Below are 72,089 nucleotides of genomic sequence, written 5' to 3'. Positions count from 1 at the left end.
CCTCTCCTCCTCTCTGCTACAGTCTGCTCCCCAGCCTTCCTCCTCTCTGACACAGTCTGCTCCCCAAGCCTAGCCAAAGTAGCTGTTCATCCCTACAGACCTGAGGGAATACTTTCACTATCAGAGATTCTCCCAGAACAGCAAAGGACAAACAGTCAGGGATTGAATGGGTCCAAGATTCCCTTCTAACTAAGCCCTTCCTTAATAATACTGTAGTTCTCTGTGTGTGTTCATTATGTAACAATGCAGCTGCGGAGCCACTAACCGCAACACATCTATTTTCATTCTAGATAGTCATTCCTCCAACAAACACCTTGTGTATCCACAAAACATATATCTCTCTACTCAAGTGCATTCAATCTAGCCAAGGCCTAGTCGTGCTTAGAGATAAACGCTCACAGCTTATATATCAAATGGTAGACCTATAGGCTACCTGGCTCTCTCCTCTGGCAACAGCCTGATTCCTACTGGCACATGGTAGACCTATAGGCTACCTGGCCCTCTCCTCTGGCAACAGCCTGATTCCTACTGGCACATGGTAGACCTATAGGCTACCTGGCTCTCTCCTCTGGCAACAGTCTGATTCCTACTGGCACATGGTAGACCTATAGGCTACCTGGCCCTCTCCTCTGGCAACAGCCTCATTCCTACTGGCACATGGTAGACCTATAGGCTACCTGGCTCTCTCCTCTGGCAACAGCCTGATTCCTACTGGCACATGGTAGACCTATAGGCTACCTGGCCCTCTCCTCTGGCAACAGCCTGATTCCTACTGGCACATGGTAGATCTATAGGCTACCTGGCTCTCTCCTCTGGCAACAGCCTGATTCCTACTGGCACATGGTAGACCTATAGGCTACCTGGCTCTCTCCTCTGGCAACAGCCTGATTCGTACTGGCACATGGTAGACCTATAGGCTACCTGGCCCTCTCCTCTGGCAACAGCCTGATTCGTACTGGCACATGGTAGACCTATAGGCTACCTGGCCCTCTCCTCTGGCAACAGCCTGATTCCTACTGGCACATGGTAGACCTCTAGGCTACCTGGCCCTCTCCTCTGGCAACAGCCTGATTCATACTGGCACATGGTAGGCCTATAGGCTACCTGGCCCTCTCCTCTGGCAACAGCCTGATTCATACTGGCACATGACGTGTACACAGAGGCCCATGTGGGTCGCTCTCCAGGCGTACGACCAGACATGACGTGTACACAGAGGCCCATGTGGGTCGCTCTCCAGGCGTACGACCAGACGTGTACACAGAGGCCCATGTGGGTCGCTCTCCAGGCGTACGACCAGACGTGTACACAGAGGCCCATGTGGGTCGCTCTCCAGGCGTACGACCAGACGTGTACACAGAGGCCCATGTGGGTCGCTCTCCAGGCGTACGACCAGACGTGTACACAGAGGCCCATGTGGGTCGCTCTCCAGGCGTACGACCAGACGTGTACACAGAGGCCCATGTGGGTCGCTCTCCAGGCGTACGACCAGACGTGTACACAGGGGCCCATGTGGGTCGCTCTCCAGGCGTACGACCAGACGTGTACACAGAGGCCCATGTGGGTCGCTCTCCAGGCGTACGACCAGACGTGTACACAGGGGCCCATGTGGGTCGCTCTCCAGGCATACGACCAGGTCGCTCTACAACATCATATGCGGCTTGAGTATTTTTTTTTGCGTTTAATCATTTATTTATTTTTTTTCCTCACGTAGCATCAATTAAGCATCGGCACAATATAACAGAACCACGGTAGTCACTCCGTCACTATTAAGACCCGAGAAAACTGAATTTAAGACATTTTGAGACTAAGGACCCATAACGGACACCCTGAGAACCATGAGAGAGTCTCATCTTTCCATAGAGTTTGTAGACCAAAACAATTGGGACGCTACAATTGTTTTCATAAGAAAAATCTAATTTTCTGGATGTCTTGTGTCAGACAAACACCGCTGTAGCTCGGACGCCTCCCACCGCAGAGGCGGAGGGCCGTCATTGGTGGATGCTGTGGATTGAGACACAGCCCATACAACAACAAAAAAACACTTAACACACAGACAGATTTTTGTATTATGCTAATTAGATTTCCCCAGGGGCGTAGACATCGACTATCGATAACATCGATAACATATAGGATTAAAAAATAACAGTTTGGCGCAGGTACAGCCGACTAGCGCTAGCTAACAACACAAAATGGATACACGGGAGTCAAAATATCGATATAATATCTTACTAAATAATATTGTGATATCTAACTATTAGATCCCCCCCCTTCATCACTTTGTAACTTGGCCAGTTAGTGACAACCAGGGTGAACTACTGCAGCGTGGCCAGTTAGTGACAACCAGGGTCAACTCCTGCAGCTTGGCCAGTTAGTGACAACCAGGGTCAACTCCTGCAGCGTGGCCAGTTAGTGACAACCAGGGTGAACTACTGCAGCTTGGCCAGTTAGTGACAACCAGGGTGAACTACTGCAGCATGGCCAGTTAGTGACAACCAGGGTGAACTACTGCAGCGTGGCCAGTTAGTGACAACCAGGGTGAACTACTGCAGCGTGGCCAGTTAGTGACAACCAGGGTGAACTACTGCAGCGTGGCCAGTTAGTGACAACCAGGGTCAACTACTGCAGCGTGGCCAGTTAGTGACAACCAGGGTCAACTACTGCAGCGTGGCCAGTTAGTGACAACCAGGGTGAACTACTGCAACTTGTTCAGGAACAAGAGTGTTCCATTCATTTTCACCTGATCTTGTGTCTGTAACATCCATTCACAAACAGGAAGACTTTATGTACAGTAAACACTAACTTAGATCCTATAATAGCCACTCACTCACCTGCACAAGCATTAAGGAACAGCCAGTCAGTTTTCCTCATCCTGTTTTTAATCTGTTTAGTCTTCTTGAAATCAATGTTCTCCGGATGACGATGCTGCTCCTCTCTACTGCCCATCGCCCCGGCCGCCAGCTCAATCCTCTGGAAGTCCATCTTTACCTCCGCCTCCTTCTTAGAGGTGGGTGGAGAAGTCCTCCTCTGTCCCAGTCCCTGTCTCTGTCCCCCGCTCAGCCCTCTACTGCAGCTCCCCCCACTCCCTCTCCACCTGGCCCCGTCTCTGTCCTGTTCATTGATGATTGAGGATGTGGAGGAGGGAGACTCCTCGGACTGCCCAGCCAGCTCTATAGGATTAGCCTCCCGGTTGTTAGGTTGAGGCTGTGGGTGGTCGCAGACAATGCACTTCCGGGTCTTGGGATAGTTCTGGTAAGTACAGGCCGTGCAAGTCCAGTGCTGCCCACTGCTACTGCCGCCACCACCACCTCGGGTGTTGAGTCTGTTGAGTCTGTTCCGGTCGTTGTACTCCTCTGTACTAGGGTCCATGGGGGGAGGGGCTGGGCGGTGGCCCACATTGGAGCCTGATGTCTGGGGGGCCTCTGTGGGGCTGCATGGGGTCCTCTGGTGGCGCTGACACAGACACTGGGTACAGCGGATGGCACGGGGCCAGTTCAAGTAGGTGCACATCTGACAGGACCATTTGGAGCTATTCTCAGCCATGCTGGGGGGCTTGACACGGGGCCTGGCACTGGAGTCTGGGTAGATGAGGAGGCTACCACAGCTTCCCTCGGGGCTTGGAGGGTCCTGCCAGCCACAACTAGGCTCCGTACTAAGACTGCTGGGGCTGCTATTGTAGGTCTCCTTTGTGATTATGGGGCTGCTGGGACACTGTGCACGACACATGGTGCACTTCACAGCGGACGGCCAGTTCTCATAGGTGCAGTAGTCGCAGGCCCACTTCACTCCCACCTCGGTCATCACGGATGAGGTAGAAAGAAAACGGTTCCGTTCCCGTTACCAAGGGGATCAGTATCGCACTGTCTGCGGAGACATAAATGCACAGAAATGTAAGGGATACTTCAGCAAAAAACTAGTTTGCATACCATAAAAAATATATATAAAATGGGTAGATACTTAACAAATATGGATAGGGTAAACCTTTTTAGCTGAACAGACAATAAGATAATAATAATAAGTGTTTGGAAAGACAACACATTTATCTGCATTTCATTCAATTTTTTTTTTTTAAGCTTACCGAGGACAATTTCATGTTCCGTACACTCCCAACTCAGGACATACGGTCTGCTAAGGGCCCCACCACAGACCTCAGTACCTGGACTAAACACTGTAGCTTTGCCAAGCAACTCAAACCCCCCCACCACCACCACCATTAACGTTAGCTAGCGCGAAATGCTAACTAGTTCGCTTTTTGTTACGGAGACACCACCTGTCGGGGTTTGAAACACGGACAGCCATGTTGTTGTTGTTTTACCGTCTGTGACGGGGGTGAAATATTGAAATAAACACCCCCGTTTTTAAAAGGATATTGTTCGACGTTAACTAGTTAGTTAGCTACGCTAGCTAGTTAGCGGAAGGTTAGCTTGCTAGCTAGCTTTGCCACTCTATTAACATTAGCTAACGTTAGCTACTAGCTAGCTAATCCTATTATACTCAATAATGAACAACATTGTCTTTTGTCGTCGATCAACTGATCGCTGTCATTTGCTACTAAAACTATAGTTACCTAGCTACCTAACTCATTGATGAATCGTATCTTTCCCTGTGTACTTTTCCTCCTCCTCGGTCCAGACAACATAACAAACCTGAATCGTTCAGTCCTGCCTTTCTAGTCCGTTCTTCCAGTGGATTTCTTTACCCTCCTTTTTCTCTCTCACATGTTTATCTTTGCCCACTGTAAACTATATGGGAGAAAAAAAATATAAAAAGGGGACTGTGTTATAGTGTAAAGCTCCCTTCCGTTTCGCTCTTTATATCATGTTGTGAATCCGGACTCCATGGTTAGTGGGGATGAATCGTTCGCGAACAACAACGATCGGTTCTTTTTTTGTTGTTGTGAACGGATCCTTTTTTGATGAACGACGGGAACCGAATTGCATTTGTGAAAGGTCGGTTCATTTGACTCTCATTTGCTTACTGTTACGACGATTTAACTGCAGATAAATTATACAACAACAAAAAAGTATCTGAAGATAAGTAATTCTTCACCACAAGAACAATCGTTTGTGAGGATACTCATTCTGTTCCACACCACACGCATTTTTTTTTGCCGTGCTTTTTAATTTGGTTCTCCATTTATTTTGCAGGGAATCTACATCATTTTGGTCAGGTGAAATGTATTTGAAGTCATATGTCAGGATCTGACATGACGTCAGGCAACTTTTTGGGCTTTACATTGAAGATTTGTACTTTTTTTAAATGTTTTAGGTAGCTTCATTTTTAAACACTATACCTACTGAACGAAGTGCCGTTTATGAGCCAAATTAACGGTTATTTTAGCTGAACGTAGCCAAATGAACCGCATCTCGGAAAAGACCCCTAGGTAATATCACAATTGCAATTCCTAGTCTCAATAGCATTCTCCTTGTAAACCTCTCTCTCCTCGCCTCCTTCTCAAACCCCATTGGAGGACAAGGTCAGAGGGGCGGGACCTCTGGTTTTGTCATCCAATGGGTTTCGAGAAAGGGGTGAGAAGTGAAGATCCCGTGTGCAGTTGGTAGAGCGTGGCGCTTGAAACCTCAGGGTTGTGGGTTCAATTCCCACGGGCCCAGTACGAAAAAAAAATATATATATATAATGAAAATGTATGCGCTCACGACTGTGAGCATAAATGTAGAAGAGAGAGGACGCGAGGATCAAGCAATTTATGTTCTCCCCTTGCGTCATTTCTCCTCGCCACCCCAAAAACCATTGGCTCAGAGGTCTCTCCTCTCCGAATGCCGAGCCATAAAAAAAAATCGCCTGTGTTTTAATTGGCTGCGACGAAGATAGAGGGGAAAGACGTTTTAATCTGACGGAAGGAGTAGTACCACTGATTCTTTGGTAGTACATAGATATTTTGAGGATGTTTTTCACCTTTCCCCCAGTCCCCATTCTGCGTTAAAGTGTTTGTTTTCACCCCACCCAGTAGGTGGCGGCAATACAATTTTTTTTGGGTTGTAGTCAGGCAGAGATGAAGAAGAAGATTGAGGGGGGGAAATGCAAAGATCATATAAGATACTTAAGTGACCGCTCTAACGATGGAAATACATATCCTCAAAGCAGGAAGGAAGGCAGGCAGGAGGCGAGATCAGGTGGGACGATTCTAGCCAATGAGAGTGCAGATACACAAAGGTGTGTAAAGTAATTAAGTAAATCAACTTTAAAGTAGTACTTAAGTATTTTTGGGGTGTATCTGTAATTTAATTTACTATTTATATTTTTTTATTTTTAAACACTATACCTACAGAACGAAGTGACGTTTATGAGCCAAATGAACGGTTATTTTAGCTGAATGTAGCCAAATGAACGGTTATTTTAGCTGAATGTAGCCAAATGAACGTAGCCAAATATCACAATTGCAATTCCTTTGGAGAGTCTCAATAGCATTCTTAATTTAATTGACTATATATATTTTTACAACTTTTACTTTCACTCCACTACATTCCTAAAGAAAATAATGTACTTTTTTACTCCATACATTTTCCCTGACACTTAAAAAGTACTTGTTACATTTCAAATGCTCAGGCAGGACAGCAATATGGTTCAATTCACACACCTATCAATATAGCATTGTCATCCCTACTGCCTCTGATCTGGCAGACTCACTAAATACTGCGTTAAGTAAATGATGTTTGGAGTGTTGGAGTGCCTGTCTGTCTAGTTTTATTAATATCAGGAATTTGATGTGTAGCATTTACATTATCTTTGTACTTTTACTCCAATATAGAGTACTTTTACTCCAATATAGAGTACTTTTACTCCAATATAGAGTACTTTTACTCCAATATAGAGTAATTTTACTCCAATATAGAGTACTTTTACTCCAATATAGAGTACTTTTACTCCAATATAGAGTACTTTTACTCCAATATAGAGTACTTTTACTCCAATATAGAGTAATTTTACTCCAATAGAGTACTTTTACTCCAATATAGAGTACTTTTACTCCAATATAGAGTACTTTTACTCCAATATAGAGTACTTTTACTCCAATATAGAGTACTTTTACTCCAATATAGAGTACTTTTACTCCAATATAGAGTACTTTTACTCAAATTTAGAGTACTTTTACTCCAATATAGAGTACTTTTACTCCAATATAGAGTACTTTTACTCCAATATAGAGTACTTTTACTCCAATATAGAATACTTTTACTCCAATATAGAGTACTTTTACTCCAATATAGAGTACTTTTTCCACTGCTGTACCTAAGTACATTTAAAACCAGATACTTTTTTTAGGACTTTTACTCAATAAGCATTTTACTGGGTGACTTTCACTTTTACTTGAGTCATTTTCTATTAAGGTATCTTTACTTTTACTCAAGTATGACAGCTGGGTACTTTTTCCACCACTGGGTACATGTGTAAACGACAGTCACAACTAAGGCCTTTTATCAATTAGATCTGCTCACCTCCTGCTGGATACACATCGAGAATCCTCCATGAAAGGTGGCTACCGAGAAGGGGAGGACAATTTTCCATTTGCCTACGAATTTACACACTCCTCGACCACTCAAACACTTATCGGTTTCAGGGTCACTGAGGAGAGAGGACGGAGGAGAGAGGACGGAGGACGGTCTTTTGCCCAAACTAGATAACCCCTAAATCATTTTTATCAAAGTTGCCATAATGTCACGTGCAACCTAAACATTTTAAAACCTTAATTAGATCGTATAATCCTCATGTAATTCGACACTCTCTTCTAGACCTCCGTATAAAAAAGGGTCTCAACTCGCACGGACAGACAAATCTTCTCGCTTCGCCACTTCCTCTCTGGGAAAATGTCCATATTCTTGCAAGTAAATTTTTTTCTAAAAGAACCACTTCAAAATGCTCAGCTGTTTAGCTAAAAGAACCACTGTGACACTTCAAAATGCTCAGCTGTTTAACTAAAAGAACCACTGTGACACGTCAAAATGCTCAGCTGTTTAGCTAAAAGAACCACTGTGACACTTCAAAATGCTCAGCTGTTTAGCTAAAAGAACCACTGTGACACGTCAAAATGCTCAGCTGTTTAGCTAAAAGAACCACTGTGACACTTCAAAATGCTCAGCTGTTTAGCTAAAAGAACCACTGTGACACTTCAAAATGCTCAGCTGTTTAGCTAAAAGAACCACAGTGACACTTCAAAATGCTCAGCTGTTTAGCTAAAAGAACCACTGTGACACTTCAAAATGCTCAGCTGTTTAGCTAAAAGAACCACTGTGACACTTCAAAATGCTCAGCTGTTTAGCTAAAAGAACCACTGTGACACTTCAAAATGCTCAGCTGTTTAGCTAAAAGAACCACTGTGACACTTCAAAATGCTCAGCTGTTTAGCTAAAAGAACCACAGTGACACTTCAAAATGCTCAGCTGTTTAGCTAAAAGAACCACTGTGACACTTCAAAATGCTCAGCTGTTTAGCTAAAAGAACCACTGTGACACTTCAAAATGCTCAGCTGTTTAGCTAAAAGAACCACTGTGACACGTCAAAATGCTCAGCTGTTTAGCTAAAAGAACCACTGTGACACGTCAAAATGCTCAGCCGTTTAGCTAAAAGAACCACTGTGACACGTCAAAATGCTCAGCCGTTTAGCTAAAAGAACCACTGTGACACGTCAAAATGCTCAGCTGTTTAGCTAAAAGAACCACTGTGACACGTCAAAATGCTCAGCTGTTTAGCTAAAAAAAATATATATATATATATATACAGTACCAGTCAAAAGTTTGGACACACCTACTCATTCAAAGGTTTTTCTTTTTTAAAATATATTTTCTACATTGTAGAATAATAGTGAAGACATCAAAACTATGAAATAACACATATGGAATCATGTAGTAACCAAAATAAAATGTTAATCAAATCAAAATATATCTTTTATTTGAGATTCTTCAAAGTAGCCACCCCTTTGCCTTGATGACAGCTTTGCAACACTCTTGGCATTCTCTCAACCAGCTTCAGGAGATAATCACCTGGAATGCATTTCAATTAACAGGTGTGCCTTGTTAAACGTTCATTTGTGGACTTTCTTTCCTTCTAAATGAGTTTGAGCCAATCAGTTGTGTTGTGACATGGTAGGGGTGGTATACAGAAGATATCGCTATTTGGTAAAAGACCAAGTCCATGTTATGGGAAGAACAGCTCAAATAAGCAAAGAGAAATGACAGTCCATCATTACTTTAAGACATGAAAGTCAGTCAATTTCGGAAAATTTCAAGAACTTTGAAAGTTTCTTCAAGTGCTGTCGCAAAAACCATGAAGTGCTGTGATGAAACTGACTCTCATGAAGACCGCCACAGGAAAGGAAGACCTAGAGTTACCTCTGCTGTGGAGGATAAGTTCATTAGAGTTACCAGCCTCTGTAATTGCAGCCCAAATAAATGCTTCACAGAGTTCAAGTAACAGACTTCTCAACATCAACTGTTCAGAGGAGACTCCGTGAATCAGGCCTTCATGGTCAAATTGCTGCAAAGAAACCACTACTAAAGGACACCAATAAGAAGGACACCAATTGCTTGGGCCAAGAAACACAAGCAATGAACATTAGACCGGTGGAAATCTGTCTTTTCGTCTGATGAGTCCAAATGTGAGATTTTTGTTCCAACCGCCGTGTCTTTGTGAGACTAAGAGTAGGTGAACGGATGATCTCTGCATGTGTGGTTCCCACCGTGAAGCATGGAGGAGGAGGAGGTGTGATGGTGCTATGCTGGTGACACTGTCTGTGATTTATTTAGAATTCAAGGCACACTTAACCAGCATGGCTACCACAGCATTCTGCAGCGATACGCCATCCCATCTGGTTTGCACTGTTTTGCATATTTGTTATTTTGGAATTAATACGTGTCACATTTACAAACAATGTAAAAAAAAAAATGCATCATTGAGTTAATAAAGCCACATATGAACATGGTCTCTCGTTTGCTTTCTTGAGTAAGGCAGCTCCAAAATGCAGGTGTTTCAGCCAAGCTCAGTGCTTTCTGTGGTGGTGGGGCAGCGGGTGGAAAATACAGAGCAAAGGGGTTGGTAATGTTCTCTAGTTGCGCCGTGATTGGCTCAGTGTTCTGTCACTCATGGGGACACTACGTCACTGCCAAATCTAAGGGTAGCGCATGAACATTCAAGCCCCTTGGGTGCTGCTATAGATTTACATTAGAAGTGCCCGTCCAAGAAGGCTCAAGGTCATTGGCCTCAGATAAAATGATGTCAAATCACGTTTTATCTACCGTAGCTTTGATTGGACTGATCAATCAGTCCGTGGCGGAGATCTTTGTGGGCTATACTCAGCCTTGTCTCAGGATGGTAAGTTGGTGGTTGAAGATATCCCTCTAGTGGTGTGGGGGCTGTGCTTTGGCAAAGTGGGTGGGGTTATATCCTTCCTGTTTGGCCCTGTCCGGGGGTGTCCTCGGATGGGGCCACAGTGTCTCCTGACCCCTCCTGTCTCAGCCTCCAGTATTTATGCTGCAGTAGTTTATGTGTCGGGGGGCTGGGGTCAGTTTGTTATATCTGGAGTACTTCTCCTGTCCTATTCGGTGTCCTGTGTGAATCTAAGTGTGCGTTCTCTAATTCTCTCCTTCTCTCTTTCTTTCTCTCTCTCGGAGGACCTGAGCCCTAGGACCATGCCCCAGGACTACCTGACATGATGACTCCTTGCTGTCCCCAGTCCACCTGGCCATGCTGCTGTTCCAGTTTCAACTGACCTGAGCCCTAGGACCATGCCCCAGGACTACCTGACATGATGACTCCTTGCTGTCCCCAGTCTACCTGGCCATGCTGCTGCTCCAGTTTCAACTTCCACCTGACTGTGCTGCTGCTCTAGTTTCAACTGTTCTGCCTTATTATTATTCGACCATGCTGGTCATTTATGAACATTGAACATCTTGACCATGTTCTGTTATAATCTCCACCCGGCACAGCCAGAAGAGGACTGGCCACCCCACATAGCCTGGTTCCTCTCTAGGTTTCTTCCTAGGTATTGGCCTTTCTAGGGAGTTTTTCCTAGCCACTGTGCTTCTCCACCTGCATTGCTTGCTGTTTGGGGTTTTAGGCTGGGTTTCTGTACAGCACTTTGAGATATCAGCTGATGTACGAAGGGCTATATAAATAAATTTGATTTGATTTGATTTGATCATGTCAACATCATGCTTTCAAAATCTTAGCTAGCATCCATCATCCTGAATCAAGTGAACTATATACTGGCACATCCTTTTCAATCTTTGTCATATGAAGAGAAATTATAGATAAAACCTAATCGGTGCTCATCGGCCATTGGACATAAATATTACACAACAAGTTGGAAATCGCAAATTCAACATTGAGTGGTTTGGAAGGAATCAGTGTATAACTGCAAGCAATACAAAGCAATCACTAGCCTGCTATTCAGTGGAGAGGGTGTGTGGTCTAAGTCTGGGTTTAAGAGTCTCTTTTCCAATCTTAAAAGGATAAACATTCACGTGCAACACCCATGGGCCAGAAAAGGTTGACTACATTGACCACGCTGTCAATCCAGTTTGACTTCTGACGCATTCAAAACAACTGGAAACTCGGAACTGGGAAATCTCAGACTTTAGTGAGTTCAAGACAACTGGGAACTCGTTCAAATCGGAATTCCAAGTCGAGAACTCAAGCCTCCTTCTAGAACTCCGACCTGAAGATCACTGACGTCATAATAGAGTTCCCAGTTGTCTTGAAAGCACTATAAATCCAGAGAATGCCAGACTTTGATGACAAGGTCCGATGGCAAAAAGAAGGGCCGCCGCGACCACCTTCCTGTAAAAGTGAACACAGCACAACAATTGGCGGATTGGAGGAATGAGGGAGAGAGTGAAAAGAAGAGAGGAGAGGAGAGGAGGAGCGAGGGAGAGTGTGAAGAGAGGAGAAGAGGAACGAGAGATGAGAGGAGAAGAGGAATGAGGGAGAGTGTGAAGAGAGGAGATGAGGAACAAGAGATGAGAGGAGAGGAGGAACGAGGGGTGAGAGTGAAGAGAGGAGAGGAGAAGAAATGTGAGAGTGAATACAGACAGGAAACACGTCACATGAATAGACTAGGGACCTGCATGCTCCAAGAATGGGGTAGAGCTCTAGAGCTGTTTTGGGAGGAAGTGGTGGTCGAGATCCTACCCAAATAGATCTGCAGGCGTTTCATTGCATCAACCAATGGTTGCGTGCCACCTCATTGACTGTGCAGTCGGGCATCAGATTACTATATTACAGTATATGATCTGGTCACTGGTCAGCTGATCTGTAACATACCTACCTATCTAGGAGCTGTAAGATCTGGTCACTGGTCAGCTGATATGTAACATACCTACCTATCTAGGAGCTGTAAGATCTGGTCACTAGTCAGCTGATATGTAACATACCTACCTATCTAGGAGCTGTAAGATCTGGTCACTGGTCAGCTGATATGTAACATACCTATCTAGGAGCTGTAAGATCTGGTCACTGGTCAGCTGATATGTAACATACCTATCTAGGAGCTGTAAGATCTGGTCACTGGTCAGCTGATATGTAACATACCTATCTAGGAGCTGTAAGATCTGATCACTGGTCAGCTGATATGTAACATACCTATTCAGGAGCTGTTGGTTGATGCATGCAACGTCTGAGCAGGGGAACGCATAGAGACCCTGAGAGACGACTGCTCTGAGCAGGGAGCAGCATAGAGACCCTGAGAGACGACTGCTCTGAGCAGGGACGGACTGGGAATGAAAAATGGCCCTGGACTTTTTGACTCAGACCGGCCGTTCAACCCCCCCCCCCCCAGCAATACACCAGCCACCCACACAACCCACGCCACACTTTATGTAAACAAGTTTACTGAACAAAATGTATAACAATAACTTTTAGTAAATAGAACAAGGGGAACATGTCTCTGGAACCATCTGACCAGTAGAATACAGGAAGAAATGTGTCCTCTTAAAATAATACAACAATTGGGGTGGCATCCTGGCTCTGACTCAGTTTACATCTGTCAGATGCACACATTTTTTTTTTACCTTTATTTAACGAGGCAAGTCAGTTAAGAACACATTTTTATTTTCAATGACGGCCTACCGGGGAACAGTGGGTACACAACCAATTTTTTTTTCGTAGGTTTTGTTTCCGTCATTAAATCCTTGCGCAAGACAAATGGTCTACATTGGTGGTTCGTCTCCAGTTTGTTAATGCTAAGTACTAACTAGTCAGTTATCATAACTATTCATGCATAACAAGGAGTTCAACGTTTGAATAATTAGTAATTTTTTATATACATCCAGATGTATACATCCAGATGTCACCACGAAATAGAGATGGGAAGCTGGGGGGCCCAGGGGACGTTCGAACGGACTGGACCAAATGTCATTGGCTGGGAGAGAGACTGACAGATGTAATGCCCAACGGCAGTGACACTCGCCTGGCCCAGTCAGACACACATTGATTGGTTCTTTTTATTTAAGCGGGGGGCTTGGGTAATTTATATTTAGCAATGTATCAGCCCTAATTGTCAAACTGGATAATATATAAAGTATTTTTCTTTTCGGTGACACACACGCGCCAGCCTACCATCATAACAAGATGGCAGCCTCCTTGAGCCGGTTGCACCACATTTCACTTCACGTTACAAACGTGGATAAAATAGCGTATGAACTTGTTTCTAAATTTAAGTTTAATTTATTTGTTGCGAGGTTGACGGAGAAGTCAAAACAGTTGGCTTTCAGGAAAGGAGCGGCAGTTTTCGTCGTCAATGAAAGACCATTGAATGGAGTAACACTATCGAGCAAGAGAGGGATTTCTCCTTCAGAATCGGAACCGGGATGGACGAACAACATTCAAACCGGGATAAAGAACGACAAGGATCCGAAATGTCTCTACGATGTCAACCCACACTATTCCGTCGATACCGCGTCTAACGTCTGTTTCGAAGTAGAAAACGTGGAAAGGTCATTCAAGTCCCTTCGCAACCTTGGCTGCGATTTCTTGGTGCCTCCGACAGAGGTGTGTGACGAGAAAGGGATTGTCACCTATTCAGTCGTCAAATCAATCGTGGGAAATGTCAACCACACGCTCATTGACACGAGTAAATACAAGGGGAGTTTCTTACCCGGGTTTCAGGAGGTTGAAAACGTGACGGAAAACGGCACACCGGTGTCTAAGAGTACGGAGTCTTGTCCAGTCACTCATTTTGATCACATCACCTATGCTTGTCCGAGACGGTGCACACCGCAAGTGATGAGCTGGTATGAGAGGCACTTTGGCTTTCAGAGGTTCTTCATTGACAGGTTAAGTGGCTTTTTAACATTTTTATGTAATGATTCTGCAATTTGAAAATAATGAATTGTTAGATGATGATTACTGATCATGTGATTTGAATGAAAGTTTATTGTGAGTATAGAACATTTTTTTGTTTGGGTTGGACACCAGACCTGTTAGTGCTGTCACGCCACTCTGTCATAAGCCACACATGTGGAATGATAGCACAAACTGGGTTTGGTACCCAGGCTACGCTATAAGGATAAACCCTATAATTAGGCATTTTTAATACTGATTAAATAGCATGTCTATGGGATTAACAATGAAGACTAATAGATGCTCTTTCTGTAAGTGTGGGTTTTTTTCCCCATCTTTTTACAAATGTTTCACCTGGGACAATAAATAAATGGATTCTGTCTGTTTCCCTTAGTAATGAGGATGTGGATGAGGGCTATGTTCTGAACACGGAGGGCATTGGACTGCGTCTCACAGCCATGGAGTACTGGAAATGCAGCCAAACCGGAATCAAGCTTCCCTTCACAGTTGACAAACAACCGGACTGCAAGTTTGTCATTGCAGAGTCGCTGCCTGACCAAGGTCATCACTTTCAGAGCGTTAGACCGCTCATTTCTTAAAATGTTGTTTTTCCGTGCTTCCTCAAATCCTCTCTTCTCCTCTTTCTCACCTATTTTGGAAGGTCAAAGGTCCCTCCATATTTAATTGGATTTGAGGAGGTTAGGAGTAGAGGTTGACATGGGAATGAAAATGGAGTTAAATTCAATATGTGGTTGTATTGCCTAATTTTAGTTAAATGTTCTGACTAGTTCTAAGTCTCTCTGGATGAGAATCTATTCTAAATGACTTAAATAGATGGATGAGGACAGCACCCCCTGCAGGATGGTCTGTTCACTACTAGTGTGAATCTGTAGCCTACATCTGAGCACTGCGCATGTTTTTCAACAGATTAACATTTACAACGTCAACCTAAATAAATACAAGAACCCCTAAAGTGGCAGCACAGCACAAGTCAATCTATTTTTGTTTCATCTGGGCTTGATGGTAAAGTTGTTGGGGGTTTAGCTATGCTGCTTCAGGCTGCTTGGGCTTGATGGTAAAGTTGTTGGGGGTTTAGCTATGCTGCTTCAGGCTGCTTGGGCTTGATGGTAAAGTTGTTGGGGGTTTAGCTAGGCTGCTTCAGGCTGCTTGGGCTTAATGGTAAAGTTGTTGGGGGGATTAGCTATGCTGCTTCAGGCTGCTTGGGCTTGATGGTAAAGTTGTTGGGGGTTTAGCTATGCTGCTTCAGGCTGCTTGGGCTTCATGGTAAAGTTGTTGGGGGTTTAGCTAGGCTGCTTCAGGCTGCTTGGGCTTCATGGTAAAGTTGTTGGGGGTTTAGCTAGGCTGCTTGGCCAGCTCTCCTGTTGGTAGACTATTTGATTAAACCTCAGCACTTAAACTTTTTTTTTTTTTTACAAGTCGTGTACTCGGAGTTGTCTTTGACAACAAAGAAACCAATCAAATTTAGCTTAAACATTGTTCTTTCCTTGGCTGTGATGTTAGTGATGGGTCCTTGGCTGTGATGTTAGTGATGGGTCCTTGGCTGTGATGTTAGTGATGGGTCCTTGGCTGTGATGTTAGTGATGGGTCCTTGGCTGTGATGTTAGTGATGGGTCCTTGGCTGTGATGTTAGTGATGGGTCCTTGGCTGTGATGTTAGTGATGGGTCCTTGGCTGTGATGTTAGTGATGGGTCCTTGGCTGTGATGTTAGTGATGGGTCCTTGGCTGTGATGTTAGTGATGGGTCCTTGGCTGTGATGTTAGTGATGGGTCCTTGGCTGTGATGTTAGTGATGGGTCCTTGGCTGTGATGGGTCCTTGGCTGTGATGTTAGTGATGGGTCCTTGGCTGTGATGGGTCCTTGGCTGTGATGTTAGTGATGGGTCCTTGGCTGTGATGTTAGTGATGGGACCTTGGCTGTAATGTTAGTGATGGGTCCTTGGCTGTGAACGGTCCTTGGCTGTGATGTTAGTGATGGGTCCTTGGCTGTGATGTTAGTGATGGGACCTTGGCTGTAATGTTAGTGATGGGTCCTTGGCTGTGAACGGTCCTTGGCTGTGATGTTAGTGATGGGTCCTTGGCTGTGATGTTAGTGATGGGTCCTTGGCTGTGATGTTAGTGATGGGTCCTTGGCTGTGATGTTAGTGATGGGTCCTTGGCTGTGATGGGTCCTTGGCTGTGATGTTAGTGATGGGTCCTTGGCTGTGATGTTAGTGATGGGACCTTGGCTGTAATGTTAGTGATGGGTCCTTGGCTGTGAACGGTCCTTGGCTGTGATGTTAGTGATGGGTCCTTGGCTGTGATGTTAGTGATGGGACCTTGGCTGTAATGTTAGTGATGGGTCCTTGGCTGTGAACGGTCCTTGGCTGTGATGTTAGTGATGGGTCCTTGGCTGTGATGTTAGTGATGGGTCCTTGGCTGTGATGTTAGTGATGGGTCCTTGGCTGTGATGTTAGTGATGGGTCCTTGGCTGTGATGTTAGTGATGGGTCCTTGGCTGTGATGTTAGTGATGGGTCCTTGGCTGTGATGTTAGTGATGGGTCCTTGGCTGTGATGTTAGTGATGGGTCCTTGGCTGTGATGTTAGTGATGGGTCCTTGGCTGTGATGTTAGTGATGGGTCCTTGGCTGTGATGTTAGTGATGGGTCCTTGGCTGTGATGGGTCCTTGGCTGTGATGGGTCCTTGGCTGTAATGTTAGTGATGGGGTCCTTGGCTGTGATGGGTCCTTGGCTGTGATGGGTCCTTGGCTGTGATGTTAGTGATGGGACCTTGGCTGTAATGTTAGTGATGGGTCCTTGGCTGTGAACGGTCCTTGGCTGTGATGTTAGTGATGGGTCCTTGGCTGTGATGTTAGTGATGGGTCCTTGGCTGTGATGTTAGTGATGGGTCCTTGGCTGTGATGTTAGTGATGGGTCCTTGGCTGTGATGTTAGTGATGGGTCCTTGGCTGTAATGTTAGTGATGGGTCCTTGGCTGTGATGTTAGTGATGGGTCCTTGGCTGTGATGGGTCCTTGGCTGTGATGTTAGTGATGGGTCCTTGGCTGTGATGGGTCCTTGGCTGTAATGTTAGTGATGGGTCCTTGGCTGTGATGTTAGTGATGGGTCCTTGGCTGTGATGGGTCCTTGGCTGTGATGTTAGTGATGGGTCCTTGGCTGTGATGGGTCCTTGGCTGTGATGTTAGTGATGGGTCCTTGGCTGTGATGTTAGTGATGGGTCCTTGGCTGTGATGTTAGTGATGGGTCCTTGGCTGTGATGTTAGTGATGGGTCCTTGGCTGTGATGTTAGTGATGGGTCCTTGGCTGTGATGTTAGTGATGGGTCCTTGGCTGTAATGTTAGTGATGGGTCCTTGGCTGTGATGTTAGTGATGGGACCTTGGCTGTGATGGGTCCTTGGCTGTGATGTTAGTGATGGGTCCTTGGCTGTGATGTTAGTGATGGGTCCTTGGCTGTGATGTTAGTGATGGGTCATTGGCTGTGATGTTAGTGATGGGTCCTTGGCTGTAATGTTAGTGATGGGTCCTTGGCTGTGATGTTAGTGATGGGTCCTTGGCTGTGATGGGTCCTTGGCTGTGATGTTAGTGATGGGTCCTTGGCTGTGATGGGTCCTTGGCTGTGATGTTAGTGATGGGTCCTTGGCTGTGATGGGTCCTTGGCTGTGATGGGTCCTTGGCTGTGATGTTAGTGATGGGTCCTTGGCTGTGATGTTAGTGATGGGTCCTTGGCTGTGATGTTAGTGATGGGTCCTTGGCTGTGATGGGTCCTTGGCTGTGATGTTAGTGATGGGTCCTTGGCTGTGATGTTAGTGATGGGACCTTGGCTGCAACAAGACATTGTTATTCCTCCATTGAAGACTTCATCATTTATCCTGGTAATGTCGGTTAGCATCTGAAGTAACCTAATGACTGACGCGAGAGTGAGCCAAGGGGAAAATGACCTTTTATTTAATTTCTTTACTCAAATTGCTACACTGTTGTTGTTTTGAAGAAATGCTCCACACATGTCATAACTCTGCACCTAAAAACTCAGTTTATAGCTATTTGTATAGACTGTTGATCCTGTCCCGAGATGGACTCAAGAACCTCACTCCCATTCCTGCCAGAACCGGGTGGGACCGGTAACATCCTGCCGGTGTCCTGTTTCCGGTGTCAACCTCTAGTTAGGAGAGACGATGTGAGGAATAGATGGATTGAGAGAAAGAGCCAATGCATTTACCCATGACCAATTTTCATTCTAATGAATTACCACCTGCCGAGACCTGAATGGTGTCTATCTCGGTCTGAATGGTGTCTGTTTCAGGCAGGAACCAGGTGGACACCTTTCTGGAGCAGCACGGAGGCCCAGGGATCCAGCACATTGGATTGTACACACAGGACATAGTGTCCACAGCACAGACCATGGGCCAGGCAGGAGTCCACTTCTTCTCTCCTCCTCCTGCCTACTACACGGAGGTTTGTCTCATTCAGTCACCATGGCACCCAATGGCTCATCCCAAATGGAAAGACCTAGAGGATTTGCTTGGTATAAGCAATGTGGTGAAACTTCCACTTAGCCTATCAGAGAGCAGGGTGGAGCTACTACCATATTGATTGCACCTAATAATTATACATTTATTTAACTTTTCATAGCACTTTTCATAATCTACAATCTCCTTCACTCATGTCCGTCTCTCACGCATGTCTGACGTTGTTCAGTCGTCTGACGCCCGACTGCACAACGGATGACGTGGCACGCAACCATTTGTTAATGAAACGCCTGCGTATCTAGTCAGGCAGGATGTTGAACGTTACGTCTACTACCACTGTGCCCGTTGACCCCTGTGTCTGTCCTGTGGCAGGAAGTTGAACGTTATATCTACTACCACTGTGCTTTTTGACCCCCGTGACTGTCCTATAGCAGGAAGTCGAACATTACGTCTACTACCACTGTGCTCGTTGACCCCCGTGTCTCTCCTTTAGCAGGAAGTCGAACATTACGTCTACTACCACTGTGCTCGTTGACCCCTGTGTCTGTCCTGTGGCAGGAAGTCTAACATTACGTCTACTACCACTGTGCTCGTTGACCCCCGTGTCTCTCCTTTAGCAGGAAGTCGAACATTACGTCTACTACCACTGTGCTCGTTGACCCCCGTGTCTCTCCTTTAGCAGGAAGTCGAACATTACGTCTACTACCACTGTGCCCGTTGACCCCTGTGTCTGTCCTGTGGCAGGAAGTTGAACGTTATATCTACTACCACTGTGCTCTTTGACCCCCGTGTCTGTCCTATAGCAGGAAGTCGAAAATTACGTCTACTACCACTGTGCTCGTTGACCCCCGTGTCTCTCCTTTAGCAGGAAGTCGAACATTACGTCTACTACCACTGTGCTCGTTGACCCCCGTGTCTCTCCTTTAGCAGGAAGTCAAACATTACGTCTACTACCACTGTGCTCGTTGACCCCCGTGTCTGTCCTGTGGCAGGAAGTCGAACATTACGTCTACTACCACTGTGCTCGTTGACCCCCGTGTCTGTCCTATAGCAGGAAGTCGAACGTTACGTCTACTACCACTGTGCTCTTTGACCCCCGTGTCTCTCCTTTAGCAGGAAGTCGAACATTACGTCTACTACCACTGTGCTCGTTGACCCCCGTGTCTTGTCCTGTGGCAGGTGGGTAAGCAGCAGGAGATGGAGGACGCAGGTTACGACCCCCAGATGCTGTCTCAGCACAGCATCCTCCTGGACACAGACCTGCGCCAGGTCCAGACTGACCCTTCCTGTCAGACTACGGACACGCAGAAGAAAAGGTACCAGATTCATTAGCCTGTAGGTATCAAATGCTAGTGTTCCTTAAAGGCTGTCGTGGGTTTTCAATACAGTACTTTATTTCAGCTCTGATGAGACCGCAGTATGTCTACTGCTCTGCTTCATCACAACACAGAGTGTAGAGGTCAGAGTGTAGAGGTCAGAGTGTAAATGTTTTCTAATGATGATCAGAAACCACCTTCAAGGAAGTGAGACACCCAGTGTCCTTTTACTGACTGACTGAGGTCGAAGCTACCCAATATATCTAACCTATGTTTTCCTCTCTTCTCATTCCCTCTGAACAGATACCTGCTCCAGGCGTTCACCCAGCCCATCTTCTCATTCCCTCTAAACAGATACCTGCTCCAGGCGTTCACCCAACCCATCTTCTCATTCCCAGATACCTGCTCCAGGCGTTCACCAAGCCCATCTTCTCATTCCCAGATACCTGCTCCGGGCGTTCACCAAGCCCATCTTCTCATTCCCAGATACCTGCTCCGGGCGTTCACCCAGCCCATCTTCTCATTCCCTCTAAACAGATACCTGCTCCAGGCGTTCACCAAGCCCATCTTCTCATTCCCTCTAAACAGATACTTGCTCCAGGCGTTCACCCAGCCCATGTTCCCATTCCCTCTTAAACAGATACCTGCTCCAGGCGTTCACCCATCTTCTCATTCCCTCCTAAACAGATACCTGCTCCAGGCGTTCACCCATCTTCTCATTCCCTCCTAAACAGATACCTGCTCCAGGTGTTCACCAAGCCCATCTTCTCAGAGGACACCTTCTTCCTGGAGCTAATCGAGAGGAGAGGTGCGTCAGGGTTCGGAGAGGGGAACATCCAAGCCCTGTGGAGGTCTGTCCAGGCATACATGGACACAGAGAGGGCAGAGACTGAGGCACAAGGAGAGAACACGATTCACAGAACATAACCCCAGAACCAAAGCACTCCCACAGCGCATAACATTTTACAGCGAACACTGCAGCGAACTCCTTCCTCCGCTACTCTTTCGTCTGTGTGAGGCTAAAATACACAGATTTTCCCGGGGAGCTGTGGAGCGCCGGGGAAGCTGTGGAGCGCCGGGGAAGCTGTGGCGCGCCGGGGAAGGGGAAGCTGTGGTGCGCCGGGGAAGCATTGAATGATTGTGTTTATGATTCTGTTATTAAATGTGTATGTTTTAATGATTTTTCATTAAATCATATATGACTAATATTTTTATGGCCTATATAAATGAATTCATGTGGGCAGAATATTATACCCCAAGTCTACAGTTCTGGTCAGAGGTTGCGTTTTCTTTAGTTTTACTATTTTCTATGTTGTAGAATAATAGTGAAGACATCACAACTATATAAAATAACACATGAAATCATATAGTAAACAAAAAGTGTTTAACAACATGAAAATATATTTTAGATTCTTCAAAGGAGCCTCCATTTGCTTTTACTGTTTTCCACACTCTTGGCGTTCACTCAACCAGATTCATGAGGATCTCTTGTCCAATCGTCTTGAAGGAGGTCTTTGGTGGTGGGAAAACCAGCTAGTTGCTGCTCCCATTATCATTTCACCTCGTCGTTGCAATGCCTCAGTGAACTTCCAACCGGTGGGTTATAGGGCTGTTACGGTGACCAAATTACCTCCACAACGTCTGTCAAGTTCAACGTGACCGTTTAGCTGATGGTCATTAGTAGCCTACCAAACTTGCTAACGGTGGTACTCAGCATTCTGTCTCTAATCTCTCTGACATCAATGCAAATGTTGTGGAAAATCTAATCAAACATTAAAGTTCATGTTGCGCAACATTTTCATAGGCTATGCAATTGCGTGAGAACAGAGTGATGGCCTCTACTAAAAAGAGGAGGATCCCATCCGCTTTCTATAGGCTACGCCTACTATATTTATTTCTCAACTTTCCTAATATTAAGCACATTGCTTCTCTTTATAACAGGAGCATTGTCTACCTGGCTGGCATGAAATTGAACCACGGGAAAAGCGTCCTCCATTCGCTATGTAAGTGCATAGATGCCATGTATTTTAATGTCTAATTTCACATGATCATGGCTCACATCAACACCATCATGCCGGAAACCCGAGACCCACTCCAATTCGCATACCGCCACAACAGATCCACACGGATGACGTGATCTCAATCGCACTCCACACTGCCCTTGCTTCAGGTCCTGAGCTACAGTTAGATTTGGGTATGTCATTTTAGGCAAAAATTGAATCTAAAAAGGGTACGATCCTTGGGTAAGCACACCTAATACCTGTTGTATTTGGCGCATGTGACAAATAACATTTTATTTGAGAGTGCAGACACAACAGGGACATGTTACAAGGCAAATTAGTCAATATTAACTATATCTGCAAAGTCTTTTAACTTAAAATAGTATAATTTTTTTAATCTAGTTACCCAGAGTCTCATGAACTCATGATTCCATTTGTATGTCTTTACATGAAGGAAGCTACAGGTAGTTTTGCTCTCCAATGTTCACAAGCCTTACAACAATGACAGGAAGTCTACCGGGACAGAGACACAACAATGACAGGAAGTCTACCGGGACAGAGAAGGCAGGGACACAACAAGGACAGGAAGTCTACCGGTACAGAGAAGGCAGGGACACAACAATGACAGGAAGTCTACCGGTACAGAGACACAACGACAGGAAGTCTACCGGTACAGAGAAGGCAGGGACACAACAAGGACAGGAAGTCTACCGGGACAGAGAAGGCAGAGACACAACAAGGACAGGAAGTCTACCGGTACAGAGACACAACAAGGACAGGAAGTCTACAAGGACAGGAAGGATCTGGACACAGTTCCTGGATGCTGAAAATGTCCCAGTTCTTCCATGGCCTGCATGCCCACCAGACATGTCACCCATTGAACATGTTTGGGATGCTCTGGATCGACGTGTATGACAGCGTCTTCCAGTATCCAGCAACTTCGGACAGCCGTTAAAGAGGACTGGGACAACATTCTGTACATTCTGGGAAAAAACACTTCTGTACCACACACTGAATATTACTGTCAAGCATAGAGACTACACTTCTGTACAACACACTGAATATTACTGTCAAGCATAGACACTACACTTCTGGACAACACACTGAATATTACTGTCAAGCATAGACACTACACTTCTGTACAACACACTGGCTATTACTGTCAAGCATAGACACTACACTTCTGTATAACACACTGAATATTACTATCAAGCATAGACACTACACTTCTGGACAACACACTGAATATTACTATCAAGCATAGACACTACACTTCTGTACAACACACTGGCTATTACTGTCAAGCATAGACACTACACTTCTGTACAACACACTGGCTATTACTGTCAAGCATAGATACTACACTTCTGTATAACACACTGAATATTACTGTCAAGCATAGAGACTACACTTCTGGACAACACACTGAATATTACTGTCAAGCATAGACACTACACTTCTGTACAACACACTGGCTATTACTGTCAAGCATAGAGACTACACTTCTGGACAACACACTGAATATTACTGTCAAGCATAGACACTACACTTCTGTACAACACACTGGCTATTACTGTCAAGCATAGAGACTACACTTCTGGACAACACACTGAATATTACTGTCAAGCATAGACACTACACTTCTGTACAACACACTGGCTATTACTGTCAAGCATAGACACTACACTTCTGGACAACACACTGAATATTACTATCAAGCATAGAGACTACACTTCTGGACAAAACACTGAATATTACTGCCAAGCATAGACACTACACTTCTGTATAACACACTGGCTATTACTGTCAAGCATAGACACTACACTTCTGTATAACACACTGAATATTACTATCAAGCATAGAGACTACACTTCTGGACAACACACTGAATATTACTATCAAGCATAGACACTACACTTCTGGACAACACACTGAATGTTACTGTCAAGCATAGAGACTACACTTCTTCTGTACACTTTGTTTTACACAACCAACAACATTGATGGGCATTGCTCCAGAACCCCCCCTCCCGTTGACACGCTGTCCCATCCCCCAAAATGGCCTCCACCTCTACTCCTGAGTCATGGGCTCCCAGAGCCAAAGACAAGGCCCAATCCCAGATGGACTCCTATGTCCTGTGGTCCTTTGCCCCCCCAAATTATTACATTATCCTGGAGGGGCGTTAAGGTTGAATGATCTCATCTCTTTGCTATGAGCTGTGGATGAACTAAATGTCTGACAGGTGGTTGTGTCAATAACTGGGTATCTATGGCGACCAGATGGTCCTTTCATGTTTTTCTGGTCTCATATTAGTTTCCAAAGGTCACCCTGTATTCCCTATGTAGTGCACTACTTTTGACCAGGGCTCATAGGGCTCTGGTGAAAAGTAGTGCACTACGTAGGGAATAGGGTGCCATTTGGGAAGACACCTCTGTTAATCTGGGCTCCCGAGTGGCGCAGCGGTCTAAGACACTGCATCTCAGTGCAAGAGGCGTCACTACAGTCCCTGGTTCGAATTCAGGCTAAATCACATACGGCTGTGATTGGGAGTCCCGGGCCAAACCCAGTGTTGTCCGGTTTTGGCTGAGGCAAGCCGTCATTGTAAATAAGAATTTGTTTCTTAACTGACTTGCTTAGTGAAATAAAGGTTAAATAAAAAGAAATACAAATAATCACCTGCTTGGATTTGGTCAACTGTTTCCATGACAACAGTCGGATGCTAGTACATTTCCCGTTTGATCAATCGTCAAAACTACTAATTGGTGATTCCACTCAGCATAAAGAGTTGCTCAACAGAAGGCAAATGGATGTAGTTCTGCAACTCTGTCAGTTGGTGTCCCTGTTTTCCTTTCACGTAAATGTTGTCTTGTCTGTAGCAGCCTGCCTTGTCTCGATTGGTAATTAAAGAGATTATACTTAGCTTTGATGGTCTACTACGGGAAAGGGCCCTTTATTGGTAGATGGCTAACTGCAACACACCATCCTCAGTTAGCACCTCTACACCTGGCTACGGTAGTGAACATTAGTGACAGTTTGTGCATTTCAAAGTTCGTAACTTGGATCGCAAATTACTTACAGTGCAATAAAATGTTTGTTACAAGCAAAGACAGACATGAAATGGCTTGAATGACCATGAAATAAATTGTGTAGAAATGTATGAATTTATTTTAAATCGTTTTTTTTTGCTTTAGTTTTATTGATGAGAGGTGGGTTGTCTTTTTTTGAGAGCTTTTAGATAAAAAAAAAATAGGCTAAAATAAGCTGTATGTTTCAAATAATGATCATGTTAATTAGAAACCCAGATGGCATGCATACAGTCTCCTGGCTGCACACATCCCCTGCATGGGGTTCTGGAGCTAGGACCTTTACTTCCTGCATGAGGTTCTGGAGCTAGGACCTTTACTTCCTGCATGAGGTTCTGGAGCTAGGACCTTTACTTCCTGCATGAGGTTCTGGAACTAGGACCATTGCTTCCTGCATGGGGTTCTGGAACTAGGACCATTGCTTCCTGCATGGGGTTCTGGAACTAGGACCATTGCTTCCTGCATGGGGTTCTGGAACTAGGACCATTGCTTCCTGCATGGGGTTCTGGAACTAGGACCATTGCTTCCTGCATGGGGTTCTGGAACTAGGACCATTGCTTCCTGCATGGGGTTCTGGAACTAAGACCATTACTTCCTGCAAGGGGTTCTGGAGCTAGGACCATTACTTCCTGCATGGGCTTCTTGAACTAGGACCATTACTTCCTACATGAGGTTCTGGAACTAGGACCATTACTTCCTGCATGAGGTTCTGGAGCTAGGACCATTACTTCCTACATGAGGTTCTGGAGCTAGGCCCATTACTTCCTGCATGAGGTTCTGGAGCTAGGACCATTACTTCCTGCATGAGGTTCTGGAACTAGGACCATTACTTCCTGCATGGGGTTCTGGAGCTAGGACCATTACTTCCTACATGAGGTTCTGGAGCTAGGACCATTACTTCCTGCATGAGGTTCTGACATTAACCACTACTGATAAGTGAAAGGTGACCTCAGCGATCGGGTTGGTTCCAGCAGGCCTATCATAACCACTACTGATAATGTCATGGGTGTGACCAACCAGTATCTTTGATGAATGGGCCAAGAGCTGATCTACACTGCCAATGCCCATCAATGGGGCTCTGGCAAAGACCTCACCTCCAACCCTTACCTCTTGCCTGCTCACCAACGGTTGTCGATGGGGAGAACAGAATTAGGAATTAGGTAGGTTTAGTCTAATTTGTTCAAACTTCAACATGTTTGTGTTTCAGATATTACCTATACTAACTGTCATTGGTTTTAAAAAAAACAGTCACTATTTGTTCCCAGAAACATGTATGGAGCCAGCACATGGAGACTAGCATGATGATGTGATGGAGTCCAGACTGACAGATGGGTTTGATACTGATGTCTCTGAATGGACAGAGACCTGGCACTCTGACAGACAGATACTGATGTCTCTGAATGGACAGAGACCTGGCACTCTGACAGACAGGCTTGATACTGATGTCTCTGAATGGACAGAGACCTGGCACTCTGACACAGGCTTGATACTGATGTCTCTGATTGGACAGAGACCTGGCACTCTGACAGACAGGCTTGATACTGATGTCTGAATGGAGAGAGACCTGGCACTCTGACAGACAGGCTTGATACTGATGTCTGAATGGAGAGAGACCTGGCACTCTGACAGACAGATACGGATGTCTCTGAATGGAGAGAGACCTGGCACTCTGACAGACAGGCGTGATACTGATGTCTCTGAATGGAGAGAGACCTGGCTCTGGATCAGGTATCAGTCAATATGAGGAGGGAGAAACCCTGTGTATTCTGGACCAGGATCAGGTATCAGTCAATATGTGGAGGGAGAAACCCTGTGTATTCTGGACCAGGATCAGGTATCAGTCAATATGGGAGGGAGAAACTCAGTGTATTCTGGACCAGGATCAGTCAATATGGGGAGGGAGAAACCCTGTGTATTCTGGACCAGGATCAGGTATCAGTCAATATGGGGAGGGAGAAACCCTGTGTATTCTGGACCAGGATCAGGTATCAGTCAATATTGGGAGGGAGAAACCCTGTATATTCTGTACCAGGATCAGTCAATATGGGAGGGAGAAACCCTGTGTATTCTGGACCAGGATCAGTCAATATGGGAGGGAGAAACCCTGTGTATTCTGGACCAGGATCAGGTATCAGTCAATATGGGAGGGAGAAACCCAGTGTATTCTGCACCAGGATCAGTCAATATGGGGAGGGAGAATCAAATCAAATCAAATCAAATTTATTTATATAGCCCTTCGTACATCAGCTGATATCTCAAAGTGCTGTACAGAAACCCAGCCTAAAACCCCAAACAGCAAGCAATGCAGGTGGAGAAGCACGGTGGCTAGGAAAAACTCCCTAGAAAGGCCAATACCTAGGAAGAAACCTAGAGAGGAACCAGGCTATGTGGGGTGGCCAGTCCTCTTCTGGCTGTGCCGGGTGGAGATTATAACAGAACATGGTCAAGATGTTCAATGTTCATAAATGACCAGCATGGTCGAATAATAATAAGGCAGAACAGTTGAAACTAGAGCAGCAGCACAGTCAGGTGGAAGTTGAAACTGGAGCAGCAGCATGGCCAGGTAGACTGGGGACAGCAAGGAGTCATCATGTATATGAGAAACCCTGTATATTCTGTATCAGGATCAGTCAATATGGGAGGGAGAAACCCTGTATATTCTGCACCAGGATCAGTCAACATGGAGAGGGAGAAACCCTGTGTATTCTGGACCAGGATCAGGTATCAGTCAATAGGAGGAGGGAGAAACCCTGTGTATTCTCGACCAGGATCAGGTATCAGTCAATATGGGAGGGAGAAACCCTGTGTATTCTGGACCAGGATCAGAGAACTACTGTTGTACATGGGACACAAGACAGGAAGGTATGACCACGCTGACATGTTACCACGGTAACCCCATTACCACCACACAGGAAGGTATGACCACTCTGACATGTTACCATGGTAACCCCATTACCACCACACAGGAAGGTATGAACACTCTCATATGTTATCATGGTAACCCCATTACCACCACACAGGAAGGTATGACCACTCTAACATGTTACCACGGTAACCACATTACCAGCACACAGGAAGGCATGAACACTCTCCTATGTTACCATGGTAACCCCATTACCACCACACAGGAAGGTATAAACACTCTGATGTGTTACCACGGTAACCCCATTACCACCAGACAGGAAGGTATGAACACTATGACGTGTTACCACGGTAACCCCATTAGCACCACACAGGAAGGTATGAACACTCTGACGTGTTACCATGGTAACCCCATTACCACCACACAGGAAGGTATAAACACTCTGATGTGTTACCATGGTAACCCCATTACCACCACACAGGAAGGTATGAACACTGATGTGTTACCACGGTAACCCCATTACCACCACACAGGAAGGTATAAACACTCTGATGTGTTACCATGGTAACCCCATTACCACCACACAGGAAGGTATGAACACTGATGTGTTACCACGGTAACCCCATTACCACCACACAGGAAGGTATGAACACTGATGTGTTACCACGGTAACCCCATTACCACCAGACAGGAATAAGAAAATAGCCCTCAAGAGTCTTATGGCTTGGGGGTAGAAGCTGTTAGGAAGTATTTTATTTATTTAGAATTGGCGTTCCGGTACTCCTCTAATCAAGGATAAATAATGAAACATGACTAGTGGTGAAATGCAGTTAACCCTCTGGCAGTCTCTATGGGGGTGCCACAGGGTTCAATTCTTGGACCGACTCTCTTCTCTGTATACATCAATGAGGTCGCTCTTGCTGCTGGTGAGTCTCTGATCCACCTCTACGCAGACGACACCATTCTGTATACTTCCGGCCCTTCTTTGGACACTGTGTTAACAACCCTCCAGGCAAGCTTCAATGCCATACAACTCTCCTTCCGTGGCCTCCAATTGCTCTTAAATACAAGTAAAACTAAATGCATGCTCTTCAACCGATCGCTACCTGCACCTACCCGCCTGTCCAACATCACTACTCTGGACGGCTCTGACTTAGAATACGTGGACAACTACAAATACTTAGGTGTCTGGTTAGACTGTAAACTCTCCTTCCAGACCCATATCAAACATCTCCAATCCAAAGTTAAATCTAGAATTGGCTTCCTATTTCGCAACAAAGCATCCTTCACTCATGCTGCCAAACATACCCTTGTAAAACTGACCATCCTACCAATCCTCGACTTTGGCGATGTCATTTACAAAATAGCCTCCAATACCCTACTCAACAAATTGGATGCAGTCTATCACAGTGCAATCCGTTTTGTCACCAAAGCCCCATATACTACCCACCATTGCGACCTGTACGCTCTCGTTGGCTGGCCCTCGCTTCATACTCGTCGCCAAACCCACTGGCTCCATGTCATCTACAAGACCCTGCTAGGCAAAGTCCCCCCTTATCTCAGCTCGCTGGTCACCATAGCATCTCCCACCTGTGGCACACGCTCCAGCAGGTATATCTCTCTAGTCACCCCCAGAACCAATTCTTTCTTTGGCCGCCTCTCCTTCCAGTCCTCTGCTGCCAATGACTGGAACGAACTACAAAAATCTCTGAAACTGGAAACACTTATCTCCCTCCCTAGCTTTAAGCACCAACTGTCAGAGCAGCTCACAGATTACTGCACCTGTACATAGCCCACCTATAATTTAGCCCAAACAACTACCTCTTTCCCAACTGTATTTAATTTTATTTATTTATTTTGCTCCTTTGCACCCCATTATTTTTATTTCTATTTTGCACATTCTTCCATTGCAAAACTACCATTCCAGTGTTTTACTTGCTATATTGTATTTACTTTGCCACCATGGCCTTTTTGCCTTTACCTCCCTTCTCACCTCATTTGCTCACATTGTATATAGACTTGTTTATACTGTATTATTGACTGTATGTTTGTTTTACTCCATGTGTAACTCTCTGTCGTTTTATCTGTCGAACTGCTTTGCTTTATCTTGGCCAGGTCGCAATTGTAAATGAGAACTTGTTCTCAACTTGCCTACCTGGTTAAATAAAGGTAAAATAAATAAATAAATAAAAAAAACTCAAATAAATTGGACCACATTTGCAACTTTTCCTGGACTAAAAACAAGTGTTCTATTGACATACTGCATAACATTATGCAAATATCTGGTGGTATTCTAGTGACATCATCCCAACCCATAATGCTTTTAGGTCATTTGAAAACACTTTACAAAAACACTTCCACTGTGAGACAAGTCACTCAAATAAAATATCCAACACTTTTCAGTAGTTTTGGTAATATAACAATGGTTATTAACCAATCCTTTATCGTGGTTTACACATACATGTGCATTGTGTAATCCTTGTACATATGACCTACTTTTTCACAAAGTTGTTTACGGTCAGTCAACAACTATTACAAACCTTTAAATCTGATTAATTTTTTTATGTGCTTTCGATTACTGCAGTGCGGATGAGACCATCGTTTAGGTGAGGCGGCCGCTATGTGATCGGTAAAGTCTGATACAGTATCTCTCACTATCTTGACATACTTTTGATTATTGACCTTATCAAAACAGTCATAACCACATAATGTATATCTAAATACGCGACAGCCTTGATATCATGATTTTTAATGAGTAAACCCGACCACCCCTAGGACAAATAAATGGTTCGCTCCAAAGTGCATGTCGTCACAGCGTGTAAATTCAGCCACTGGCTCAATGTCTGGTAGTTGTGAGAGTTCAGTTCCCTGGGTGTGTGTCCATGCAGCACGGGAAGTTTGAACTCAATGCTTTTGTCTTGTTTTTGTTTGTTGCAGTAGCTATGTTTTTTGCAACCAAAAACATTTGGAAGATGATTCTGCATTTCGAACTGTAAGTTGGTGTGGGAGTCAGACTGACATTGGGACCCATCGAGATGGGCAGCTTGATTCTCGTGAGTTGTAACACTGTTTAGCTACTATAGTTATACATTTTAGCTAGGAGATTCTAGGTTAGCAAGCTAGGTAACTGTGCAGTTAACTACCAAGCCATCTAGCTGGCTGTGCAGCTAACTACCAAGCCATCTAGCTGACTGTGCTGCTAACTACCAAGCCATCTAGCTGACTGTGCTGCTAACTACCAAGCCATCTAGCTGACTGTGCTGCTAACTACCAAGCCATCTAGCTGACTGTGCTGCTAACTACCAAGCCATCTAGCTGACTGTGCTGCTAACTACCAAGCCATCTAGCTGACTGTGCGGCTAACTACCAAGCCATCTAGCTGACTGTGCTGCTAGCTACCAAGCCATCTAGCTGACTGTGCTGCTAGCTACCAAGCCATCTAGCTGACTGTGCTGCTAGCTACCAAGCCATCTAGCTGACTGTGCTGCTAGCTACCAAGCCATCTAGCTGGCTGTTGCTAGCTACCAAGCCATCTAGCTGACTGTGCTGCTAGCTACCAAGCCATCTAGCTGACTGTGCTGCTAACTACCAAGCCATCTAGCTGACTGTGCTGCTAACTACCAAGCCATCTAGCTGACTGTGCTGCTAACTACCAAGCCATCTAGCTGACTGTGCTGCTAACTACCAAGCCATCTAGCTGACTGTGCTGCTAACTACCAAGCCATCTAGCTGACTGTGCTGCTAACTACCAAGCCATCTAGCTGACTGTGCTGCTAACTACCAAGCCATCTAGCTGGCTGTTGCTAGCTACCAAGCCATCTAGCTGGCTGTTGCTAGCTACCAAGCCATCTAGCTGACTGTGCTGCTAGCTACCAAGCCATCTAGCTGACTGTGCTGCTAACTACCAAGCCATCTAGCTGACTGTGCTGCTAACTACCAAGCCATCTAGCTGACTGTGCTGCTAACTACCAAGCCATCTAGCTGACTGTGCTGCTAACTACCAAGCCATCTAGCTGACTGTGCTGCTAACTACCAAGCCATCTAGCTGACTGTGCTGCTAACTACCAAGCCATCTAGCTGACTGTGCTGCTAACTACCAAGCCATCTAGCTGACTGTGCTGCTAACTACCAAGCCATCTAGCTGACTGTGCTGCTAGCTACCAAGCCATCTAGCTGACTGTGCTGCTAGCTACCAAGCCATCTAGCTGACTGTGCTGCTAGCTACCAAGCCATCTAGCTGACTGTGCTGCTAGCTACCAAGCCATCTAGCTGACTGTGCTGCGAACTACCAAGCCATCTAGCTGACTGTGCTGCGAACTACCAAGCAATCTAGCTGACTGTGCTGCTAACTACCAAGCCATCTAGCTGACTGTGCTGCTAACTACCAAGCCATCTAGCTGACTGTGCTGCTAACTACCAAGCCATCTAGCTGACTGTGCTGCTAGCTACCAAGCCATCTAGCTGACTGTGCTGCTAACTACCAAGCCATCTAGCTGACTGTGCTGCTAACTACCAAGCCATCTAGCTGACTGTGCTGCTAGCTACCAAGCCATCTAGCTGACTGCTGCTAACTACCAAGCCATCTAGCTGACTGTGCTGCTAGCTACCAAGCCATCTAGCTGACTGTGCTGCTAGCTACCAAGCCATCTAGCTGACTGTGCTGCTAGCTACCAAGCCATCTAGCTGACTGTGCTGCTAGCTACCAAGCCATCTAGCTGACTGTGCTGCTAACTACCAAGCCATCTAGCTGACTGTGCTGCTAACTACCAAGCCATCTAGCTGACTGTGCTGCTAACTACCAAGCCATCTAGCTGACTGTGCTGCTAACTACCAAGCCATCTAGCTGACTGTGCTGCTAACTACCAAGCCATCTAGCTGACTGTGCTGCTAACTACCAAGCCATCTAGCTGACTGTGCTGCTAACTACCAAGCCATCTAGCTGACTGTGCTGCTAACTACCAAGCCATCTAGCTGACTGTGCTGCTAACTACCAAGCCATCTAGCTGACTGTGCTGCTAGCTACCAAGCCATCTAGCTGACTGTGCTGCTAGCTACCAAGCCATCTAGCTGACTGTGCTGCTAACTACCAAGCCATCTAGCTGACTGTGCTGCTAACTACCAAGCCATCTAGCTGACTGTGCTGCTAACTACCAAGCCATCTAGCTGACTGTGCTGCTAACTACCAAGCCATCTAGCTGACTGTGCTGCTAACTACCAAGCCATCTAGCTGACTGCATAAAAAGCTAGCTACCAAGCCATCTAGCTGACTGTGCTGCTAACTACCAAGCCATCTAGCTGACTGTGCTGCTAACTACCAAGCCATCTAGCTGACTGTGCTGCTAACTACCAAGCCATCTAGCTGACTGTGCTGCTAACTACCAAGCCATCTAGCTGACTGTGCTGCTAACTACCAAGCCATCTAGCTGACTGTGCTGCTAACTACCAAGCCATCTAGCTGACTGTGCTGCTAACTACCAAGCCATCTAGCTGACTGCATAAAAAGCTAGCTAGTAGTAAACATGCGTACCCCGATGTAGGCTTATGTCAAAGCAATAATTGTTTGCATGATTTAACAAGTTATTTCATTCAGTCATCAAGCTTGCTATGTAACTATGTCTGATAGGAAGGAAACTGTGATTATGTAAGAGAAAGTTAGCTACAACGTCTTCTTTGCTCTCCTCTGTCTAGCCGGTTGTGCAGCCTAGTTAGTAAGCATAGAAAAACAACCGGCATACTAGTGATGTTCATGAGGTGGTTGTTTGATTAAAATTGTCTCATTGTAACATTTTAATTAGCAATTGATGTTATGAAATGTAGCAACATTTTTCCCACAACTATCAAAGAAATGGAGGTTGAATGCTCTTTATTGTACTGCGAATAACACTTTTCTGTACAAAAAAAAACCATGTCTAACTAATGTGTTTACTGCCTCTGCCTTCGAGGAACTTGGCTTGGACTCGGTAGTAGCTAGTTTTTATGGGTTGCTCATGACAACTAGGGCATCTACTACTACCAACGAGCCTCTACTATAGCAGTCTGCTAGCTAGTGGTGTTATGTTGGAAAGTCCTGCTCTGTGAGATGCCTTTCTGTTTTCAAAACCATGTCATTGGGTTGACGCGAGTTTATCCGGGACAGATTTGTCAGGGTCTGAACTCGGGCTTCTGTACTGCTGAATCAACCCAGAATGAACTGTAGGAAATACGAGAGGAGTTGTTTTTTTTAAACTTTTGAATGGTTGTTGTAATTAATCGGTCGCATTGTTAGGATCATTTTCATCCCGTGAGTTTGACAAGCAGATCCCGTGTGACAGGAACATAATATCTTTGGGCCATAAAGTATCAAGTAGCATTTTATAGATGTTAACATTTCAACTTATTTTACCATAAGAGAATGTTCATCATGGATCATGTTCCTCTCAGGTCGGTCGGGTTGACATGCTATCCAATATAACGTGGAGCCGTAATGTGGTCAACGACAGGATGTCGGCTTGCTATTCAACTTTCTCTATAACAATGACGTGTAAGGACCATGATATTTAGCTTGTTTCTCAATACTGTACGTTTTTTTTTTGCTCATTAACATCGAAGTTGTCAGATGAGAGATCCAATGAGGTAGCCTGTGATTGCTATGCCAACTAGATTTTAGAAGCAGGTCTCTTCATATTGTGTTAATACAGTATATAGCAGTTTGTGGCCTTTTTTCCCCCTCAAGGTTAAAATGTGTGCGTGCTCTGTAGCCTCATTGTAACATTCGGTGGGCTTCTGCAACACCAACCTGCCTGCCAAACTCCTTTCCTTTATCAGAGGGACTTTGGAAACAACCAGACCTAGATCATTTATGTGTGTTGCTTGGGCTGTAATTTAGCTAGTTAAGCCTTGTCATATTCATTGAGGAAGTGGAGCCAGAGAGAGGGAGAGGGGGGGGGGGGTTCGTTCATGGTAAACAGCCAGGCGTTTTGAGTCGTACATTAACATGTGGTCTTACACCTCTTGATCTTTATCACAGCTGGATGGTAGAATATGTTGTCAGTTGTGGTTTAGTTGTTACAGTCACAAGGCTCCGTTTTTAGCTGAGACAGCAGGAACTGAACATTGAGATGACTCTAGCGGGTTATTGTCCATGTACTGCTATTTAAATAGGTCAGTGACAATGCAGTTACTTGTAATTTATTTTTTAAGGTTGTTTGGGAGTGTCTCTAGATTGCTCACAGTACCTCATCTTCCCATGGATCAGATATTTGGCCTAATGCCGACAAATCACTTTTCTAAAATGTTAGGCTTAAGGCCTGTGTCCTAAATGGTGCCCTGTTCCCTTTTATAGTGCACTACTTTTGGGCCCATAGGGCTGAAAGTAGTGGACGATATAGGGGAATAGGATGCAGCCTTCCCATGTTATCAATATGATGTTCAATAGGCCTGCCCTACCTGCAGTGTAGGTTGGCCCTGTTACTTTAATAATGGGCATGAATAGGCCTGCCCTACCTGCAGTGTAGGTTGGCCCTGTTTAATGGTCATGAATAGGCCTGCCCTACCTGCAGTGTAGGTTGTCCCTGTTACTTTAATAATGGGCATGAATAGGCCTGCCCTACCTGCAGTGTAGGTTGGCCCTGTTTAATGGTCATGAATAGGCCTGCCCTACCTGCAGTGTAGGTTGGCCCTGTTTAATGGTCATGAATAGGCCTGCCCTACCTGCAGTGTAGGTTGGCCCTGTTACTTTAACGGGCATGAATATTCATGTAGACATTGACAGGGCAGGTGGAAAGACATGTTGTTTTAAAGACCTCCACCATTCTCTTGTTTCTGAACCATGGAGGCCTGTATAGATGTCAACCCACCCGGTGCTGTTGCTTCCTAACCCACCTGGTGCTGTTGTTTCTTAACCCACGGTGCCGTTGCTTCCTGACCCACCCGGTGCTGGTGCTGTTCTTTCTTAACCCACGGTGCCGTTGTTTCCTAACCCGGTGCCGTTGTTTCCTGACCCACCCGGTGCCGTTGCTTCCTGACCCACCCGGTGCTGGTGCTGCTTCCTAACCCAACCCGGTGCCGTTGTTTCCTGACCCACCCGGTGCTGTTGCTTCCTAACCCAACCCGGTGCTGGTGCTGTTTCCTGACCCACCCGGTGCTGGTGCTGTTTCCTAACCCACGTACAGTGCTGCTGGTGCTGTTGTTTCCTGACCCACCCGGTGCTGGTGCTGTTTCCTAACCCACGTACAGTGCTGCTGTTGCAGGCTGTAGGCCTTCTTTATGTGAAGTAAACCCACTAAAAAGCAGGCCTCTCTGCCTTGGCTGCCATGCATAGGCTTGCTGGGTGGGTCTTTGTGTTTATGGTAAGTGGCTGGGGCAGCTGCATGCTTATGAAACCATTACTGTGTTCCACTAGTCTCTGACACAGCTCAGGGTCTCCTCAACCCTAAACCATTACTGTGTCCCACTAGTCTCTGACACTGCTCAGGGTCTCTTCAACCCTAAACCATTACTGTGTCCCACTAGTCTCTGACACGGCTCAGGGTCTCCTAAACCCTAAACCATTACTGTGTTCCACTAGTCTCTGACACGGCTCAAATTGTTTTTGACGCACAAAACAATTTAGGCAACAGGGGAACTTGCTCTAGAAGGGGGGGTTGAATATCTCTGCTGTAACCAAGAAGCTTGACATCTAGCTGCTTAGCTAGCAAGTTAGAAAACCAGATGCATAGCTGGAGCCCTCTTAGAGTCCTTATAGTTTTCTAAGCAGTAGTGTAGCTCGCAGCACCGCAAGGTGAGGGTGCACCCAACCTAGATGTTTCGGTATGGTAGAATGGCATTCAAATGGGGGAGTTGGTGTCGTGTCCCCAAGTCAACTTCGGGGAAACCCAAGATGATGCCTAGTCGTCTCCTCTCTGTAATGTGGTTTGGTAAGTCTATAGCCTTTAGTCTATAGCTTATAGCATTTAGCCTTTAGCCTATAGCCTGCCAAACAATAGTACTAATTGATGTACTGTTATCTCCAGAGCACTGTAACCACCACAAATCCTGCTTTGACAAATTTTACTACAACACATTCACCAACCCCAGGCCTAACTGTCAAGGTTCTGTATCCTACAACACGTTCACCAACCCAGGCCTTACTGTCAAGGTTCTGTATCCTACAACACGTTCACCAACCCAGGCCTTACTGTCAAGGTTCTGTATCCTACAACACGTTCACCAACCCAGGCCTTACTGTCAAGGTTCTGTATCCTACAACACGTTCACCAACCCAGGCCTAACTTGTCAAGTCTCAAGGTTCTGTATCGTACGGGTATTTTCATTTCACAACGGTGATGATTTGCTGATGCAGCAACAAGAGGTCTGAACTGGTCTGAACCGGTTTTCTTTCCTCAGTCTTTTCATTGTTCCTGTCCTGTACTACATACCATGTCAACATAGACCAGCAGCCAATAGGAAGACGTCTAGGGCCTATGAACCAATGGGCATGAGATGGACGTGTGGATCCTTCTTCAAGCTGAATGCAGTCGCTGAAAGAAATGTACCAGCAGCCAATAGGAACAGAGTTAGCTAGTAGAGACTTTTCAGGAAACATGACTGGTTCTTCTCAAGCACTAGCCTCCTAATCTGGTCCCAGATCTGTTTTTCCTCTTCTCACACTTATGACAATGACCATAGAGGATGGCAGAAACTGATCTGGGACCAGGCTACTTGATCACCAGCTAGCAGTAGCATAAATGGGTGATTTTTGGGCTAGACTTCATCACCTGGGATGGAATTGTTGGGCCTTCCTCAGGTAGGCGCACTGCCTAGCTAGCAGACACTAGGATTAGGCTAGAGTACAGACTAGGGCTACAATCCTGAGACGGTTTGACCCAGTCCCCGGGGCCCTGGCGGGACACGGCCGGAGGGGCCGGGGGGGCCTGGCGGGACAGTTACCTGGCGTCAGATGAACTAGTGGGTAGCGTTTTGTTTTTTTGTCTCTGTGTGCAGTATGAAGGAAGTAAGGGGTGGTTTTGAGAGCCAATGCTAACTAGACAGATTCTCACATTTATCCCTTTTTTAAAAGTTGTACATTAGATCTGATGCTTACAGCTTCTGGTCACCAGTTTGCTTCCTACTAATGACCAGTAGAGTTTTATTTTACCTTTGCTTAACCAAGTAGGCCAGTTGAGAACAAGTTCTCATTTACAACTGTGACCTGGTCAAGATGAAGCATAGCAGTTTGACACATACAACAACACAGAGTTACACATGGAGTAAACAAAATATACAGTAGAAAAGATCAAGTCTATATACAGCGAATGACCCGGCTCTCCTCTTATCAGCCCAGGGTGACCCGGCTCAGAGTATTCTACACTGTTGTGTATATCCATCCTCCTGTCCTCATTTGGCACTGGTTTCCTCTAGACCCAGTTGTGTCTCTCTGGTGTTTTCAGTGCGACGGCCTTTGCCGTTTCAGCAACTTCATACACCTCAGAAAGGCCACTGTTTGTTTGAAAGGCTGACTGTGACCACAGAGGAAGAAGTCTTGGTCACCGTTTTCCATCGCTCATCAAGCCCAGTGCTGCAGAGAGACCACTTCTAACGCCCCCGTCTACCGCTGTCGAGAGGCTCGCTGGTTCAAACTGGCACGTTGACAGACCTGTTTATTAATGTGCCCTGTCCTTTATAAAAACTAAATAACCAGTCTGTCTGCTGGCAGACCACTCCAGTGTTTAACTGCTAAATTGTAATTACTTCGCCACTACAGCCTATTTATTGCCTTACCTCCCTAATCTTACCTCATTTGCATTCACTCCGTTGCGTCGCTTGTCTATTGTGTTATTGACGTTTGTTTGTTTACTGGCCACCCCACAGCCTGGTTCCTCTCTAGGTTTCTTCCTAGGTTCTGGCCTTTTCTAGGGAGTTTTTCCTAGCCACCGTGCTTCTACACCTGCATTGTTTGGTGTTTTAGGCTGGGTTTCTGTACAGCACAGCTGATGTACGAAGGGCTATATAAATACATTTGATTTGTTCTAGGAACTCCTCAGACAGTATTAGCAGCATGTCTCCTGGCGCTGACAGACAGTATTAGCAGCATGTCTGCTGGCGCTGACAGACAGTATTAGCAGCATGTCTGCTGGTTCTGACAGACAGTATTAGCAGCATGTCTGCTGGCGCTGACAGACAGTATTAGCAGCATGTCTGCTGGCGCTGACAGACAGTATTAGCAGCATGTCTGCTGGCGCTGACAGACAGTATTAGCAGCATGTCTCCTGGCGCTGACAGTAGTTTGCTTTAAAGTTGCATCCCTGAGAAACCAGAGGCCCTGCTAAACTGTCACCAGGGTGCGGATGGTTACCCCCCCCCCGGTCACCTGCTCTGTCGTCGGCCCGACGCCCGTTACCTGCTGTGTAATGTTTATGTGACTAATTCACCCAGTCTACTTAGTGAGGGCCCCATGTTACCAGCTGGTGTCCAGTCTACTTAGTGAGGGCCCCATGTTACCAGCTGGTGTCCAGTCTACTTAGTGAGGGCCCCATGTTACCAGTCCACTGCATCACTCGGGAGACCGATTTGGCAAACTAGTAGAATGTTATCAACCAGGAAATGGTGACGTCCCGTCTCAAATTGCTGTGACTTGATGTGATCACTGTTAGGCCTAGTGATGGAGATCACACGGTCACCATGGTTCAGTCAGCCCCCTGCAGTCTTGTGATGAGTTTATATTCTGACTTCTCTCCTCTCTTGTCAGCTCGTATTGTGTCCCCTCTCTGTTCATTATGATCAAGACAACGTGCCTTTTGTTCCACAGACAACAGGTCTCTCCCTGCTCTCTACTCCCGCTCTCTATCCTCTCTCCCAGCGCTCTCCTCTCTGCAGTAGTTCTGTCATTCATCTGACCCTCTTCACCCAACCCCTCTGTGCAGTCCTCATCTCATCTCCTACTATCTTCAGACCCCTCTGTGCAGTCCTCATCTCAGGCCCCTCTGTGCAGTCCTCCTCCTCTCTGACCCCCTCTGTGCAGTCCTCCTCCTCTCTGACCCCCTCTGTGCAGTCCTCCTCCTCTCTGACCCCCTCTGTGCAGTCCTCCTCCTCTCTGACCTCCTCTGTGCAGTCCTCCTCCTCTCTGACCCCCTCTGTGCAGTCCTCCTCCTCTCTGACCCCCTCTGTGCAGTCCTCCTCCTCTCTGACCCCCTCTGTGCAGTCCTCCTCCTCTCTGACCCCCTCTGTGCAGTCCTCCTCCTCTCTGACCCCCTCTGTGCAGTCCTCCTCCTCTCTGACCCCCTCTGTGCAGTCCTCCTCCTCTCTGACCCCCTCTGTGCAGTCCTCCTCCTCTCTGACCCCCTCTGTGCAGTCCTCATCTCATCTTCTACTGTGGTTCTGGAATGAATGGATCTTGTCCAACCACTGCCGTTCTCCTTTTTTGGTATCTACAAGTGTGTCGTTTGAGACCTCAAATTCTGATGAGACTGACTGTGTCTGTCTGAGCTGAGCTGCCAGAGTTTTTAAATCAGCACTGGAGAGATGTAGTAGTCTGGTCCCAGATCTGTTTGTTACGGTGTCACCAACTCCCATGATCACTGTCATTTCCATTGCAAACAGATCCTAGATCAGGCTTATCAGAGAGCCCCTTGAGAGGAAGCCCCTTGAGAGGAAGCCCCTTGAGGAAGCCCCTTGAGAGGAAGCCCCTTGAGAGGAAGCCCCTTGAGAGGAAGCCCCTTGAGAGGAAGCCCCTTGAGAGGAAGCCCCTTGAGAGGAAGCCCCTTGAGAGGAAGCCCCTTGAGAGGAAGCCCCTTGAGAGGAAGCCCCTTGAGAGGAAGCCCCTTGAGAGGAAGCCCCTTGAGAGGAAGCCCCTTGAGAGGAAGCCCCTTGAGAGGAAGCCCCTTGAGAGGAAGCCCCTTGAGAGGAAGCCCCTTCAGGGATTCTTACTGACCGCCCCACAGTTCAGCTGGGTCATGAGGTCAGGGTTGAGGGTTGTTGAGAAACAAGGTCCTGAACTGCAGAAACGGACAGGATTCTAATCCCTTTGTCTCCTGCGACAGAGGGACAGAAAGTAGACATTCCAGGAGGTGCTGAGGATCGTCAAGATGGCCTCCATCGCCAACCCCGTTCACAGCCAAAATGCCCTGGAATAGAGTGTGGCAGCGGAGATGTGGGGCGGCGTTGCCTTGGTGATCATTTACACAACATTACTGGAAAAGAAGCCGGGTGTCGACGATGTAAAGTCCAAAGTCAAAGACCGATTTGGAGCTGGTGAGAAGTTCTCTACACACACACCTTTTTATATGACTTTGTTATTTGCATATCCTTTGTTGTTGTATGTTTATACTGTGTTTAGTCAGTATGATGTCAACTATCCTGTCAGTTGGTAGGAAACACCAAGCCCAGTGTTTAGTCAGTATGGTGTCAACCATCCTGTCAGTTGGTAGGAAACACCAAGCCCAGTGTTTAGTCAGTATGGTGTCAACTATCCTGTCAGTTGGTAGGAAACACCAAGCCCAGTGTTTAGTCAGTATGGTGTCAACCATCCTGTCAGTTGGTAGGCAACACCAAGCCCAGTGTTTAGTCAGTATGATGTCAACCATCCTGTCAGTTGGTAGGAAACACCAAGCCCAGTGTTTAGTCAGTATGATGTCAACTATCCTGTCAGTTGGTAGGAAACACCAAGCCCAGTGTCAACCATCCTGTCAGTTGGTAGGAAACACCAAGCCCAGTGTTTAGTCAGTATGATGTCAACCATCCTGTCAGTCGGTAGGAAACACCAAGCCCAGTGTCAACCATCCTGTCAGTTGGTAGGAAACACCAAGCCCAGTGTTTAGTCAGTATGATGTCAACTATCCTGTCAGTTGGTAGGAAACACCAAGCCCAGTGTTTAGTCAGTATGATGTCAACTATCCTGTCAGTTGGTAGGAAACACCAAGCCCAGTGTTTAGTCAGTATGATGTCAACCATCCTGTCAGTCGGTAGGAAACACCAAGCCCAGTGTTTAGTCAGTATGATGTCAACTATCCTGTCAGTCGGTAGGAAACACCAAGCCCAGTGTTTAGTCAGTATGATGTCAACTATCCTGTCAGTCGGTAGGAAACACCAAGCCCAGTGTCAACCATCCTGTCAGTTGGTAGGAAACACCAAGCCCAGTGTTTAGTCAGTATGATGTCAACTATCCTGTCAGTTGGTAGGAAACACCAAGCCCAGTGTCAACCATCCTGTCAGTTGGTAGGAAACACCAAGCCCAGTGTTTAGTCAGTATGATGTCAACTATCCTGTCAGTTGGTAGGAAACACCAAGCCCAGTGTTTAGTCAGTATGATGTCAACCATCCTGTCAGTTGGTAGGAAACACCAAGCCCAGTGTTTAGTCAGTATGATGTCAACCATCCTGTCAGTTGGTAGGAAACACCAAGCCCAGTGTTTAGTCAGTATGATGTCAACCATCCTGTCAGTTGGTAGGAAACACCAAGCCCAGTGTTTAGTCAGTATGATGTCAACTATCCTGTCAGTTGGTAGGAAACACCAAGCCCAGTGTTTAGTCAGTATGATGTCAACTATCCTGTCAGTCGGTAGGAAACACCAAGCCCAGTGTTTAGTCAGTATGTCAACTATCCTGTCAGTCGGTAGGAAACACCAAGCCCAGTGTTTAGTCAGTATGATGTCAACTATCCTGTCAGTCGGTAGGAAACACCAAGCCCAGTGTTTAGTCAGTATGATGTCAACCATCCTGTCAGTCGGTAGGAAACACCAAGCCCAGTGTTTAGTCAGTATGATGTCAACTATCCTGTCAGTTGGTAGGAAACACCAAGCCCAGTGTTTAGTCAGTATGATGTCAACCATCCTGTCAGTTGGTAGGAAACACCAAGCCCAGTGTTTAGTCAGTATGATGTCAACCATCCTGTCAGTTGGTAGGAAACACCAAGCCCAGTGTTTAGTCAGTATGATGTCAACCATCCTGTCAGTTGGTAGGAAACACCAAGCCCAGTGTTTAGTCAGTATGATGTCAACTATCCTGTCAGTTGGTAGGAAACACCAAGCCCAGTGTTTAGTCAGTATGATGTCAACCATCCTGTCAGTCGGTAGGAAACACCAAGCCCAGTGTTTAGTCAGTATGATGTCAACTATCCTGTCAGTTGGTAGGAAACACCAAGCCCAGTGTCAACCATCCTGTCAGTTGGTAGGAAACACCAAGCCCAGTGTCAACCATCCTGTCAGTTGGTAGGAAACACCAAGCCCAGTGTTTAGTCAGTATGATGTCAACTATCCTGTCAGTCGGTAGGAAACACCAAGCCCAGTGTTTAGTCAGTATGATGTCAACTATCCTGTCAGTTGGTAGGAAACACCAAGCCCAGTGTCAACCATCCTGTCAGTTGGTAGGAAACACCAAGCCCAGTGTCAACCATCCTGTCAGTTGGTAGGAAACACCAAGCCCAGTGTCAACCATCCTGTCAGTTGGTAGGAAACACCAAGCCCAGTGTCAACCATCCTGTCAGTTGGTAGGAAACACCAAGCCCAGTGTTTAGTCAGTATGATGTCAACCATCCTGTCAGTCGGTAGGAAACACCAAGCCCAGTGTTTAGTCAGTATGATGTCAACCATCCTGTCAGTCGGTAGGAAACACCAAGCCCAGTGTAGAATAACGTCTTGACGCCGTCTAATCTCACTGCCACGTTCTTCACCATCCCAAAGATGGAACCGTTTACAGCCTTACAGTATAATAAATGATAGATTTGTCCTGTTCAGTATACAGACCACCAACCTATTCCACTATACAGACCACCAACCTATTCCACTATACAGACCACCAACCTATTCCACTATACAGACCATCAACCTATTCCACTATACAGACCACCAACCTATTCCACTATACAGACCACCAACCTATTCCACTATACAGACCACCAACCTATTCCACTATACAGACCACCAACCTATTCCACTATACAGACCACCAACCTATTCCACTATACAGACCACCAACCTATTCCACTATACAGACCACCAACCTATTCCACTATACAGACCACCAACCTATTCCACTATACAGACCACCAACCTATTCCACTATACAGACCATCAACCTATTCCACTATACAGACCATCAACCTATTCCACTATACAGACCATCAACCTATTCCACTATACAGACCACCAACCTATTCCACTATACAGACCATTAACCTATTCCACTATACAGACCACCAACCTATTCCACTATACAGACCATCAACCTATTCCACTATACAGACCATCAACCTATTCCACTATACAGACCATCAACCTATTCCACTATACAGACCACCAACCTATTCCACTATACAGACCATCAACCTATTCCACTATACAGACCACCAACCTATTCCACTATACAGACCATCAACCTATTCCACTATACAGACCACCAAACGATTCCACTATACAGACCATCAACCTATTCCACTATACAGACCATCAACCTATTCCACTATACAGACCACCAACCTATTCCACTATACAGACCACCAACCTATTCCACTATACAGACCACCAAACGATTCCACTATACAGACCATCAACCTATTCCACTATACAGACCATCAACCTATTCCACTATACAGACCACCAACCTATTCCACTATACAGACCACCAACCTATTCCACTATACAGACCATCAACCTATTCCACTATACAGACCATCAACCTATTCCACTATACAGACCACCAACCTATTCCACTATACAGACCACCAACCTATTCCACTATACAGACCACCAACCTATTCCACTATACAGACCATCAACCTATTCCACTATACAGACCATCAACCTATTCCACTATACAGACCACCAACCTATTCCACTATACAGACCACCAACCTATTCCACTATACAGACCACCAACCTATTCCACTATACAGACCACCAACCTATTCCACTATACAGACCAACCTATTCCACTATACAGACCACCAACCTATTCCACTATACAGACCATCAACCTATTCCACTATACAGACCATCAACCTATTCCACTATACAGACCATCAACCTATTCCACTATACAGACCATCAACCTATTCCACTATACAGACCATCAACCTATTCCACTATACAGACCAACCTATTCCACTATACAGACCACCAACCTATTCCACTATACAGACCACCAACCTATTCCACTATACAGACCACCAACCTATTCCACTATACAGACCATCAACCTATTCCACTATACAGACCATCAACCTATTCCACTATACAGACCATCAACCTATTCCACTATAAAGGGAATTCATTACTCTTCTGAAAAATAAAGGGCCGTTATCTAGAAAGTCCACTACTTTTGACCCGGGCCCATAGGGTTCTGGTCAACAGTAGTGGACTATATCACTCAACCTTTAGAAACAACAAGGCTGGGCAACTCTGACTCGTGTTTTCTCACCGGAGAAGAGAAATGTTCAGAGTGAAAATTCTCCCTGTAATGTGGACATGAGTTTGCCCTCTGTCCACGTGAAACGTCATCGTCATGCCCAGTCTCAGGAGACTGATCCTCAGTTTAAAGTGGAGACTAGACTGACTAGGACTGTCTTTTTAAAGGGCACCCTATTTCTAATACAGTCACATGACTTTGGTCCAGAGCCCTATGGGCCAATATGTAGTGGATAAGACGCCATTTTAGATGTGCCCAGGGGGAATCCATTCCACAGCTGCAGTCTCCAACGTCCTCTTTCATGCCACATTTACATAGACCTACAAAAACACCACACACACACACACACACTGGTAGACACTATTGTTTCTGTGGTTTGCAGTAGACCCATCTTTGCATTACATTTCTAGGGGGTAGGTGATGCTAGCTTACACTTCCTGTTTCATTGTGTAGAGTGCTGTGTAAGGAACAGACAGCATGTTAAGCTCCAGAGGTGAGGTGACTTGGTGACAGAACGTTAAGCTACAGAGGTGAGGTGACTTGGTGACAGAACGTTAAGCTCCATTGTTGAGGGGAGGTGACTTGGTGACAGAACGTTAAGCTCCAGTATTGAGGAGAGGTGACTTGGTGACAGAACGTTAAGCTCCAGTGTTGAGGGAGGTGACTTGGTCACAGAACGTTAAGCCCCAGTGGTGAGGGGAGGTGACTTGGTGACAGAACGTTAAGCTCCAGTGGTGAGATGACTTGGTGACAGAACGTTAAGCTCCAGTGGTGAGGTGACTTGGTGACAGAACGTTAAGCTCCAGAGGGGAGGTGACTTGGTGACAGAACGTTAAGCTCCAGTGTTGAGGGAGGTGACTTGGTGACAGAACGTTAAGCTCCAGTATTGAGGAGAGGTGACTTGGTGACAGAACGTTAAGCTCCAGTGTTGAGGGAGGTGACTTGGTGACAGAACGTTAAGCTCCAGTATTGAGGTGAGGTGACTTGGTGAAAGAACGTTAAGCTCCAGTGGTGAGGTGACTTGGTGACAGAACGTTAAGCTCCAGTATTGAGGTGAGGTGACATGGTGAAAGAACGTTAAGCTCCAGTGGTGAGATGACTTGGTGACAGAACGTTAAGCTCCAGTGGTGAGGTGACTTTGTGACAGAACTTTAAGCCCCAGTGTTGAGGGGAGGTGACTTGGTGACAGAACGTTAAGCTCCAGTATTGAGGAGAGGTGACTTGGTGACAGAACGTTAAGCTCCAGTGTTGAGGGAGGTGACTTGGTCACAGAACGTTAAGCCCCAGTGGTGAGGGGAGGTGACTTGGTGACAGAACGTTAAGCTCCAGTGGTGAGATGACTTGGTGACAGAACGTTAAGCTCCAGTGGTGAGGTGACTTGGTGACAGAACGTTAAGCTCCAGAGGGGAGGTGACTTGGTGACAGAACGTTAAGCTCCAGTGTTGAGGGGAGGTGACTTGGTGACAGAACGTTAAGCTCCAGTGTTGAGGTGACTTGGTGACAGAACGTTAAGCCCCAGTGTTGAGGTGACTTGGTGGAGGGGCTTTCCAACCCAAAGGCAGGTGTTTCCTGATGTTTTGTCTTGTGTTTCCACAGATCAAGGCAGAGACCATGAGCCTTCAGGGGACAGCACTCTTCTCTTGTGGAGTCATGGGTGAGTGTGGATATAATGGCTGTAGGAGTGGCTGGCTTACTGAGAATGAGATGTTTCTGATTTACCCGAGACCAAATAACAACTCTGAATTTAGCCTAATAATGGATTTAGTTTGAATTAAGAGTAGCTGCTGCCTTGGCAGGAACTAACGGGGATCCATAATAAACCCCAGGAAGAGTAGCTGCTGCCTTGGCAGGAACTAATAGGGATCCATAATAAACCCCAGGAAGAGTAGTTGTTGCCTTGCAGCTAATGGGGATCCATAATAAACCCCAGGAACTAATGGGGATCCATAATAAACCCCAGGAACTAATGGGGATCCATAATAAACCCCAGGAAGAGTAGCTGCTGCCTTGGCAGGAACTAATAGGGATCCATAATAAACCCCAGGAAGAGTAGTTGTTGCCTTGCAGCTAATGGGGATCCATAATAAACCCCAGGAACTAATGGGGATCCATAATAAACCCCAGGAACTAATGGGGATCCATAATAAACCCCAGGAACTAATGGGGATCCATAATAAACCCCAGGAACTAATGGGGATCCATAATAAACCCCAGGAACTAATGGGGATCCATAGTAAACCCCAGGAACTAATGGGGATCCATAATAAACCCCAGGAAGAGTAGCTGCTGCCTTGGCAGGAACTAATAGGGATCCATAATAAACCCCAGGAAGAGTAGTTGTTGCCTTGCAGCTAATGGGGATCCATAGTAAACCCCAGGAACTAATGGGGATCCATAATAAACCCCAGGAACTAATGGGGATCCATAATAAACCCCAGGAACTAATGGGGATCCATAATAAACCCCAGGAACTAATGGGGATCCATAATAAACCCCAGGAACTAATGGGGATCCATAGTAAACGCATATAACAGCCACGTAAAACAGTCTTGTTTGGCAACCAATCTTTCCAATTTAGCTGTTAGGTTTCGCTATGCCGACTGGGTGTTCAAATCAAATCAAATCAAATCAAATTTATTTATATAGCCCTTCGTACATCAGCTGATATCTCAAAGTGCTGTACAGAAACCCAGCCTAAAACCCCAAACAGCAAGCAATGCAGGTGGAGAAGCACATGTTCATCCCACTGGTTTCACAACGCCCATTTTCAGATACAGTCCACGTATGCATGTCCTCATTCATTGCTAGAGCGGTTTGGCTGCGTTGTTAGTTCCCTGCTCGCGCTGCACAGATGTTGACACGCATGTATAAATGCAAAACGCCATGTAGAACTGTTGAAACTGTTCATCACAGTTCACAGAACAATGTCCCCACAGGCTACAACACTATTTTGAAACGCAAAACCATACCGTTAGCTTCTACCAGGCTAACTTCTACCAGGCTAACTTCTACCAGGCTAACTTTCCTTACTAGCTTATTTTTTTGTAATAAAAAAATAAAAAAATTGAACCAGTTAAGTCAGTTAAGAAAAATTCTTATTTATAATGATGGCCAAACCCGGACGACACTGGGCCGATTGTACGCCACCCTATGGGTGACTATTACCATGTTGTGTTGTAGGCTATATGTCCCCCCCCCCCCCCCGACTATTACCATGTTGTGTTGTAGGCTATATGTCCCCCCCCCCCCCCGACTATTACCATGTTGTGTTGTAGGCTATATGTCCCCCCCCCGACTATTACCATGTTGTGTTGTAGGCTATATGTCCCCCCCCCGACTATTACCATGTTGTGTTGTAGGCTATATGTCCCCCCCCCGACTATTACCATGTTGTGTTGTAGGCTATATGTCCCCCTCCTGACTATTACCGTGTTGTAGGCTATATGTCCCCCCCCCGACTATTACCATGTTGTGTTGTAGGCTATATGTCCCCCCCCGACTATTACCATGTTGTGTTGTAGGCTATATGTCCCCCCCCCCGACTATTACCATGTTGTGTTGTAGGCTATATGTCCCCCCCCGACTATTACCGTGTTGTAGGCTATATGTCCCCCCCCCCGACTATTACCATGTTGTGTTGTAGGCTATATGTCCCCCCCCCGACTATTACCATGTTGTGTTGTAGGCTATATGTCCCCCCCCCCGACTATTACCATGTTGTGTTGTAGGCTATATGTCCCCCCCCCCCCCCGACTATTACCATGTTGTGTTGTAGGCTATATGTCCCCCCCCCCCCCCCCCCGACTATTACCATGTTGTGTTGTAGGCTATATGTCCCCCCCCCCGACTATTACCATGTTGTGTTGTAGGCTATATGTCCCCCCCCCCCCCCCCGACTATTACCATGTTGTGTTGTAGGCTATATGTCCCCCCCCCCCCCCCCGACTATTACCATGTTGTGTTGTAGGCTATATGTCCCCCCCCCCGACTATTACCATGTTGTGGTTGTAGGCTATATGTCCCCCCCCCCCGACTATTACCATGTTGTGTTGTAGGCTACATGTCCCCCCTTGACTATTACCATGTTGTGTTGTAGGCTATATGTCCCCCCCCCCCCCCTGACTATTACCATGTTGTGTTGTAGGCTATATGTCCCCCCCCCCCCCTGACTATTACCATGTTGTGTTGTAGGCTATATGTCCCCCCCCCCCTGACTATTACCATGTTGTAGGCTATATGTCCCCCCCTGACTATTACCATGTTGTGTTGTAGGCTATATGTCCCCCCCCCCCCCTGACTATTACCATGTTGTGTTGTAGGCTATATGTCCCCCCCCTGACTATTACCGTGTTGTAGGCTATATGTCCCCCCCCCCCCCCCCCCTGACTATTACCATGTTGTGTCATAGGCTATATGTCCCCCCCCCTTCTGACTATTACCATGTTGTGTTGTAGGCTATATGTCCCCCCCTCCCCCTGACTATTACCATGTTGTGTTGTAGGCTATATGTCGTCGTCCCCTGACTATTACCATGTTGTGTTGTAGGCTATATGTCCCCCCCTGACTATTACCGTGTTGTAGGCTATATCCCCCCCCCCCCCCCCTGACTATTACCATGTTGTGTTGTAGGCTATATGTCGTCCCCCCCTGACTATTACCATGTTGTGTTGTAGGCTATATGTCGTCCCCCCCTGACTATTACCATGTTGTGTTGTAGGCTATATGTCCCCCCCTGACTATTACCATGTTGTGTTGTAGGCTATATGTCGTCGTCCCCTGACTATTACCATGTTGTGTTGTAGGCTATATGTCGTCGTCCCCTGACTATTACCATGTTGTGTTGTAGGCTATATGTCCCCCCCTGACTATTACCATGTTGTGTTGTAGGCTATATGTCCCCCCCCCCTGACTATTACCATGTGTTTCAGAGACCGGCAGCAGGTGGGGTGACGTGGGTCTGGGCCGGGGGTGTTGTGGAGCCCTGCATCACCAGAGACCCTCAGTGGAGTCCTGTTGCCTGGAGAACCTGTGGGATGTCCTGCCCTCTGAGGTTCTACCCCGCCACTACTACCCGAGCCCAGTCAGAGACGCAGGACTGGGTCCCACCAGCACCACCTCCATCCCGGGCGCCATCACCAGCCTGCTACAGGACCTGAGCCTGGGTGAGACGTCAGCCGCCGTAGCCTCCTCACCCTCCACCGCTCCACCCTCCAAACGCCAGTGCTGTTCCGTCTCCTGCTCAGAGGACCTGGGAGGCCGGTCGTCGGCCTGGAGGCCCCATGGGTCCGGGGTGTGGACGGCTGTGGCGAAGAGGCGATCCCACAGCGGAGGAAGTGTCCAGAGAGGATTTGCAACAGGAGGAGGGACACGCTCTCAGCAGCTAGGGTTCCCTGCCATGCAGCGTAGCTTCAGCTTCAGCCTGCCAGCTCGCTCCAACACCCTCTCCCTGGATCTCACTGGCTTCACCCCCTGCCCTTCCTACTTCAGCGGTTTAGCCCCTCCCTCTTACTCCTCCCGGTCCTCAGAGCCCCCTAGGCCCTTCCTCTACCTCTCTCATGAACAGATCTGCCTCCCAGAGATCCAGGGAGTGCCGGCGTCGCCCCTGAGCTCCCCAGACTCCACCCCAGAGATGAAGCGCCGTGCTGGGCAGGGGGAGCTGGCCCGGAGTCTCTCTCAGCCCTGCGTCCTCAGCGACAAGAAGATGGGTATGAAGCGGAGGAGACCAGCCGACTCACACAAACAGAGGCCTTCTCTGGACCTGACCAAGATGACACAGGTTAGAAGGGGATGAATATAATGGGTTTACCTGTGTTGTAATTCAGGAGGATGTGGTCTGCTAGCTATCTCAAATATTTCCTGCACTGTTGGGTAAAGCAAACAATTTAAAAGGTCAAGTTGTGTGTTTCTTCAACCGGTATTATTGAACAAGTCCAATAGTGTCCCGTCTAGCCAGCGAAATATTGCATCTCCATGGAAACCAACTGTAGAGTATCTGCCAATGCTGTTCATGGGGACTGAGTATGTCTGTTCAGTATCCTGCATGCAGTGTAGTTCTCTCTACCCCAGGTCCAGTCACGGTTTGCTTTAGTTTCTTTTCCTGTGTGACCAAATAAATATTCACAACAAAAACATAAAGTTTTTTTTTTATCCACAGAAACTTCGGAATTTCCAAAGCCTCAGTTCTCAGATCACTGGGGACAACAGCTATCAATCAACCCAGGGCCCGCCCCCTCTGAGGACCACTGACCAATGTGAGACTGACTTTACCTCTGCAGGCGATCAGGGATTGGATGAGCCAACCGCCAGATCCAAAGATGGCGGAGTTGTCACAAGTGTCTCTAGGGAGGAGGATCTAGCCATCTCCATCGAGGAGCTGGATTGGCTGAGCTCCCCGGTCTGCGATGACGTGACGGAAGGGGCAGCCACTGGCACCAGGAAGGATGTGTATCAGCTGGGAGGAGATCTGGACATCGATCAGATCGAGAGGAACTGAACCCGGGTCGTTTTCATTAGGCACCAAACGGTGCACCAAAACAGACTGAAACGAGGAGAGAACCTGGATATGTCCAATGAGAAATGCTTCAAAATGTTAATGCATTTTTTTTCCTCATGTTCCCGAATGAACATGACCCTGAACTGTACTTACCACCCTCAGGGGAATGGGACTGAATGAACATGACCCTAAACTATACTTACCACCCTCAGGGGAATGGGACTGAATGACCCTGAACTGTACTTACCACCCTCAGGAGAATGGGACTGAATGACCCTGAACTGTACTTACCACCCTCAGGGGAATGGGACTGAATGACCCTGAACTGTACTTACCACCCTCAGGGGAATGGGACTGAATGACCCTGAACTGTACTTACCACCCTCAGGGGAATGGGACTGAATGAACATGAATTATGCTTACCACCCTCAGGAGAAAGGGACTGAATGAACATGACCCTGCACTATTCTTACCACCCTCAGGGGAATGGGATTGTGAAAGGAAAGAAGAGTTGGGTGGTACAGTAGGTAAACCCTGCTGACAGGCTTAAAGGACAAAGACCAGTAGAGTACAGTAGTCCATGAGAAGAGACCAGACTCCTGCTCTGACTAAACCCTGTAGACTACAGTAGTCCATGAGAAGAGACCAGACTCCTGCTCTGACTAAACCCTGTAGACTACAGTAGTCCATGTGATGAGACCAGGCTCCTGCTCTGACTAAACCCTGTAGACTACAGTAGTCCATGAGAAGAGACCAGACTCCTGCTCTGACTAAACCCTGTAGACTACAGTAGTCCATGTGAAGAGACCAGACTCCTGCTCTGACTAAACCCTGTAGACTACAGTAGTCCATGTGATGAGACCAGGCTCCTGCTCTGACTAAACCCTGTAGACTACAGTAGTCCCTGTGAAGGGATCAGGTCATGTCTCTGGGAGTGAAAGGTGAAGGAGGGTCTCTGTCTGGACGATCGTCTGTCTGGACGATCGTCTGTCTGGACGATCAGCATTTCTCTCTTAGCCTGAATGCCTTATCTATAACGATGTACTGGGTATGAACAGAATAAACAGCTGGTTTGTACTGGGTATGAACAGAATAAACAGCTGGTTTGTACTGGGTATGAACAGAACACACAGCTGGTTTGTACTGGGTATGAACAGAACACACAGCTGGTTTGTATTGGGTATGAACAGAACACACAGCTGGTTTGTATAACGATGTACTGGGTACGAACAGAATAAACAGCTGGTTTGTATAACGATGTACTGGGTATGAACAGAACACACAGCTGGTTTGTACTGGGTATGAACAGAATAAACAGCTGGTTTGTATAACGATGTACTGGGTATGAACAGAACACACAGCTGGTTTGTATAACGATGTACTGGGTATGAACAGAACACACAGCTGGTTTGTACTGGGTATGAACAGAACACACAGCTAGTTTTGTATTAATTCTCTGCACTTGGACTAGTGGATGTCGTCCCAATCGATCACCTAAACCTGACGCACATGGGGATCTGAGATGATTTGACCCGTGTCAATCAATAAATTATTTATAATTATTAGGTCAATCAATATGGTCGTAGTTCCCCCCCCCCCCCCCCCCCCCCTTTCCCTCTGATAGGCTAGAGGGAAGTTTCACCCTATTGCTTATACCAATCAAATCCACCCGTAGGGCGCTAGGGGTCCGTCTGGGATTGGGGTCCGTCTGGGATTGGGCTCTGTTTCTCATACCGCTTCCTCCCACAGTACATTAACAGGGACGTGAGGACGGCGATGGAGAGGACTTTGAGAGACACCGTCCGTCTGTACATTCCTTCCTCTATCTTTTTAATGGGGAACCCCAGACCTGGGTTCAAATACTATTTGAAATCTTACAGCCCTTCGTATATCAGCTGATATCTCAAAGTGCTGTACAGAAACCCAGCCTAAAACCCCAAACAGCAAGCAATGCAGGTGTAGAAGCACAGTGGCTAGGAAAAACTCCCTAGAAAGGCCAGAACTCTAGGAAGAAACCTAGAGAGGAACCAGGCTATGTGGGGTGGCCAGTCCTCTACTGACTGTGCCGGGTGGAGATTATAAACCTAGAGAGGAACCAGGCTATGTGGGGTGGCCAGTCCTCTTCTGGCTGTGCCGGGTGGAGATTATAACAGAACATGGCCAAGATGTTCAAATGTTCATAAATGACCAGCATGGTCGAATAATAATAATAATAATAATAATAATAATTTACAGTAGTTGTTGAGGGTGCAACAAGTCAGCACCTCAGGAGTAAATGTCAGTTGGCTTTTCATAGCCGATCATTAAGAGTATCTCTACCGCTCCTGCTGTCTCTAGAGAGTTGAAAACAGCAGGTCTGGGACAGGTCAGGGTTCCATAGCCGCAGGCAGCATAGTTGAAACTGGAGCAGCAGCACGGCCAGGTGGAGTGGGGACAACAAGGATTCATCATGCCAGGTAGTCCTGGGGCATGGTCCTAGGGCTCAGGTCCTCCGAGAGAAAGAAAGAGAAAGAATTGGTGGGAGCATACTTAAATTCACACAGGACACCGGATAGGACAGGAGAAGTACTCCAGATATAACAAACTGACCCAAGCCCCCCGACACAAACTACTGCAGCATAAATACTGGAGGCTGAGACAGGAGGGGTCAGGAGACACTGTGGCCCCATCCGACGGTAAACACTTTTATCGTTTGCATTAGGTCTGGAGTGTCTGGAGTGCTTTAGGCCTGGAGTGCTTTAGGCCTGGAGTGCTTTAGGCCTGGAGTGTCTGGAGTGCTTTAGGCCTGGAGTGCTTTAGGCCTGGAGTGTCTGGAGTGCTTTAGGCCTGGAGTGTCTGGAGTGCTTTAGGCCTGGAGTGTCTGGAGTGCTTTAGGCCTGGAGTGTCTGGAGTGCTTTAGGCCTGGAGTGTCTGGAGTGCTTTAGGCCTGGAGTGTCTGGAGTGCTTTAGGCCTGGAGTGTCTGGAGTGCTTTAGGCCTGGATTGCTTTAGGCCTGGAGTGCTTTAGGCCTGGATTGCTTTAGGCCTGGATTGCTTTAGGCCTGGAGTGCTTTAGGCCTGCCTGGAGTGCTTTAGGCCTGCCTGGAGTGCTTTAGGCCTGCCTGGAGTGCTTTAGGCCTGCCTGGAGTGCTTTAGGCCTGCCTGGAGTGCTTTAGGCCTGCCTGGAGTGCTTTAGGCCTGCCTGGAGTGCTTTAGGCCTGCCTGGAGTGCTTTAGGCCTGCCTGGAGTGCTTTAGGCCTGCCTGGAGTGCTTTAGGCCTGCCTGGAGTGCTTAGCTGGAGTGCTTTAGGCCTGGAGTGTCTGGAGTGCTTTAGGCCTGCCTGGAGTGCTTTAGGTCTGCCTGGAGTGCTTTAGGCCTGGAGTGTCTGGAGTGCTTTAGGCCTGGAGTGTCTGGAGTGCTTTAGGCCTGGAGTGCTTTAGGCCTGGAGTGCTTTAGGCCTGGAGTGCATTAGGCCTGCCTGGAGTGCTTTAGGCCTGCCTGGAGTGCTTTAGGCCTGCCTGGAGTGCTTTAGGCCTGCCTGGAGTGCTTTAGGTCTGGAGTGCTTTAGGTCTGGAGTGCTTTAGGTCTGCCTGGAGTGCTTTAGGTCTGCCTGGAGTGTCTGGAGTGCTTTAGGTCTGGAGTGCTTTAGGTCTGTCTGGAGTGCTTTAGGTCTGTCTGGAGTGCTTTAGGTCTGCCTGGAGTGCTTTAGGTCTGGAGTGCTTTAGGTCTGCCTGGAGTGCTTTAGGTCTGCCTGGAGTGCTTTAGGTCTGCCTGGAGTGCTTTAGGTCTGCCTGGAGTGCTTTAGGTCTGCCTGGAGTGCTTTAGGTCTGCCTGGAGTGCTTTAGGTCTGTCTGGAGTGCTTTAGGTCTGTCTGGAGTGCTTTAGGTCTGTCTGGAGTGCTTTAGGTCTGTCTGGAGTGCCAGATGGCCTGGAGTGCCAGATGGCCTGGAGTGCCAGATGGCCTGGAGTGCCAGATGGCCTGGAGTGCTTTAGGTCTGCCTGGAGTGCCAGATGGCCTGGAGTGCCAGATGGCCTGGAGTGCCAGATGGCCTGGAGTGCCAGATGGCCTGGAGTGCTTTAGGTCTGGAGTGCCAGATGACCTGGAGTGCCAGATGGCCTGGAGTGCCAGATGACCTGGAGTGCTTTAGGTCTGGAGTGCCAGATGACCTGGAGTGCTTTAGGTCTGGAGTGCCAGATGACCTGGAGTGCCAGATGGCCTGGAGTGCCAGATGGCCTGGAGTGCCAGATGGCCTGGAGTGCCAGATGGCCTGGAGTGCCAGATGGCCTGGAGTGCTTTAGGTCTGCCTGGAGTGCCAGATGGCCTGGAGTGCCAGATGGCCTGGAGTGCCAGATGGCCTGGAGTGCCAGATGGCCTGGAGTGCCAGATGGCCTGGAGTGCCAGATGACCTGGAGTGCTTTAGGTCTGGAGTGCCAGATGACCTGGAGTGCTTTAGGTCTGGAGTGCCAGATGGCCTGGAGTGCCAGATGGCCTGGAGTGCCAGATGGCCTGGAGTGCCAGATGGCCTGGAGTGCCAGATGGCCTGGAGTGCCAGATGGCCTGGAGTGCCAGATGGCCTGGAGTGCCAGATTATTATTCTGGTTAAACAGACCAGATAATGTATTGAAATGATTTCAAACAGTATTTGAACCCAGGTCACACACACACACACACACACACACACACACACACACACACAGCCTATACACACACAGCCTATACAGAGTATATCAATGAACATTTCACACAATAACATTGAAATGAAATCTCGTCTCCTCATTCGTCTGAGACTTAGTGATGATGCTAATGGCGTTTTTTTAGTATTCTTTATTTTTAACAAGTTGTTACTACAACACTAAGGTCAAAACATTAACTTATTTCTATTGGAATAAACATGGTTGTTTTACATGTTCATCTACCGTCTTCAGATATATATGAATATAAACTCTGCAACAACAAACAGAAACGTCCTCTCGCTGTCAACTGTGTTTATTTTCAGGAAACTTAACGTGTAAATGTTTGTATGAACATAAGATTCCTCAACTGAGATATAAATTGAACAAGTTCCACAGACATGTGACTAACAGAAATTGAATAATGTGTCCCTGAACAAAGGTCAAAATCAAAAGTAACAGTCAGTATCTGATGTGGCCACCAGCTGCATTAAGTACTGCAGTGCATCTCCTCCTCGTGGACTGCACCATATTTGTCAGTTCTTGCTGTGAGATGTTACCCCACTCTTCCACCAAGGCACCTGCAAGTTTCATGGACATTTCTGGATGGAATGGCCCGAGCCCTCACCTTCCGATCCAACAGGTCCCAGACGTGCTCAATGGGATTGAGATCCGGGCTCTTCGTTGGCAATGGCAGAACACTGACATTCCTGTCTTGCAGGAAATCACACACAGAACGAGCAGTATGGCTGGTGGCATTGTCATGCTGGAGGGTCATGTTAGGATGAGCCTGCAGGAAGGGTACCACATGAGGGAGGAGGATGTCTTCCCTGCACAGCGTTAAGATTGCCTGCAATGACAACAAGCCCAGTCTGACGATGCTGTGACACACCACCTCAGACCATGACGGACCCTCCACCTCCAAATCGATCCCGCTCCAGAGTACAGGCCTCGGTGTAACGCTCATGCCTTCGAAGATGAACGAGAGTCCAACCATCACCCCTTGAGAGACAAAACCGCGACTCGTCAGTAAAGACCACTTTTTCCCGGTCGTGCCTGGTCCAGCGACAGTGGGTTTGTGCCCATAGGTGACGTTGTTGCCGGTGATGTCTGGTGAGGACCTGCCTTAAAGCAGGCCTAGAAGCCCTCAGTCCAGCCTCTCAGCCTATTGCGGACAGTCTGAGCACTGATGGAGGGATTTTGTGTGTTCCTGGTGTTCCTCGGGCAGTTGTTTCTATCCATGTGTGATGTTGGAATTTACCTGTGCAGGTGTTGTTACACGTGGTCTGCCACTGCGAGGACGATCAGCTGTTCGTTCTGTCTCCCTGTAGCGATGTTTTAGGCATCTCACAGTACAGACATTGAAATGTATTGCCCTGGCCACATCTGGAGTCATCATGCCTCCTTGCAGCATGCCTAAGGCACGTTCACGCAGGGAGCCTGGGAATCTTTCTTTTGGTGTTTTTCCAGAGACATTCGGAAGTCCTCTTTAGTGTCCTAAGTTTTCATAACTGTGACCTTAATTGCCTACCGTCTGTAAGCTGTTAGTGTCTTAACGACCGTTCCACAGTTCATTAATCGTTTATGGTTTATTGAACAAGCCTGGGAAACCGTGTTTAAACCCTTCACAATGAAGATCTGTGAAGTTATTTGGATTTTTACGAATGATCTTTAAGTGAGGATCCTGAGTTTACATGAGTTTGCTGAGTTTACATATTGATCAGCACTTTGAAGCCTTCTTCATTGATGGGGGGTATTTTTATAGAAGTTCTAAAAGTCAAAAGAACTACTTAGATTCATATATTATATTGATATTAAAAACATCTCTCCTTTATAAATGTCTACCTTGTCCTGGACGCACATATTGACTCAGTAGTGTAGAAGGAAGTGTTGCCTAAGAAACGGATAACACAGAGACACACCCCCAAGGTGTGTGTGTATGTGTATATATATATATATATATATATATATATATATATATATATACATACACACACACACACAGTTGGAGTCATTAAAACTCGTTTTTCAACCACTCCACGAATTTCTTCTTAACAAACTATAGTTTTGGAAAGTTGGTTAGGACATCTACTTTGTGCATGACACGTAATTTTGACATATTGTTTACAGATTATTTCACTTATAATTCAAGTGGGTCAGAAGTTTACATACACTAAGTTGACTGCCTTTAAACAGCTTGGAAAATTCCAGAAAATTGTCATAGCTTTAGAAGCCTCTGATAGGCTAATTGACATAATTTGAGTCAATTGGAGGTGTTCCTGTGGATGTATTTCAAGGCCTACCTTCAAACTCAGTGCCTCTTTGCTTGACATCATGGGAAAATCAAAAGAAATCAGCCCCCCCAAAAATGGTAGACCTCCACAAGTCTGGTTCATCCTTGGGAGCAATTTCCAAACACCTGAAGGTACCACGTTCATCTGTATAAACAATAGTACGCAAGTATAAACACCATGGGACCATACAGCCATCATACTGCTCAGGAAGGAGACCCGTTCTGTCTCCTAGAGGTTAACGTACTTTGGTGCAAAAAGTGCAAATCAATCCCAGAACAACAGCAAAGGACCTTGTGAAGATGCTGGAGGAAACGGGTACAAAAGTATCTATATCCACAGTAAAACGAGTCCTATATCGACATAACCTGAAAGGCAGCTCAGCAAGGAAGAAGCCACTGGTCCAAAACCGGCATAAAAAAGCCAGACTACGGTTTGCAACTACACATGGGGACAAAGATTGTACTTTTTGGAGAAATGTCCTCTGGTCTGATGAAACGAAAATAGAACTGTTTGGCCATGATGACCATCGTTATGTTTGGAGGAAAAATGGAGGGAGGCTTATAAGCCAAAGAACACCATCCCAACCGTGAAGCACGGGGGGGTCAGCATCATGTTGTGGGGGTGCTTTGTTGCAGGAGGGACTGGTGCACTTCACAAAATAGATGTCATCATGAGGTTGGAAAATTATGTGGATATATTGAAGCAACACCTCAAGACATCAGTCAGGAAGTTAAAGCTTGGTCACAAATAGGTCTTCCAAATGGAGAATGACTCCAAGCATACTTGCAAAGTTGTGGCAAAATGACTTAAGGACAACAAAGTCAAGGTATTGGAGTGGCCATCACAAAGCCCTGACCTCAATCCTATAGAACATTTGTGGGCAGAACTGAAAAAGCGTGTGCGAGCAAGGAGGCCTACAAACCTGACTCCGTTATACTAGCTCTGTCAGGAGGAATGGGCCAAAATTCACCCAGCTTTTTGTGGAAGGCTACTCAAAATGTTTGGGACAAATTTTAAAGGCAATGCTACCAAATACTAATTGAGTGTATGTAAACTTCTATTATGTAAACTTCTGACCCACTGGGAATGTGATGAAAGAAATAAAAGCTGAAATAAATAATTCTCTCTCCTATTATTCTGACATTTCGCATTCTTAAAATAAAGTGGTCATAACTAACCTAAAACAGGGAATTTTTACTAGCATTAAATATCAGGAATTGTGACAACTGAGTTGAAATGTTTCCAGTTTTAGGTGTATGTAAACTTCTGACTTCAACTGTGTGTATAAATATGGGACAGACACTGTAGTGGACTACACAGACACTGTAGTGGACTACACAGACACTGTAGTGGACTACACAGACACTGTAGTGGACTACACAGACACTGTAGTGGACTACACAGACACTGTAGTGGACTACACAGACACGCTCACTGTAGTGGACTCCGATGACCCTTTGTTTGAGCACTGAAGCAAAGCCAGGCCAGGGGGGAGATGACAGGCCAGGGGGGGGGATGACAGGCCAGGGGGGGATGACAGGCCAGGGGGAGATGACATGTTAAATGATGGGTTGCATCGTGGCAGTGCAACCAAGAGACCTCCCTTCCTTTCTCCCTCCCTTCCTTTCTCCCTCCCTTCCTCCCTCCCTTCCTCCCTCCCTTCCTTTCTCCCTCCCTTCCTTTCTCCCTCCCTCCTGGGAAACAAAGGGGCTTTTTATTTGAAGAGCAGCAGTGACATGGGAGGGAGGGAGGAGAGGGCAGGGAGGGAGGAGAGGACAGGGAGGGAGGGAGGAGAGGAGAGGACAGGGAGGGAGGAGAGGGCAGGCGGACGGCTGTGAATGTGGGCCATGTGTCAGGACTGCTGGTGCTGCTTCTCTCCGTTGCTCTCTAGTCCTGTCTCCCTCCCTCCCTCCCTCCCTCCCCCCCCACTGGGCTCTCTAGTCCTGTCTCCCCCCCCCTCCCTCCCCACTGGGCTCTCTAGTACTGCCTCCCCACTGGGCTCTCTAGTCCTGTCTCCCCCCTCCCTCCCCACTGGGCTCTCTAGTACTGCCTCCCCACTGGGCTCTCTAGTACTGCCTCCCCACTGGGCTCTCTAGTCCTGTCCCCCCCCCCCCATCCCTCCCCACTGGGCTCTCTAGTACTGCCTCCCTCCCTCCCCACTGGGCTCTCTAGTACTGCCTCCCTCCCTCCCCACTGGGCTCTCTAGTCCTGTTTCACCTCCCTCCCTCCCCACTGGGCTCTCTAGTCCTGCCCCCCCCATCCCTCCCCACTGGGCTCTCTAGTCCTGTTTCACCTCCCTCCCTCCCCACTGGGTTCTCTAGTCCTGTTTCACCTCCCTCCCTCCCCACTGGGTTCTCTATTCCTGTTTCACCTCCCTCCCTCCCCACTGGGTTCTCTAGTCCTGTCAAGAAGGGCAGCAAAGAAGCCACTTCTCTCCAGGAAAAACATCAGGGACAGACTGATATTCTGCAAAAGGTACAGGGATTGGACTGCTGAGGACTGGGGTAAAGTCATTTTCTCTGATGAATCCCCTTTCTGATTGTTTGGGGCATCCAGAAAAAAGCTTGTCCGGAGAAGACAAGGTGAGCGCTACCATCAGTCCTGTGTCATGCCAACAGTAAAGCAACCTGAGACCATTCATGTGTGGGGTTGCTTCTCAGCCAAGGGAGAGGGCTCACTCACAATTTTGCCTAAGAACACAGCCATGAATAAAGAATGGTACCAACACATCCTCCGAGACCAACTTCTCCCAACCATCCAGAAACAGTTTGGTGACGAACAATGCCTTTTCCAGCATGATGGAGCACCTTGCCATAAGGCAATAGTGATAACTAAGTGGCTCGGGGAACAAAACATTGATATTTTGGGTCCATGGCCAGGAAACTCCCCAGACCTTAATCCCATTGAGAACTTGTGGTCAATCCTCAAGAGGCGGGTGGACAAACAAAAACCCACAAATTCTGACAAACTCCAAGCATTGATTATGCAAGAATGGGCTGCCATCAGTCAGGATGTGGCCCAGAAATTAATTGACAGCATCATGCCAGGGCGGATTGCAGAGGTTCTGAAAAAGAAGGGTCAACACTGCAAATATTGAGTCTTTGCATCATCTTCATGTAATTGTCGATAAAAAGCCTTTTGACACTTGCTTGTAATTATACTTCAGTATCCATAGTAACATCTGACAAATATCTAAAGACACTGAAGCAGCAAACTTTCTGGAAATTAATATTTGTGTCATTCTCAAAACTTTTGGCCACGACTGTGTCACCTGCCATGGCTTTGGGCCTTCGTTCTCCTTCCCTCGTAGTTCAGACCTGCTACCACAACGTCCTTCACTCCTTCCCTCGTAGTTCAGACCTGCTACCACAACGTCCTTCCCTCGTATTTCAGACCTGCTACCACAACGTCCTTCCCTCGTAGTTCAGACCTGCTACCACAACGTCCTTCCCTCGTAGTTCAGACCTGCTACCACAACGTCCTTCCCTCGTAGTTCAGACCTGCTACCACAACGTCCTTCCCTCGTAGTTCAGACCTGCTACCACAACGTCCTTCACTCCTTCCCTCGTAGTTCAGACCTGCTGACACAACGTCCTTCACTCCTTCCCTCGTAGTTCAGACCTGCTACCACAACGTCCTTCACTCCTTCCCTCGTAGTTCAGACCTGCTACCACAACGTCCTTCACTCCTTCCCTCGTAGTTCAGACCTGCTGACACAACGTCCTTCCCTCGTAGTTCAGACCTGCTGACACAACGTCTTTCACTCCTTCCCTTGTAGTTCAGACCTGCTACCACAACGTCCTTCACTCCTTCCCTCGTAGTTCAGACCTGCTACCACAACGTCCTTCACTCCTTCCCTCGTAGTTCAGACCTGCTACCACAACGTCTTTCCCTCGTAGTTCAGACCTGCTACCACAACGTCTTTCCCTCGTAGTTCAGACCTGCTACCACAACGTCCTTCCCTCGTGGTTCAGACCTGCTACCACAACATCCTACACTCCTTCCCTCATAGTTCAGACCTGCTACCACAACGTCCTTCACTCATTCTTGTCATGAAATACACGAGTCTCAGCCTGCTGGGTGGAACATCTCGCCTCCTCTAATTGGCCAAGCTGCTAACCACCCCACCGGTTGCCGCGCTACACACCGGCCATGTCACATACAACACAGAATATTTGGAGACTTTAACTACCCTAAAAAGGGACGAATGGTATTTATTTAATGGATTGGATTATGTTAGGTTGTCGCCTGAGAGGAATCTGTCCGCTTGCACAATGACCTTTTAAAAAAAACTTGGCCTTGTCAGCGAGAGAGAGAGAGAGAGCTTGGCTGTTCTGTACAAGGAGGCTTGTTTTGGCTGAGTCGACCTCGTTGGGGTAGTGAGTTCAGAAGGAAACGAGTGGAGCCAACAGGGCCTTGAAAGAGAGGAGACACACATGCCCTCTCCGACCTCCACAGCCTTTAATCTGACTAGTGACAGAAATTAAAGGAGGGACTGTTCTGGGGTCAGATGGGACTGTTCTGGGGTCAGATGGGACTACAGGAGGGACTGTTCTGGGGTCAGATGGGACTACAGGAGGGACTGTTCTGGGGTCAGATGGGACTACAGAAGGGACTGTTCTGGGGTTAGATGAGACTGTTCTGGGGTCAGATGGGACTACAGGAGGGACTGTTCTGGGGTTAGATGGGACTGTTCTGGGGTTAGATGGGACGTGTTGTGTCCCTGTACAGGGCTGGGACCTCTAACCAGCTCAGACAGAAGCATGTTCATTAAATTCTAATTTGCTGTTGTTGCTCTTCCACTTCCTTGATCACACACAGCACCGTTCTCCTCAACCTGACACACAGCACCGTTCTCCTCAACCTAACACACTCACACAGCACCGTTCTCCTCAACCTAACACACAGCACCGTTCTCCTCAACCTGACACACAGCACCGTTCTCCTCAACCTAACACACTCACACAGCACCGTTCTCCTCAACCTGACACAGCACCGTTCTTCTCAACCTGACACACTCACACAGCCCCGTTCTCCTCAACCTCACACAGCACCGTTCTCCTCAACCTGACACACAGCACCGTTCTCCTCAACCTAACACACTCACACAGCACCGTTCTCCTCAACCTAACACACTCACACAGCACCGTTCTCCTCAACCTAACACACTCACACAGCACCGTTCTCCTCAACCTGACACACAGCACCGTTCTCCTCAACCTGACACACAGCACCGTTCTCCTCAACCTGACACACAGCACCGTTCTCCTCAACCTGACACACAGCACCGTTCTCCTCAACCTGACACACAGCACCGTTCTCCTCAACCTGACACACAGCACCGTTCTCCTCAACCTGACACACTCACACAGCACCGTTCTCCTCAACCTGACACACTCACACAGCACCGTTCTCCTCAACCTGACACAGCACCGTTCTTCTCAACCTGACACACAGCACCGTTCTCCTCAACCTGACACACAGCACCGTTCTCCTCAACCTCACACAGCACCGTTCTCCTCAACCTGACACACAGCACCGTTCTCCTCAACCTGACACACAGCACCGTTCTCCTCAACCTGACACACAGCACCGTTCTCCTCAACCTAACACACTCACACAGCACCGTTCTCCTCAACCTGACACAGCACCGTTCTTCTCAACCTGACACACTCACACAGCCCCGTTCTCCTCAACCTCACACAGCACCGTTCTCCTCAACCTCACACAGCACCGTTCTCCTCAACCTGACACACAGCACCGTTCTCCTCAACCTGACACACAGCACCGTTCTCCTCAACCTGACACACAGCACCGTTCTCCTCAACCTGACACACAGCACCGTTCTCCTCAACCTGACACACAGCACCGTTCTCCTCAACCTGACACACAGCACCGTTCTCCTCAACCTGACACACAGCACCGTTCTCCTCAACCTGACACACAGCACCGTTCTCCTCAACCTGACACACAGCACCGTTCTCCTCAACCTGACACACAGCACCGTTCTCCTCAACCTGACACACAGCACCGTTCTCCTCAACCTGACACACAGCACCGTTCTCCTCAACCTGACACACAGCACCGTTCTCCTCAACCTGACACACAGCACCGTTCTCCTCAACCTGACACACAGCACCGTTCTCCTCAACCTGACACACAGCACCGTTCTCCTCAACCTGACACACAGCACCGTTCTCCTCAACCTGACACACAGCACCGTTCTCCTCAACCTGACACACTTACACAGCACCGTTCGGCAGCTTGTTTCTGTATCTTATACTCTCACACACAAATGTAAGACATTTGAAGCTTAAAGCATTTCCTGGTTGGTCTCACAAAGTATACAGGCAGGCAGGCAGGCAGGCAGGCAGGCAGGCAGGCATACAGACAGGCAGGCATACAGACAGGCAGACAGACAGCACACCACAAACAAACAGCATTTGAGTCTGAAAGCAACAGGCCCTGTTAGGCACAGCTCCCCTGGAAGTAAGAGAGAAACCTAAGTAACAAATATATATATACACTGCTCAACAAAATAAAGGGAACACTTAAACAACACAATGTAACTCCAAGTCAATCACACTTCTGTGAAATCAAACTGTCCACTTAGGAAGCAACACTGATTGACAATACATTTCACATGCTGTTGTGCAAATGGAATAGACAACAGGTGGGAATTATAGGCAATTAGCAAGACACCCCCAATAAAGGAGTGGTTCTGCAGGTGGTGACCACAAACCACTTCTCAGTTCCTATGCTTCCTGGCTGATGTTTTGGTCACTTTTGAATGCTGGCGGTGCTTTCACTCTAGTGGTAGCATGAGACGGAGTCTACAACCCACACAAGTGGCTCAGGTAGTGCAGCTCATCCATGATGGCACATCAATGCGAGATGTGGCAAGAAGGTTTGCTGTGTCTGTCAGCGTAGTGTCCAGAGCATGGAGGCACTACCAGGAGAGAGTACATCAGGAGACGTGGAGGAGGCCGTAGGAGGGCAACAACCCAGCAGCAGGACCGCTACCTCCGCCTTTGTGCAAGGAGGAGCAGGTGGAGCACTGCCAGAGCCCTGCAACATGACCACCAGCAGGCCACAAATGTGCATGTGTCTGCTCAAACGGTCAGAAACAGACTCCATGAGGGTGGTATGAGGGCCCTACGTCCACAGGTGGGGGTTGTGCTTACAGCCCAACACCTTGCAGGACGTTTGGCATTTGCCAGAAAACACCAAGATTGGCAAATTCGCCACTGGCGCCCTGTGCTCTTCACAGATGAAAGCAGGTTCACACTGAGCACATGTGACAGACGTGACAGAGTCTGGAGACGCCGTGGAGAACGTTCTGCTGCCTGCAACATCCTCCAGCATGACCGGTTTGGCGGTGGGTCAGTCATGGTGTGGGGTGGCATTTCTTTGGGGGGCCGCACAGCCCTCCATGTGCTCGCCAGAGGTAGCCTGACTGCCATTAGATACCGAGATGAGATCCTCAGACCTCTTGTGAGACCATATGCTGGTGCGGTTGGCCCTGGGTTCCTCCTAATGCAAGACAATGCTAGACCTCATGTGGCTGGAGTGTGTCAGCAGTTCCTGCAAGAGGAAGGCATTGATGCTATGGACTGGCCCGCCTGTTCCCCAGACCTGAATCCAATTGAGCACATCTGGGACATCATGTCTCGCTCCATCCACCAACGCCACGTTGCACCACAGACTGTCCAGGAGTTGGCGGATGCTTTAGTCCAGGTCTGGGAGGAGATCCCTCAGGAGACCATCCGCCACCTCATCAGGAGCATGCCCAGGCGTTGTAGGGAGGTCAAGCAGGCACGTGGAGGCCACACACACTACTGAGCCTCATTTTGACTTGTTTTAAGGACATTACATCAAAGTTGGATCAGCCTGTAGTGTTGTTTTCCACATTAATTTTGAGTGTGACTCCAAATCCAGACCTCCATGGGTTGATAAATTTGATTTCCATTGATCATTTGTGTGATTTTGTTGTCAGCACATTCAACTATGTAAAGAAAAAAGTATTTAATAAGAATATTTAGTTCATACAGATCTAGAATGAGTTATTTTAGTGTTCCCTTTATTTTTTTGAGCAGTGTATACACACACACACACACACACACACACACACACACACACACACACACACACCACAGAGCTGAGCTGTGCCTCCAGGCTAGTACTACCCTCTACCTCTAAAGAGGCAGTTCATGTGGTTGAATCTGAGAAACCCTCTCTTGGTCTCAGCTAAAGCCACAGAACATTTCCACTTGAATAAATGCAACACTAAAGGCTTGGTCTTGTGAAACTTCACTCCAGGGTGTGGCTTGTTTCCTAGGTTACCGGGGATATATGGTGGGTGTTGAAACGTCACTCCAGGGTGTGGCTTGTTTCCTAGGTTACCGGGGATATATGGTGGGTGTTGAAACGTCACTCCAGGGTGTGGCTTGTTTCCTAGGTTACCGGGGATATATGGTGGGTGTTGAAACGTCACTCCGGGGTGTGGCTTGTTTCCTAGGTTACCGGGGATATATGGTGTGTAAACACACACGTTACATTGCCTGATGTCTCCTGTCAGTCGTTGCCATTTTATGTAGGTGGCATAGTAGCTAAGACGTTGAACCATCGACATGCTATTAAATACCTAGAGGGGTGTTGTGTTAAACACTCGATGTTCAAGAATGGGGGTGAAAATGGCAGCCATTTTGGTCAGGGAGGAATCCAAACCAGTCTAATTGGAATGAATGGCAGTAGAGGCATTTCCTGATTTAATTTATAAAGGAAATATAATCCCCTGGACAACGCTGTTCTAGAGACAAGCCTCCAGATTAGAACCCCCTGGACAGCGCTGTTCTAGAGACAAGCCTCCAGATTAGAACCCCCTGGACAACGCTGTTCTAGAGACAAGCCTCCAGATTAGAACCCCCTGGACAACGCAGTTCTAGAGACAAGCCTCCAGATTAGAACCCCCTGGACAACGCTGTTCTAGAGACAAGCGTCCAGATTAGAACCCCCTGGACAACGCTGTTCTAGAGACAAGCCTCCAGATTAGAACCCCCTGGACAACGCTGTTCTAGAGACGAGCCTCCAGATTAGAACCCCCTGGACAACGCTGTTCTAGAGACGGGCCTCCAGATTAGAACCCCCTGGACAACGCTGTTCTAGAGACAAGCCTCCAGATTAGAACCCCCTGGACAACGCTGTTCTAGAGACAAGCCTCCAGATTAGAACCCCCTGGACAATGCTGTTCTAGAGACAAGCCTCCAGATTAGAACCCCCAGATTAGACAACGCTGTTCCAGATTGGAGCCTCCAGATTAGAACCCCCTGGACAACGCTGTTCCAGATTAGAGCCTCCAGATTTGAACCCTAAGAGGTCTGTTTTAGGGGTGGTGTGTGTCTGGGGTCGAGGTCTGTCTTAGGGGTGGTGTGTGTCTGGGGTAGAGAGGTCTGTCTTAGGGGTGGTGTGTGTCTGGGGTAGAGAGGTCTGTCTTATGGGTGGTGTGTGTCTGGGGTAGAGAGGTCTGTCTTATGGGTGGTGTGTGTCTGGGTTAGAGGTCTGTGGGTCGGTGTGTGTCTGGGTTAGAGGTCTGTGGGTTGGTGTGTGTCCCTGGATGGAGGGGAGGAGGGATTTTGGGCAGCTGCTGTTCCAATAACACTGAGGGGGATGGAAAGGGGAGGGGGGATACAGGCCGTCGTTCCAAAGAGGGAGAACTCCCAGAGAACCTCCATCCCAAACCACAGAGTGCTGTGAAAACTAGCAGTGTTGGCATAGCTGTCCACGGGGGAATGAAAACTAGCAGTGATGATGGTAGTGATGAAATCAGGGGGAAACCACCGGCTTGGCCACGGAAAGAAAGAGAGAGGCCTCCCTCCACTCTGCAGTCCACAGAGACCACTGCTTGGCCACTGAAAGAAAGAGAGAGGCCTCCCTCCACTCTGCAGTCCACAGAGACCACTGCTTAGACACGGAAAGAAAGCGAGAGGCCTCCCTCCACTCTGCAGTCCACAGAGACCACTGCTTGGCCACGGAAAGAAAGAGAGAGGCCTCCCTCCACTCTGCAGTCCACAGAGACCACTGCTTAGACACGGAAAGAAAGCGAGAGGCCTCCCTCCACTCTGCAGTCCACAGAGACCACTGCTTGGCCACGGAAAGAAAGAGAGAGGCCTCCCTCCACTCTGCAGTCCACAGAGACCACTGCTTGGCCACGGAAAGAAAGAGGCCTCCCTCCACTCTGCAGTCCACAGAGACCACTGCTTGGCCACGGAAAGAGAGAGGCCTCCCTCCACTCTGCAGTCCACAGAGACCACGGCTTGGCCACGGAAAGAAAGAGAGAGGCCTCCCTCCACTCTGCAGTCCACAGAGACCACTGCTTGGCCACGGAAAGAAAGAGAGAGGCCTCCCTCCACTCTGCAGTCCACAGAGACCACTGCTTGGCCACGGAAAGAGAGAGGCCTCCCTCCACTCTGCAGTCCACAGAGATCACTGCTTGGCCAAGGAAGGAAAGAGAGAAGCCTCCCTCCACTCTGCAGTCCACAGAGACCACTGCTTGGCCACGGAAAGAAAGAGAGAGGCCTCCCTCCACTCTGCAGTCCACAGAGACCACTGCTTGGCCACTGAAAGAAAAAGAGAGGCCTCCCTCCACTCTGCAGTCCACAGAGACCACCGGCTTGGCCACGGAAAGAAAGAGAGAGGCCTCCCTCCACTCTGCAGTCCACAGAGACCACGGCTTGGCCATGGAAAGAAAGAGAGAGGCCTCCCTCCACTCTGCAGTCCACAGAGACCACTGCTTAGACACGGAAAGAAAGCGAGAGGCCTCCCTCCACTCTGCAGTCCACAGAGACCACTGCTTGGCCACGGAAAGAAAGAGAGAGGCATCCCTCCACTCTGCAGTCCACAGAGACCACTGCTTGGCCACGGAAAGAAAGAGAGAGGCCTCCCTCCACTCTGCAGTCCACAGAGACCACTGCTTGGCCACGGAAAGAGAGAGGCCTCCCTCCACTCTGCAGTCCACAGAGACCACGGCTTGGCCACGGAAAGAAAGAGAGAGGCCTCCCTCCACTCTGCAGTCCACAGAGACCACTGCTTGGCCACGGAAAGAAAGAGAGAGGCCTCCCTCCACTCTGCAGTCCACAGAGACCACGGCTTGGCCACGGAAAGAAAGAGAGAGGCCTCCCTCCACTCTGCAGTCCACAGAGACCACTGCTTGGCCACGGAAAGAAAGAGAGAGGCCTCCCTCCACTCTGCAGTCCACAGAGACCACGGCTTGGCCACAGAAAGAGAGGCCTCCCTCCACTCTGCAGTCCACAGAGACCACTGCTCCACTCCACACAAAAGGGAGGGGAGAACGGACACCTTAATGGATCTGCTCGTATCAAAACAAGTGGCTGCAGGAGTGTGCAGTAAAGTCTGGTTGGTCAGCTGACGTAACAATTTCCTGTGGAACAGGAAGTGCTTTAAAGAGGAGATGAAAGCTTCAAGGTAACACAGCTGGCAGTCGTTTCGGTGGGCCAACCCAACACAGGTGTCCTACAACAACGGCAGTCTGTGTACAGTGTGTAGGCAGACCCATGTAAGAAGATGACATAGAAAGTAATATCTAGGTTATGTATCTGTTAGAGAGAGAGTATGTCTCTGTACCCTGAAGACTTAGTCAGGACTGTTAGAGAGAGAGAGTATGTCTCTGTACCCTGAAGACTTAGTCAGGACTGTTAGAGAGAGAGAGTATGTCTCTGTACCCTACAGACTTAGTCAGGACTGTTAGAGAGAGAGAATGTCTCTGTACCCTACAGACTTAGTGAGAGAGAGAGAATTTGTTCGCATATAGATCCTCTTACATGGGTCTGCCTAGACACTACACACAAAACCCAGACTGCCGCTGTTGTAGGACACCTGTGTTGGGTTGGCCCACCTAAACGACTGCCAGCTGTGTTACCTTGAAGCGTTTATCTCCTCGTTAAGCACTTCCTGTTCCACAGGCCTGATGGAAAACACTTCATGTGTTTTAAAATGTAATGTCACGTAATATATTTCATTGGATATAACTATTATAACTATTATAACTATTATAACTATATAACAATATAACTATTATAACAATATAACTATTATAACTATTATAACTATTATAACTATATAACTATTATAACTAATATAACAATATAACTATATAACTATTATAACAATATAACTATTATAACTATTATAACTATTATAACTATTATAACTAATATAACTATTATAACAATATAACTATATAACTATTATAACAATATAACTATAACTATTATAACTATTAACTATTATAACTAATATAACTATTATAACAATATAACTATATAACTATTATAACAATATAACTATAACTATTATAACAATATAACTATTATAACTATTATAACTATTATAACTATTATAACTATTATAACTATTATAACTAATATAACAATATAACTATATAACTATTATAACAATATAACTATTATAACTATTATAACTAACTATTATAACTAATATAACTATTATAACAATATAACTATATAACTATTATAACAATATAACTATTTGCATTGCTCCTGGAGGAAACGGGTACAGATGTATTTATATCCACAGTAAAACGAGTCCTATATCGACATAACCTGAAAGGCCGCTCAGCAAGGAAGAAGCCACTGCTCCAAAACCGCCATAAAAAAAACACAGACTACGGTTTTACTTTTTGGAGAAATGTCGTCTGGTATGATGAAACAAAAATAGAACTGTTTGGCCATGATGACCATCGTTATGTTTGGAGGAAAAAGGGGGAGGCTTGCAAGCCGAAGAACAACATTCCAACCGTGAAGCACGGGGGTGGCAGCATCATGTTGTGGGGGTGCTTTGCTGCAGGAGGGACTGGTGCACTTCACAAAATAGATGGCATCGTGAGGGAGGGGAAATTATGTGGATATATTGAAGCAACATCTCAACAAAGAACCCAAGCATACTTCCAAAGTTGTGACAAAATGGCTTAAGGACAACAAAGTCAAGGTATTGGAGTGACCATCACAAAGCCCTGACCTAAATATAGAACATTTGTGGGCAAAACTGAAAAAGCGTGTGCGAGCAAGGAGACCTAAAAACCTGACTCAGTTACACCAACTCTGTCAGGAGGAATGGGCCAAAATTCATCCAACTTATTTTGGGAAGCTTGCGGAATGTGGAAGGCTACCCGAAACGTTTGACCCAAGTTAAATCATTTAAAGGCAATGCTACCAAATACTAATTGAGTGTATG

The 72,089-nt window shown here is 47.1% G+C and overlaps 2 protein-coding genes and 1 pseudogene across 3 annotated transcripts in view; 2 read left to right on the top strand and 1 right to left on the bottom strand.

The window, feature by feature from the left end:
- The window catches only part of LOC116371901 (ubiquitin thioesterase ZRANB1), a 48,980-nt gene extending 44,113 nt beyond the window's left edge, over positions 1–4,867 (bottom strand). Inside the window, exons 1-2 of one of the 2 annotated variants that reach the window (XM_031821042.1) lie at positions 4,644–4,867; positions 2,829–3,861 (exon numbers count right to left, since the gene is read on the bottom strand). In XM_031821042.1, coding sequence (XP_031676902.1) covers positions 2,829–3,798 — 970 coding nt within the window. In that variant the 5' untranslated portion in view covers positions 3,799–3,861; positions 4,644–4,867. Of the gene's footprint in view, positions 1–2,828; positions 3,862–4,075; positions 4,614–4,643 lie in introns of those variants that run through there. The other variant, XM_031821043.1, reaches the window with a different exon arrangement.
- Positions 4,868–13,490: 8,623 nt separating this feature from the next.
- LOC109885144 (4-hydroxyphenylpyruvate dioxygenase-like protein) lies at positions 13,491–21,292 on the top strand. Its single transcript, XM_031821046.1, has 5 exons — positions 13,491–14,282; positions 14,684–14,850; positions 18,603–18,754; positions 19,948–20,084; positions 20,819–21,292. Exons 1-5 carry the CDS (start codon positions 13,579–13,581, stop codon positions 21,009–21,011), a joined length of 1,353 nt encoding a protein of 450 aa, XP_031676906.1. The 5' UTR covers positions 13,491–13,578; the 3' UTR covers positions 21,012–21,292.
- Positions 21,293–30,859: 9,567 nt separating this feature from the next.
- LOC109887959 (protein FAM53B-like) lies at positions 30,860–56,823 on the top strand (annotated as a pseudogene).
- Positions 56,824–72,089: the final 15,266 nt, after the last annotated feature.

Source organism: Oncorhynchus kisutch, unplaced genomic scaffold, assembly GCF_002021735.2.
Source record: "Oncorhynchus kisutch isolate 150728-3 unplaced genomic scaffold, Okis_V2 scaffold3820, whole genome shotgun sequence".
NCBI classification, from domain to species: Eukaryota; Metazoa; Chordata; class Actinopteri; order Salmoniformes; family Salmonidae; genus Oncorhynchus; species Oncorhynchus kisutch.
The sequence above is the reverse complement of the archived record's forward strand: the minus strand, read 5'-3'. Positions and strand labels throughout refer to the sequence as shown.

Excerpts from the sequence above, each read along its gene's own strand:
- LOC109885144 (XM_031821046.1), top strand. The coding sequence starts at position 13,579 with ATGGCAGCCTCCTTGAGCCGGTTGCACCACATTTCACTTCACGTTACA. Across the intron at positions 14,851-18,602 it reads AGAGTCGCTGCCTGACCAAG|GCAGGAACCAGGTGGACACC; the intron begins GTCATCACTTTC and ends TGTCTGTTTCAG. Across the intron at positions 18,755-19,947 it reads CTCCTGCCTACTACACGGAG|GTGGGTAAGCAGCAGGAGAT; the intron begins GTTTGTCTCATT and ends GTCCTGTGGCAG.